Here is a 60948-nt window from a genome sequence, read left to right as displayed (position 1 = left end):
CACAGTTAATACACATATTATAGCACAATATAATGCATTGAAGCACAACAAAGTACAGGGTGATTAAAATTAAAGTTCCCTTGTACTCTGAGTAGTTTTTCTTAAAAACTGCTTATCCGAATGCAGCCAAATTTTTAGGATATCTTAATGAGACCATGGGAGAAATTTTTATGAAATGAAAAAAAATAAGTTAATTTTTTGACCACCAGGTGAAACAGTGGAGTCTTTTTATTGAATTTTCTTTTTTCCGGTCATGATAATCACGGGGCCACGTGGTTATTATGACAACCTAAGAATAAGACTCTTCTCCCGATTATCATACAGTGCTAGAAGGATGTGATTAATTACGCGCAAATAAAGAGATCGATCGTTTTATGATGGTATGGTTGTTATTCTGTGGTTTCGAATGAAGCACGAATCCCACTCACACGTTTCCAGAAACGTAAATAGTGCCAGTGTTTTAATGATACGTGAATTTCGTGAATCTTTACTAGAGCTTCTTGAAATATCTGGCTGACTCATTCGCCATCTTCACGAAAAACTATGATTTCAGTTTTATCTCGAAAGCCGATTGCTGCTCCCTATCCTGTTTTTTGTTCAAAGATGGACCACTAAAGTCCGCTTTTTTTTCCTAGTTGCCTTAACCCTCATTGATGGCACCTTGATATGGGTCACTCAGATCTCTCAACTTAATCTTTACAATAACGTCAAACAACAGAAATTAAGACAAGATAGGCACGTACAACACTGAAACAACGGTTTTATTTCACAAAGTACGTACATACACAACATTTGAATATATTATATATATGTGATTTCTTTTGATTTCTTTCACAAAATCTTCCATTAATTCGTCATCCATCAATAACAATTTTGAGAATTCAGCTGCCGGCAGGGCACAACATTCCACAAGCTCTTTTATTTTAGTTACCCATACATAATAGTTTAAATCCGAGAGATAATATAACAGATATAACAACACTTATCACTAACATCAACAATATTCATTAGGAGTAAATCTTGGCTCCAAATTGATCAGATAAAATGGATACAAGTTATGGGATAGGGAATTTCCATCCTACGAAAATGTCGCTCATGTCATATCATTCAGATCTGAAACGCTAATCGAACGCTGATCAACGCTGAAACGACATCTACAAAACTCGACATTAAAACATTTTTGTCAAATGTGATCGAATACAATGTTACAATATTCAGAAATAGGGACGTCAACAAAATCAATTTATATCACCAGTACACGAGGTTTTATTTGAATTGCAAAATATGCATTTCAAGGGTTAGCACATGTTCACACTTACACATACATTTAGATATTAGATAATCTTGAGTGAATTCAACAGCGAACAAGGACAATATTTTGGCTTCACGAATTGATACAACATTTGCGTTTTGCCATAGATCAGACGCTTCTGCCATCTTTTGAAACATTTATCCACCCTCTGCTACCATTACATGAAGAAAGTTCATTCAAAATTAAATAATCGAATGAAGATAACGGAAATTATAAACGGGGATTTTGTACCTCAGAAATAACTTCAGTGTTGGAATACGACTTCTGGCGGAACTGTGTGAATTTATTTTTGAATGTGGTCTTTTTGATGCTTTCGATGACGAGAAGCCAAAAAAGACTTAGTGGAAAACTTTCCGATGTCATGCCTTTCAAGCAAGATCCGATAATTCCATATCATTGAATATGTAAACGAACGTTTTTCCTCAACTTTCCGGAACCCTTGTTATATAATCGATGCTTTAGGGGATCTCTCATGTTCAGGGGTGTCCAGCCTTTTAGGTTTTCCGGGACACATTGGAAGAATTGAAACCTGCTTTGGCCACCGCATTGGAAGAAGGAAAACCCCGTTTGGGGCTGCATTGAAGTAAGAACATTTTTTGGTAGTATTGAGAGAAGAAAAAGCCGTTCTGAGCTGCATTGAAAGAAAGGAGAACTGTTTTCGGCCGCGTGAGAAGAAAGAAAATATATTTTTGCCTTTATATTGGGAGAGGTAAACTTGTTCTGGGCTACATTGGAAACTAGAAAAAACCGTTCTAGGCCGCATTGTAAGGAGGAACACCTGTTTTTGGCCACATTGGAAGAATGAAAGCTCGCTTTTAGCCGCACCGGAAGAACCATTTTCGGCCTCATTTTGAAAAAGACTCGTTTTTGGCCGCATTGGAAGAGAAAAACTCGTTTTTGGCTGAATTGGAAGAAGGGAAACTATTTTTTTTGTCAAACTGAATGAAGGAAAACTCGTTTTTAGCCATTCTGGAAGAATGAAAACTCGTTTTTGGCCACTTTGGAAGAAGGAAGAAACATTTTTTTTACTTCTTTCGGAAAAAAAGGAAGAGAAAAAGCTGGCTACATTGGAAGAAGGAAAAACTGCTTTTGGCACTGGGAAAAGCAAAATCTGTTTTCAGCCGTTTTGGAAGAGGCAAAACTCGTTTTTGACCAAACTGAAAGAAGGAAAAACTCGTTTTTGACCAAAATGGAAGAAGGAAGAACTCGTTTTTGGTCAAACATTCCGATATTGGCTAAACTGGAAGAAGGAAGAAACATTTTCGGCTTCATTAAAAAAAAGAAAACTGATCACATTGGAAAAGAGGGAAAAACTGTTTTTAGCCGCACCGGAAAAATCGAAATTCGGATTTCAGCCACATTAGAAGAAATAAAATTCATTTTTGGCTGCATTATAAAAGGGAAGAAAGAATTGTTTCAGACCTCCCACGAAATGCAAATTATAGCTGATGGGATCATTTTAAAGACAAAATTATTAAAGCTCTTTCTTTTCCTTTTTTGGTGTCAAAATATTTTCGAAATCTAACTGAAGCAGTATTTGAGTTTCAAAGCTCTTTTAGTGCCGCAGGTAGCCGTGGTTGGACATCCCTGTTCTAAGCAGTCCTTCAAATGATATCCATTTCTTGTAAACCTTCGAAACAATATCCATATTCTAGGAAATACAAGGAATATATATATTCATATTTCCAAGAATATTTGGTAGGGAATACAGGCAATATCCATATTATACTGATCAAGGTTTTCTGAGGAATTCTTGCAATAATATGTATATCCTAGGGACTTTCCAAATGATGTTGATGTTCTCTCTAGAACATTACTACTTATATCTATTAGATGAGTGTCTACCGTCTTACGGTGGGTTCTTCTAACGAACACAAGTGCATTCTTGGTTCCTTGTACAGTAGATTGCTTTCTTTGTTTATGCCAATGCATTAGATTTACCTTTTCATCCATCTGAATAAATCCATTCGACCAGATATTCTTCGATCCTTATAGAATTCATGTGGCTTGTTCGCTTCATAGTCAGTAGACGCTTAACGTGGTAACAATTGATCGTTTTTAATGATTTTAATTTAAACATATATTATGATTCATAGAATTTCAACCATCATGTCATGGAACGAACACGAATCACTGAACAATAAGCCGCGAAATTTGTCTGCAATGCAATAATAATACAGGAAAATTGATTTATGATCAATTTTAGTGTGATACCTCTCGCACTAATAACAGATGTTTGACGGACACTCACCCTGAGTGTCTGCTTTTATATACAAGAAAGAGAATCTATCTTCTTCTCCATACTGGGGTTGATTTTCATTTGCTGCCTCTCTCGACTCGATCAACACTTCCTCCTACGTGAATGTCAGAATCAAACATTTTGTATTGTGATGAAGTGTTTTTCCATCGGAATGTTTCAGAGTGATAAATGATGGATGTTGTGTCTTAACACCATAAATTAGTTTTTCAATTCATCTTTGATATAGTGGGATCCTCCTACTTACGAATTAAATCCAGGTGCTCTTTTACTTAAGACAAATTTGACAAACGTTTTTGGAAATAAAAGTTGTACAACTGTATATAGAAGGACATCTGACAAAATATTTTTAATATGTAGAAATGTATCTTATGTACCGGATATTGTACCCTAAAACCAGCAGAATGCTTGGTCCCCATTCAACATTGCAAAGCTCTGAAGATCATTCGTGTTTCGTACGGTAGACTAATTAAGTCAATGATAAAGTCCGCAGAATTTTTTACTGAGTTCAGTTATATGCGTTTCTACAGGGTAATTCAGGACATATCGACGAAACTAAAAGATCAAAAAGCAGATCTAAATAAGTCATTTCCGGGGGGTGATAACCCCCCTTTAGATCCACCCCTGTTATATGTTATAGAACATATATAGTGATGGTTCCGCCACTTATCATCGTTTCTTCTTTCGGAGGGACTGAAGGAGTCAATAGGCCCGGCATTTTCTTAAAAAAATGCTGTCCACTCAGTCAATCTGTTATCGCCGTTTGTTTCGTGAATTGCGAAAATGATGCCTGGTGTCACAAATTAGGAAAAGTTGGACATTCATTTTTTCTCACGTTTGGTGCTTTGGACTAGAATGCTCTGGAAGCTGCACCAGAAGGGTTGTCCTGCAAGACGCATGACTGACTGATCGTAGAGCTTTTGAGTGATATCACCTGTGTCTGTGTGAAATGGGCTCCCTTATCAGCAGAATGCCAGATACAGGGCGCAACACCAGGAGAGTGAGAACGCCACAAGAAGCCGCGCTTCGCACAGACACCGGAAAAATAGCCCAAAGGTTTTTCGATCTGGCACGCGTCTTGTCGGGAAACGCTCCCTGTACAGTATTTGGACTCCCAGAGAATTTCTGTCCGCGACACTATACATCAAATGCACGTTCGCCTTTTTCTCATTTTTGAAACTTGACATCATTTGTGGAAACCAGCCATCGTTTTCGAAAACCAGGATATTGCGTTCAATGACAATATCCTAACGGTTCACGGCTTCCGTTATAACCACACATTGTATAAACAAAATTACTTATTTAGATGCGTTCTATCACTCCTCAAAACTTTTGTCCATGGGGTCTGAATCACCCTGCATATCAAATCGATCTATCTTAACAAGAGCATCTTATCTGCATTGATTGTACGAGAATGTGTGTGAAGATAAAACTCCACAAACTCTAAACAAATCAGAGCTTTTCCTTAAAATTCTTGTTATAAATGTGCAAAAGTTAATCTTAAAATCTTTAAGACTCCGATATGATTTCAATTAGAACTACTTCCAGAGAAAAATCAATACACATATTGTTTTTTTTTTTTGCTCTCTCTCTTCTAAACAATCGTTAAAATTCTACAAATCTCTGTGTTACCAAAATCCTGGAAAAAAAATCCCACGGATTTATTCTCGTGATAACATCGACCAGAATGTGGATGGACACGTGATGTACATTTTAAAAACCCTTCAATATAATTTACCCTTTTTAATACGGATTCTTGTCAGATGTGTGTGTGTGTGTGTGTTCTTTCTGTGCGTGTGGTCACGTGTTACAAATTACATTGTTCTCACTCATTTTACATCCATCGCAAAGACGGTTTAAAAAAATGTCAATTTCCAATGAAATATTATCTGCACGTTTGAATTATGAAGTAACAAAATATGCATTTGTGTGTTGATATCAGAGAAATATAATTGGATAGATATCGCGGATGGAAGCAAGTACGAGACGACAGAATGACTCCAGCAGGACCATAACCATCAAATCACTGACCGGATTCTCGAATTCATCACATTTGCCATAATGTCTCTGAAGTTAGGCTCACGCTTAATCGATACGACGCAAACGAGCGTTTATACCAAGGGAGTGCAAAATCTGTTTAGTCCGCAGAACAAATATGCGGCTTTTCCGCCGCTCGCGGGCCAGAAACTTGTTACAAGTAGCGGCCATATGAACAGTGTTTAACGGGATATTCCTGTAATTTGGCTGTCCCAACTTTCTTATAAAATGTATCGCTTTTTTCCCTTATTTTCAACAAGGCTTACTTGAACTTATGAAATAAAGACAAATTATTTTCATGATTTATAAGTTATATTATGATAATTATACTCCATCGCAATCGATTATAGTCGTATAAATTATATAACTGTATTATATAACAAAAAACATATTCTAAATTCTAACCTTGTAAACCTGCTGGAAAGGACCTTCAAGTCTCTTGAGGTCACAAAGTGCATGCTTTTTAAGTTTATGCGTTTATATGTTTGTACCTATGTATATGTTTGTGTCTGTACATATGCTTGTGTTTTGGTATATTAATATATATATTAAATATATAATATAATATACATTATTCTGAAAGAAATACTAAATTGAAGATTCAAAATAATGTTAATCAAAATAAAAATTTCAAAGCCAAAGTATAGCGCCCAAGGCAGCTGTATACACATAACTGAAAATTATACAAATAGAAATTAGAATAAAGAAAGAGGAAAGTAAATGAATGGAACAATGAGGAGGAGTCGTTCTGAAGGGGAAACCCCCGACATTGTCCCAACAGCAACGGATGGCAATTTGATGCCTATTTTTGGCTTACTATCATCAGAAACAGTTTTGCTGTTTGGGACAATGTGGTGGGGGGTTCCCCCTTGAGAACGATCCCTCCTCTTGTTCCATTTATGTATTTTCCCCTGCTTTTTTATAATTCCTATTTGCATATATATATATATAACAAATATGGATGCCATATATTTCTAAAATAGCTAACTTACATATTTTTCGAATGTTACCCGTTGTGACTTGCGTAGTGCTCTACTTCCAGACAATGGCAATTTTTCAGCAATTTTAGTGATGAGGGAAACTTTAATTGTCTTTGACAATTTTTTTGGCTGTACTTGGCAACTTTCCTTGCCTTTGACTATTCTACTTTTTTACTTGTAATTAGCAACTTTACTTGCCTCAGATAATTTTGTCGTAATAATTGTCAACTTTATTTGTATTTGAAAATTTTTTTCCCATAACTGACGACTTTACTTGCAATTGTCAATTATTATTATTTTTTTTTTTTTTTTTGAGATAATAGGTGATATCTCGTATAAACGTTTCCGGTATTTCATGAAGGATATATGGTCAGCGTAGGTATTTTGTCGTGTTGTGTGTATTGATGTTTTTCTACCGAAACACCTTTCGAGGGGCCAGATGGAACTCCTTGGTGTGCCGCAGGTTCTGCACCCCCTGGTTTGCAATAACTCAATAATATCGTACAAAGCTTTTTATGCCAAATATTTCTTTTTCCTATCCGGCGTTTCGCATTTGCTTCCATGTATCTTTACTGCTTTCCTAAAAAATTGGTTCTGTTCAGATTTTATAAAAGTACACGTTCTTCTGAAAAATAAATAAAAAAAAGTCTTAACCTAGGACCAAAAAATAACTAAATTTTAAATAAAAACTAAAATACTCGGACCTGTGAATCGCCTGTTGCTGTGAAAAAGTCATTAAAGAACTGCCCCACATTGACGTCAATCTGTAAATAAACTTGCGTATCAAAAAATGTTATCGAAAGTTCTATCCTACCACCAGTTTGGAATAGTTCCTTACAAAAATATCACCTAAATCCGGGTTTGCCAAAGTCGGCAATATCACTCCCTGGTGGGCGATGAAAAAGTCCGGGGGTTGCGGTTGGTAGAAGCTTAGGGATTAATATAGGATTCTGTAGGATGGGTTGGGTTGAGTTGTGGAGGGGGGGGGGGCGAGGAGAAGGAAAAAAAATCTTGAGCTACAAGTCACGTATCAAATTTGATTTGCAGGGACTTCCGAGATCGGTCATACGAATCTGTTTACAGCAGGGATTCTTGAGGTATGGGTCACGAACCAAACTTGATTCGTAGGGGCTTCCGAGATCGGTCATACGAATCTGTTTACAGCAGGGATTCTGAAGCTATGGGTCACGAACCAAACTTGATTCGTAGGGGATTCCGAGATCGGTCATACGAATCTGTTTACAGCAGGAATTCTTGAGCTATGGGTCACGAACCAAACTTGATTCGCGGGACTTCCGAGATCAGTCATACGAATCTGTTTACAGCAGGGATTATTGAGTCACGAACCAAACTTGATGCGTAGGGGCTCCCGAGATCGGTCATAAGAATCTGTTTACAGCAAGGACTCTGCAGCTATGGGTCACGAACCAAACTTGATTCGTAGGGGCTCCCGAGATCGGTCATAAGAATCTGTTTACAGCAAGGACTCTGCAGCTATGGGTCACGATCCAAACTTCACGAATTGGCCAAGAGTTTTGGTTAAAGTCCAAATTGCAGAAATTATTCGGTCTTTTGCCGGGCATTTCGCGAAATGGCCGGAGATCCCTTGCACAGAGATGGATGCGCTGATGTAAGATGGCCCGGTAGGAGCCAAATCCATTTCTTTCATCGCCTACGTTTGATAGGTGTCTATATATAGCATTGGATTAGCTGCACGTGACGAGACAAAAAAAAGTACAATTTTGACAGAAAAACTATAAAAATAATTATATAAACATACATAGTTTTTGCTGCCAAATTTTGGGGGAAATGATTGCATCGCAACTGCGGTTTGATGAGTTGCCATAACTAACGTGGATATAATTATCGCGAAAAAAAATACGCCAACTCGACGATGATCCCGAATCATGTCTTTTGTTATCGGAGTTTAGCCAGGGATCACTGACCACTTCGCCCCTGCGAATCAATATTTAACAAATTTGTAAAATTCGCGACGAGAGCAGCCACTTTTCGAATTGGCCAATTTCGGGCTTTGGCAGTAACATGTATACAGGGTACATAGGTTACAGGGCACATGGCAATTTATTGGCGAACCGTTGATCCTAGATGCATTCTTCCAGTTAGAGTTGTTGGTAAGATGCTCGTCTACCCCCGTGGTGAAGGTTGCTGTCACGGTCCCAGGTTCAAACCCCAGGGAGGCTGTGGATAAGATACTTTCCCTAACGAACTTGAGCTGAATGCCGATAGACAGCGCCTTCATTTCCAATCCATCTCATTAATGGCAGTAAATTGCGATACATATAAGCGATATGGCCAGAGTTGGTGTTTGGTGAAGTAGTAGTAGTTATAAAAAGCATCCACAAATAACTGGTAGTACTCAGATATGTCATTCATATTGCAAGGGGTTGTATAGTTGTTAAAATATAGAAATTAACTATTCATATGGACACACCCTGTGCTCAAAAACCCATTAAGGAAGTTGTTGTCCTATTTCTCCTGATGCCAACAGAAAAGAAATTCCACGTTTCTTAGTGCAATAATTCACTGAGATGTTCAATTCGAAAAACGGAGGAAAGTTGGCGAAAAAACAGCGATATATACTCAGTCGAATCCCGTTATAACGAACTCCAAGAGACCAGAGAAATCAGAGAAATCACTTTGTTGAAACGAAATTTCGTTTCAAAGGAATTCTAGCTTTTTTCATTGTTCCTATGTAATTTTAGCTAGGGAATTGGAAAAGTGTTCGTTAAAACGAGATTTTTGCTATAACGGTATTCGTTAAAACGGGATTCGACTGTATGCATTGTGGGTGAAACGGTTTACCCGCATTTAATGCTATTCCTTCCATGGAATGTTTTGAATGAACACCTTTCTAATTGGGTTCTTAAGGACAGGGTGTGTCCGTGTGAAAAGTTAATTTTTATACACTCGAATCTTGTTTTAACGAATACCGTTATAGCGAAAATCTCGTTTTAGCGAACACTTTTCCGATCCCCCAGATAAGTTTGCATGGGAACAATGCTGTGTAACGAAGTTCTTTATAACGAAATTTTGTTATAACGAAGTGATTCCTCCGGTCTCTTGGGGTTCGTTATAACGGGATTCAACTGTATTGTAACAACTATACAACCCCTTGAAACATGAATGATTTATCTGAGCACTACTAGTCATTTGGATGCTTTTTCTAACTACTACTTCACCAAACATCGGCTCTGGCCATATCGATTATACAGTCGAATCCCATTATAACGAACTCCAAGAGACCGGAGGAATCACTTCGTTACAACGAAATTTCGTTAATAAGAATTTACCAGGTTACACAGCATTGTTCCTGTGTAAACTTATCTGGGGAGTGAGATAAAACTTATCTAGAAAAGTGCTCGTTAAAACGAGATTTTCGCTATAACGGTATTCGTTAAAACGGGGTTCGGCTTTATTACAATTTACTGCCATTAAAGCTCGTTAGGGAAAATATCTTATCCATAGCCTCCCTGGGGAGGCTTGAACTTGGGACCGTGACAGCAACCTTCACGTTGGTGTAGACGAGCATCTTACTACCATGGAACTCGGGCGCTGTTTTCTCTAACTGGAAGTATGCTTCTAGGATGAACGGTTCGCCAGTAAAATGCCATGCGCCTTGTTACCTATGCACTCTGTATATACACTATTGCATTCTTTCCCAAAGCGGGCAACATCGCCCCCCTTCCCCGGTGGGCGATGGAATGGTCCTGGGGGACGATAGAAGCTACGAGTATAGCCAGGGCCGTCATTTCAACTTTTTCCGGGGGGGGGGGGCAAAGCACATGTACTCAATGTATGTATATATATATATTTGCATGTATATATACCATTTTTAGTGTATTTTCAAAAGCCAAGGGGGCAGCGGCCCCCTCCTGCCCCATAAGATCCTATAGGATAACATGAGTCGGGGACGATGAGATAAAAGAAATTTCCGATGAAGGGGGTGGCGATGGAACAAAAAGTTTTTGAGAAACTATGTACAGTCGAATCCCGTTATTACGAACTCCAAGAGACCGGAGGAATCACTTCGTTATAACGAAATTTCGTTATAAAGAAACTCCAGGTTACACAGCATCGTTCCTGTGTAAACTTATCTGGGGGGGGGGGATTAGAAAAGTGTTCGTTAAAACGAGATTTTCGCTATAACGGTATTCGTTAAAACGGGATTCGACTGTACTATTGTTTTTTTGATAGCAATGGAGGCACGTTCTCTCAGACAATATCCCAGAAAAGATGATTCACAGAATTCGAGACCTGATCAGGTTTCCATTTTAGTTCATAAACTTGCAGAGGACGGCTTCCCCTGGACCTATAACGATCTCCTTGATATACAGGTCCATCTCCACGCTCTCATTGGACGCGACCAGAACCTGCAACTGGCCTATGTCGGCGCTGGTGAAGATGTGCCTCTCGTTGTCGCACACAGGGCCGAGATGGATACTCCTGCCTCCGAAGTTGCAAAAAACGTAGAACTTGTGCTGGGAACCGTAAGAGACTTCGATGGTTACCAGGGACTTCTCGGCATCGTGGATCCATCTGTAATTGGGTTCTTGGATGGGATCGGATCCGTTGCAGGCGTGAGCGGACAGACCCTTGTAGAAAATGCGCTGGTAGGACTTGCTCTTGAACTTGATCAGCTGTTTGAGAACGTCGATCTGCCTCTTGTTCTCGAGTATGCCACTGTATGGTTTCACCATCACCGGTACCCAGGGGCTCGTGTACACGCTACGGATGAAGTCTCCCGTCGGGGTGTTGTACCATGTCATGGGCATCAGCTGTTCTACCTCATAATGCTGTCAAATTCAAAAAGAACAAGAAGAATAGTGATTCAAGTGGTGATCAAAGCAATTCGGGAAGTGAATTTAAGGAACAATAATTACTAGCGCCCGGATTATAGCACTTAAAAATGCAAAAATATGCACTTAAAAATGCAAAAATATGCAAAATTATGCACTTAAAATACCAAAATGTGCACTTAAAAATGCAAAAATATGCACTTAAAATACCAAAATGTGCACTTAAAAATAAATTGAGTTGGCTTAAATAAACCCTTGCAAAATATGCACTTATACTGAAAATTCTTTGATTTTATGCATTTATATGCATTTATGCTAAAAAATATGCAAATGCATATGCATATAATCCGGGCTCTAATAATCGCAATAATAATTGAAATGTCATATCATACGAAACAAGATGATTCATAAAAAAGTGTAGCTTCTTGATGCTGTAAAACGAATTCACGGAAAATTCACCGACCAACAATTCATCGACGGAGAATTCACCGACTAACAATTCACCGACGACCGTTCGACACGAGTCAGTGAGCCAATAAGTGATACAATAGTTGATGAGTGAATGGCGGAGTGGTGTTAAGTGTTGGTGAGTAGAGATTAGAGTAAGTGGCCTAGTGAGTGAACGAGTGTCATAGTGAGAGAGACCCAGTGGTAGACCAACACTATTTATAGCAGAAGGCCTCCGCGCGAAGCTCGTGACGTCACTGAAGAAGGTCATTTCGCCTATAGCTGTTGGATATAGCAGGCCGACGCATGCGCAGTCTTTATTCTTTTTTTTATAGTATATCCAATGGCCATAGGTGAAATGACCTTCTTCAGTGACGTCACGAGCTTCGCGCGGAGGCCTTCTGCTATAAATAGTATGACATCATTTGATGACAAGGGTTTATGACATCAGTGACATCACCAGCTTAGCACGAGGGACCTTCCGCTATAGATGGTGGGTAGATTAAGTAATCTAGTGATTGAGTGTGTGTGGCAGAGTGAGTGACCTAGTGAGTTAGTAACTGAGTGAGCGACCTAGTCAGTAACTGAGTGAGTGACAGCGTGAGAAACCTGGTGAGTAAGTGATAGAATGAGCGACCTGGTCAGGGAGTAACAGAGTCAGTGACCTAATTAGTGAGTAAGAGAGAGAGAGAGTGAGAGTACATTTTCATTCACTCACTCGATCAAATTTCACCCTTAAACTGCATCTTCAACAATACAGGCCACTCCAAAATACGTTCTTGTCCCGGATGACCAAACATAGTTCTCCAAGTTACCACCCTGGTTCACGTGACACTCACGCTATTGCCTACGTCACTTCCCTTAGTCATGACACAAATTTTATGAGTACATCTATCAAACAGATGGCATCCGTGCCTTCAACTATTGCTACTTTACAGTATCTGAAAACTAGGAATGTGTACGAAGTGCATGTGGTAGTGTAAGTAGTTGTTGTATCTAGAAACTGTATACTTGTTTATGAATCACCCTGTATCATACTGTTTTTATAGTTTACTCACTGTTCTGTTGAAAAATGTTTTGGACGATTCCAGTCCTATCTCATCGCCGTAAAAGATGTTCATGGATCCAGGGAGAATGCTCAAGATAAAGAAGCAATTCAGGTAGTACTCGCGAAGTTGAACTTTATGTATCAATCTGTCGGATTCCAAGTACCCAAAGTTCCAATACATCCAGGGTTGCTTTCTCAGAGTCGACACCCACTTCTGGATTCTCCACACTTGATCAGACATCTCGAGAGTCCTGCGAGCTGAGAAGTTGACGTATATGTCGACGACATCGAAAACCGTGTCGATGGTACCAAACGGCTTCAAGACCTCCTCTACGGCTACGGCTGTCTCGAAAGTTCCTATCATGATCTTTTTGGTGTCGTTGACGGTGTGTTTCTCCAAGGTGCTCCGACAGAGGCATAGGAACTTCTTTAGATCCTCGACATCCTTGTATAGGATGCTTCCCAAGTGCATCATGTTGAAGCCGTCGACTTTCTCCTCCAGCCAAAAATCCATGGCCGATGCAATTTCTGATCTGACTTTCTCCTCTGAGAGGTCTAAGTTGAGGTTCCCGTCGACGACCAGTTTGTGGTAGGTGTCCGGTGAGTCAGAGATACGTTCGTTTACTTTCGCCAGTGAAGTTCGCTGAAAAAACACAAGGAAGAAAAATATTCAATCGGTAAAAGATGTTTTACATCATTGATTTCAATAAGCAAAGCCGAGAATGTTGGGGATGATTCAAGGAAACTTAATCCCCGACGGGCCCAAGAGGTTGGATGGCCGTATGAGTGGCCAAGTGAGTGACAGTGTGAGCAACCAAATGAGTTGGTGAGTGATAGCATGAGTGACGAAGTGGAAGAGTGACCAAGTGAGTGGGTAACTGACAGTATAAATGACCGAATGAGTGGGTGATTGTCAGTCACTGATACGGTCACTCATAAGGTCACTTACCCAATCACTTGGTCTCGTCGTTAGCAAGTCAAAGGAAAAATCTCCGGGGGCGAAATGACCTAAGAACGAAACGCCTTGGGGAAGAAACATCCAAGGGTGAAACGTCAGGGCGAAACATCGAAGGCGAATTTTTCCGTATCTCGTTGAGAAAGCCACCAACGCCCCCTCCCCCTCTCCCAAATGTAAGGATTCTGACAGGGCCACATCTCGGGGTCCCAGATGTGAATCCTATTAATCCTTTTCCTTATTTTTCTTTTCGATTCTTTTTTCACACTTTTAATTCACTACAGTGCAACACGAATGATACCTAAAGTGCGGGAAAAGCTCCTATAGATGAGGTGGCCATCGTTTCATGGTGACGAGGTAACAAGTTTCATGAACGTGAGAAACATCTTTTCAGGAAAGAAATAGTCAATCCTTTCTTCTCTCATACATCCATGTCTCCGACGGGGAGGGGGGGGGATGACAAGGCTTCGGTCTGGAGGACCGTGGATCAACGCTATTTTGTTCTTTTTCATGTCTTTTGCACCATGAATGTACAGAGTCAGAAAAAAGTAACGTCCTCACTACAGAGAGCCTCGAGCAGAGGTCTGCGACACCGTATAAAACAAACAAGGGACCATAAACGGTTATAGGCTCCTCGAACGAGGGTGGGGGCGAATCCTCAAGGTTGTGTATAGTGAATGAGGGTCAATGTCTACCTCTGCTCTCTAACGTCTACCTAATTCCAATAATATAACTTTCCACTGAACGGGGTAGGGGTGGAAATTTGTTCCCTTTAACTTCCCACTCTGTCCCCGCCTATGTCAGGGATTGCCGATAATTCCGTTGATGTGATTCAGTTAAAACATAATACATATCAAAATACACCGACAGGCAGTGAGGTGTATGTAGGGGGGGGGGGGCCTCAGTGGGCGATAAGCTCAGAGGGGAAGAAAATTTGAAGAATGAGTGGCCAAGAAAATTAGTAGAATGATAGAAGGGCGACGAAATTTGTATAAACCTCGATATATCCACCATTGCCCAGACGGTAAGGGACTGGATCAGTGATTGACCAAAATCGGGACGTGGGACCACGTTGAGTCAGAGTAGTATGTATTGGCCTTTAGAGCGTCAGCAAGCATATGAATGACGAGTGACATACAGAGAGAGAGAGAAGGACCAGGTGACGAGTGACATACAGAGAGAGAGAAGGACCAGGTGACGAGTGACATACAGAGAGAGAAGGACCAGGTGACGAGTGACCTAGAGCTTGTGCAAGAATGACAAAAAAAAAGGCCTAGAGAGTGTGAAAGCATGTGAATGGCCAAAAGAGTGACCTGGAGCATGTGTGAGCAGGGGCTAGTCCAAAACAGTGTGCAAGAATGTGAGTGACCGAAACAGTGTGTGAGCATGTGAGTGACCGAAACAGTGTGTGAGCATGTGAGTGACCGAAACAGTGTGTGAGCATGTGAGTGACCAAACCAATGTGTAAACATGAAAGTGACCAAAAGAGTCACAAAAAATTTTCACAATCTCAACATGGTTTGCAACACCGTTTTCCATTGCAATTTTTGTTCCTCTTGATGTCTACTAACAACCCACTGACTTTGTCGGTTCATTAGCAGAACATCCTGTATATATATTTGTATATACCATTACCAAAATTATGTAATAGCTGCATGAATTGGTGGAAATATTTTGCAGACTGGCAGAAAATCCCCACGGACCGAGTCCGTGGACCAGCTTTCGGAGAAAACTGGTATAAATAACTTTCTCGAAAGATATGAGAGCTATACACCCAGCGGCCAAAAAATTTGGAACACCCCGCTACTCACGACAAATATCGTGTGGAACCTCCTCTGGATTTGATGACAGCAGATATTCTTCTAGGCGTGGACTCTAAAAGTTGCTGAAACCGTTGAGGAGGAATATTAGCCCGTACTACCGAAGTGGCAGCTCTTAATTCCCTCAGATTAGAAGGTGGTGTTTTAGTGCTTTTTAGCAGACTTTTCAACCTCGTCCCACAAATGCTCAATTGAGTTGAGATCGGGTGACTGAGGGGGCTAGTGTGAATCATGTTCCTCAAACTTATCTGAGGTAATTCCAGCCCCGTATAAATTGTCCTGCTGGAAATAGCCATCATCATCATCATCATCAAGAAACATTATGGCCATAAACGGGTGCACGCGGTCAGCAATGATGTGGAGGTAGTCGCTGTCATCGACGGATTTTCCGAATGGAAATAAGGGACCAAGAGTATACCAGGAAAACGCTCCCCAGATCGTGATTCCGCTGCCACTCGCTTGACCAGTTGTCATGTGGCATGCTGGATCCATGGTTTTGTGCTGCTTGCGCCACACACGCATCCTGCCATCAACGTCATGGAGAAGAAATCTTTATTCGTCAGACCAGACAACCTTCTTCCATTCATCAAGTGTCCAATTTCGGTATTCTCCACGTCACAAAAGTCGTTTTCTTCGGTTTTGCAACGAAATCAAAGGGACTCTTATTGGTCGCCGGCTATTAAAACAATTCGTTTTATGATTCGTCTCGTAGAGCGTACGGATATGGTTCGTGATGATATAGTGTTGTACTAGAAACGTCAAGAAGGTTAGCGGCTTCGGAGATACTGAAGCCGCCCGTCCTGCCCCACCCCAACAATCATGCCGCGTTCAAAATCACTCAGATCTCTTGTTTCACCTTGAACAGGCAAATCGCAACGTTAACCGGCGCGTCTGACCAGGAGAAAGCTTTTTATCAGCAAATCCGGTTTATTACGTTAGCGCACGTGCTGCACGGACGAGTCGAAGTTTGAATGAGGGATGTTCCTAATGTTTTGGCCACCGAGTGTATACACGTACTATATCCGTAATAAGAAGTTAAATTAATGTACTTATGTGAACGAAGTGACTTACTTCATCTTCGGTTGCATTGATATAGAAATTCTTATAATTTTCGTCTCCATCTTTCCATCCCAAAGCCCAAGGGTGCTTGGAGCTGGTCATTGTCGGATCCAGATCCATGACCAATCTCATTCCTTGGTTATGAACTTCATCGATCATTTCACGGAAATCGTCCATCGTTCCAATTTTCGGGTCGATTTTCTTGAAATCAAGGATCCTGCCGTATCCCGTGGGAAACAGCTCGGAATGGAATATCGGGTTCAGCCTGATAGTGCGTACACCAAGATCTTTCAGGTAATCGAGCCTTTTGACCAGACCATTGAAATCTCCGATTCCGTTTTCATCCGAGTCTTGGAAAGACGGCACGAAGATCTCGTAGGCCGCGGTCGCCTCCCACCAATCGAAAGCTGCATCTTCGACATCATGACATCCAATTTTGATGGTTCTCTTTTCTCGTTCGTTCGCCAACGTGAAGACAACGCAGAAGAATAAACTCAGCAAAATCAGCGCCAAGATCAACAGGGTCAGCTTGAGAGACCATAACATCAGAGACCTGATGTCATTCGTTCCTCTCACGAATCGATAGGAGCGTTCATCGAATACCGGAATTTCCAGGAAAATCCGTGGTTGGTTCGCCCCGTTTGTGCGACGAGCACTCTCTGGAGGCCCTGCACGCTTCTTGTCTGGCTTCTTGGTGGGGTTGGCGTCTTTCTTGGGCTTCGAATTGCCGCCGTGGGGATCGAGAAGGTGCTTCTCGGCCTCGTCGCTTTCTTCTGCAGATTGTGGTGGCTCCTCGTTTTCATGCTCCGAACTCCCATTTTCCCCAGCCTTCTCTCGTTTTTTTTGTCCCTGTGGTTTCGAGGTCCCGGGAACATCAATGGCTGAGAACAGTACTCTGCCGTCTTGCGATTGTTTGATCAGCTGATTCGGAGGGACCTCGTTCCAAATGAGCATCTCTCTAACCTCCTCCATGTAGCCGTCTCTCATTTTGACTTTGTGGTAATCTATCACTATGTCTCTGGTGCTGTTGCTCGGGCAGCGGATGTCCACCACGCCGTCGTTTTTCTCCACTGAGATTTTTGTCATCTGAAACAATAACAGCAAAGTGGTGATATGGTAAGGTTGAATGTGCAAAGAAGTATGATCAAACGTAAAATTGTTGATAATCATAAATTCATAAACATTGATAAAATTAGCAATATCGAGAAGCTGTTGCAACAGGAAAAAGTTCTGATATCAAAAAGCAAAACAGTGAAATGTTTTTGCTTCAGGCGGATACCGCTACAGTAGTCTTGCGCATACACGTGACTTGTTTTCGCTCATAGTAGCTTCATGGATGACAGTGGGGGATTCGACCATAGAGCTTGGGAGTTTGTTCCATTCACCAATAGTATGAGGAAAGAAGCTGTATTTAAAGCAATCAGTGGAAGCAAAATTAGGTTTTATTTTAAGGAAATGGTCGTGTCTTTGAGAGATGTAGGATGGTCTGGCTAAGATACCAGAAGCATCTATGTTGAATTGACAATGGAAAATTTCATAAAACAATGTTAATCGAGAAATGAGACGAAGGGTAGAGAGAGGGAAGAGATGAAGTGTTCATTTTTAAGTTCGGACACGGAAACGGAAGATGACCAGCAGTCGTGGCAAATCGGATGAATTAAATCTCAGAAATAGTTGGTGAGTTATAATGCTTTTGGATATTCACATTTAAAATTATAATAATAACTTCAAATATTAAAAATTAGGATTTTTTTATATACCATATTTGCATGTTGCCGTTGCATAGATAATAACCAAGTCCAATGCTATTAAAGGCTACATTAATTCAAATTAAAACAAAAATATAATCAAGAATTCCAGAAAGTTCTAAAGATTATTGAAATTTTCTGTACGAGTTGACTTCCAATCAACTCAATAAACGATAACTCACGTGCGTGATTCAGTTGAAATGGATCCGAGGAAAATGCTCTTAGTGGATGTTACCTCAATGAGAAATTTCTTATTTTACATGTTCAAATGGTTGAACAAAGCAAGCCAATAAAAAATATACAAATACTTATTCACTTTCGTCTTCGCCGTCGTTGGGAACGGACGTGCTATTATCGCGCTCCGCTCACCGACCAATAGAAGAAGTTTTATCCGAAACCGTTGCCGGGGGATTACCGTCACGCCAGTGCGCCATTTTGTGTCTTTCTTTGTGTTTTTCTTCGTTCTCGTGAGTTTTACTTAGCGTGTTGTTTATTTTTGAGTCATATTCTGCGGTGATTTTCTTTTTTTCAGCGCACGTTGGATTGTGAGATAAGTGGTTTTTTTTATTATATTGCTCTCATTTTTTTTTAATTTTCGTTGTGTATTTTCGATCGACTTAAATTTATTTTTCTCGTTCGCATTTCATTTTCGTTGTTCTTTCGCCAGGTTCGCTCGCTTCTTTGATATAAGTTCGTAGGTTTTTGGACGTTAGTGTTAGCAAACAGTGTATACTTTTTCCCGGGTACTCTCAATAACTTTGTTTTCCTTCCATTTGGGCCTATTGTTGTAGTGTAAGTGTGATGAGATAGTTAGCTAATTCTAATAAGTATAAATTGTACTTCGTAGCTTAATACTTTTTTTAGAGGGTGTTGTATTCTTTATATACATATTTATTTTTTTCTTCGTGATTTAGTGCTGAGCATTCTACTTTACGTAATTTTTTCGTATAATCTCTTACGTATATTTTGCATAGTAATGTATTTTACATTATTTTAATTTCCAGTTAACGTTTCTCATTTTCCTATTTTTAAGTATTATTATTATTATCTAGCTTTAGCAATAGTGTTAGTATGCCTCGACCTCGACTAGTGTTGTGTAGAGCTTGCGACGGGAGGTTTCCCTGGTCTAGGGGTATAGTAGCTGATAGTTTCAATTGTAAAGGGTGCTTGGTTAGGAAAAGGCTGGAACTCGAGGTCGAAGCTTTACGGGAAAAAGTTAGGGTGCTAGAGGGCCCGGTTATAACGGAGCCTCTGGTCGTCGAGCCACCTGTTGATGAAGAAGAAATCTCCACGAACAACGACATTTTAGAGGGCGAATGGGTGATCGTGGATGAGGTAGAGGGGGATAGTGATAGGGGTTTAATCATCGGCGATTCTATGGTTAGGGAACTTGGGAACCGAGTGTGTAGGGATTTTCGGGGTTTCGAGCGCTGTTGTCTTCCTGGGGGGAAGATTGGCAACGTTCGAGACGTTTTTCATCGCCGAAAGTTGCCCTTGCGGGTGATTCTGTGGGTGGGAACAAATCGTAGGAGCGAATATTAGTGAGTCTCTGTCAGAATACCGGGATTTACTATTATCCGCTAGGGAGGGGGGTTCAGATGTGGCAGTGATTCCAGCGCTGCCAAGGGGTAGTAGGGGATATAGGAGTAGGATCCATCAATTCAATATAGGCCTGAAGGACATTTGCTCCTCACTTGGGGTCACGTTCTTGGAGCTTCCCGCATTTACCGATAGGTGGCTTCGTTCGGATGGGATCCATCTAAATAAGAGAGGGGTCTGGGAGGTTTACGATAGTCTTAGGTCAGGTTTTTTACTCCCAGACCACGTAGTCGGGAATGCGGGTTAGTTAATGATAATCACAACAGTATTGACGGAAAATTACCCACCTCTGACTTGGATGGCTTCTCGATTGACACTAAATCACCGGGCAAATTAAGATGTGTGTTAATAAATGCCAGGAGCTTGGGTAATAAGAAGGATTTTTTAGAAACTATGATAGTTGTGGAGGGCTTGGATCTTATAGCCATTACAGAATCTTGGGCAAAGGATGGGGATGAATCTTTCTTACACATCTCAGGATACGATACTTTTTTGAGAAATAGATCTGATAGGAAAGGGGGTGGAGTGTTGATATACGTGAAATCCTGTTTGAAGGCTAGAGAGTGTAACGTGCAGAGAAGTGATATTGAAACCATATGGGTTGAACTTGAGAGCAAAAGACGTCATAAGCTTATTGTTGGGGTTTGTTACAATCCACCGAATAGGGATCAAAACTACATTGCCAAAATGCATGATGAAATTTCCTACATGTGTAAGCGAAAGAGGGTTCTCATACTAGGGGATTTCAATTACCCGGGTATTGATTGGGAGAACCTTTCATCTGGAAATCAGTATGAAAGAGACTTTCTTAAGTTGGTGCTCGAAAATTTTTTGTATCAGCATGTATCAGAAGCCACTAGGGGTACTGCTATTTTGGATTTAGTTCTTACTAGTTCTGAGGATCTAGTTGAACATGTTTCGGTGGGGGAAGAGTTTTCTTCCAGTGATCATCGTATCGTCAGATTTCACTGTAACTTTTCCTCGGGTAAGGTTGATAACAAAAGACTGGTTCCTTGTTTTCGGAGAACTAACTTTGATGTTTTGAGAAGAAGGTTAGCGGAAGTTTTCAAAGACCGGTTGGAATCAGTAGGGGTGGTAAGTCAATGGGAAGAATTTAGTACGAAGCTGTCCTTTTTTTTGCACGACGTCATACCCTTTGTTCGAAAAAAGCGTGTTTGTACATCACACCCTCTATGGTTCACGGATAGCGTGCGGAACCTTTATCTTGAAAAGAAAAGAGCATTCAGAGAGTATAAAAGTGGACGTGGTGACCTATCATTGTTTACTGATAAAAGAAGACTGTTGAAGAAAGCGATAAGGGATAGTAAAAAGGAAGTTGAATCTAGGTTGGCAGATAACATTGGCTCTGACCCAAAATCATTTTTTCGATACGTCAATAATGGATGTAAGGGGACAGTTGGCCCCCTCTCGATAGGAGGCTCTAAGGTAGAGAGCAATGTAGGCATGTGTAGTGCTTTCAATGACTTTTTCGCGTCGGTTTTTAATGGAGATAATGATATTCGATATACGGGTGTTGCATGGGGTAATAAAACCCTCAACGTTATTCAAGTAGAAGACGTGGAGGTCCGAAATCTTCTAAGAAATGTATGTGCAAGCAAAGCTCCACGACCAGATGATATCTATCCCAGGGTTCTCAGGGAAGGTGCTAATGAATTGTTGGGGCCAGTCGCACAGATATTCAGGAGTAGTGTTGCTGAGGGTATCGTCCCGAGAGATTGGAAACTGGCTAACGTTGTTCCGATATTTAAGAAGGGTAGTAGAGAAGTGGTGTCTAATTATCGTCCAGTGAGTTTGACGAGCTCCCTCTCGAAAATTTTGGAAATTATCATCAAAAGGCAGTTTGTGAAGTGGATAGACGAGAATAATGTATTGTCGGATAATCAGCATGGGTTCAGGAAGGGGTAGTCATGTGTAACTAACCTCCTTTGCTTCTATGATTACGTGACTAAGGCTTTGGGTAAGAGCAAAAATGTCGACGTTGTTTACCTTGATTTCCAGAAGGCATTCGATCGGGTCCAACATGGCAAACTCTTGAAGCGTTTACACGAGATTGGAATAGGGGGCAACTTGCTGAATTGGATAGAATCGTGTTTAAGAGATAGGTCGCAACGAGTTATGGTGAACGGGGAATTCTCTGGTTGGACAGACGTCACAAGTGGAGTTCCTCAGGGAAGTGTCCTTGGCCCCATACTTTTTTCACTTTTTATCGACAAACTCGATCAGGGTATCGATGGAATTACTAGCAAATTCGCAGATGATGTGAAGCTAATGGGGGTAATCGGGAATGAAAGCGATAGGGAGTTGCTCCAGACCAACTTAAACAAGATTGCAGCATGGGCAAATGAATGGGGCATGACGTTTAGCGTAGATAAGTGCATGGTCGCTCATTTTGGTTCGAACAACCCATGGTTATCTTACGAGTTGAATGGTGTCACTATCCCGGGTGCAACTAGAGTCACCGATTTGGGAATTCTCATTGACGAGCGACTTAAGTTTTCTGAACATTGTTCAGCGGTTGTCAAAAAAGCGAATAGAATGCTTGGTCTCATTTTCAAAAAGGTCTCTTCGCGTTCTCCTAAAGTCATTCTTCCGCTTTTTCGAGGTTTAGTTCGTCCTGGACTGGAGTATGCTGTAAGGTTTTGGAGACCATACCTACAGAGGGACATAGACTTGATTGAAGGGGTGCAGAGAAGAGCTACGCGTGTCCTTATTGGCACACAGGGCTTGAGTTATGAAGAGAGACTTCATTTTTTGAATACGTTTACATTGGATGAACGCAGGTGTCAAGGAGATATGATCGAAGTGTTCAAAATTTTCAATGGGATGGATAGGATGGACCATGAACTTTTAGTACACCGCCAATCAACTGCTTTTACAAGGGGACACCAGTATCGATTGGTGAGGGACAATGCAAGGTTATGGTGTCGCAGGGAATTTTTCTCTAATAGGGTTGTTAATAAATGGAATAACTTACCCCCGGAGGTAGTAAATTGTAACACAATTGACACGTTTAAAAAGAAATACGATAAACATGTTGGGGTAAATCGAGAAGCTATCCATTCTTAGAATAAGACAACCATAAGTATTCTTTATGGGCATTGTATGATATTTTATCATGTGTATATATTGTTTATAATTTGTGTTAATTGCATTTTTAATGGGGTTGCTGTATTTTTGAAACATATGACATCCATATTTTTATGGGCATCTTTTTATCAGCCACCTCGTTGGGCATTTTGCCTGTTGTGGCGTTGTATTTGTATTATGACAATAATCGAAATGATACTTTTGTAAAGAATTAAGTGAAATAGGCGGGAAAGCGATTGCAAACTATCGTAGTTAACAAGGAGGAAAGTGGCCGCACCGCACTCTGTCAACACCTTCTATAGCAGAAGGCCTCCACGCGAAGCTTTGACGTCACTGAAGTCGTCCATTTCACCTGGCAGTCGTCCATTTTTTTTGCAGTATATCAGGGAAATGAACGACTTCAATGGCATCACGAGCTGCAGCTGGTACTGACTCCGACGTGTCTTGAAACAGCTCTTATATAACCGCGTATCCCGTTGCCGAAATCGCTTCCAGCCTTTGTTTGCTTATAACAGTGTCGTCTAATCGGTAGTACGCGTATTCTTGGGGATCGCGTGACATATTATACAGGAGCGAAAAATGGAGGGAAAAGGCAGGAGTAAACGCACAATGTTAAAATTTTGACACAATATTTAGGTCTAAACCGATATATGTAAGCTTTCTATGCATAATTATTAGCACGCAGAGCTGCCATACATTTTTGGTGTTACGTAAGTAATCCTCGCATACATTTTTCACGGTAACTGAGTGTCTTTCATATTTTTAGGGGTCACGCCTCGTTCACAGTTCTAGGGATGACTATAAAGATCCTACGCATTTCTAGAGATAAGCGAAAGTCCTGAGAATTTTTTACGACATGAAAAGTATGTCATGTCGTTATATCAGAGTTAATAATAAAGACACACAAAAAAGAAGGTCGTTGCATTTTCACTATATTTTCTTTACGAACATGCCAGAGCCACTGGATATTGAACTTATAGCCGGAATGAGGTCGTTTTAACTGACTTTGAGTCCTTCTACTTACTACTAAAGAGCACACGTCAGGGGCGTAGCCAGAAATTTCGTTCGGGGGGAGGGAGACCAAAGTGACAGAAAAATGGATTTGGCCATCTTTTTCCCCCTTTTTCGGTCATTTTCTCACATTTCGGGGGGGGGGGACCAGACCCCCAAGTCCCCCCCTCCCTCGATACGCCCTTGGCACACGTAACTCGTAAATATTCCTCTGGGGGATACTTATACTCAAATACTGTTTTTCCTATTGGGGAGTGAACAGATTATCCCGCTTGGTGATTCACGTCGTACGGCGGCGCAAAAAAACTGCTTCTAGGAAAACAGGGGATCATTTTGAATTATTTGTTACGTCCAGGGGTTTTTTTTTGGTTTGTTTTACTTGGTTGGTACAGTTCACACTTTATAGTGCTGCCCCCTTGTGTGCAATCAGGAAGCGCCCCTGGTTGCTAGCACCTGCGTTTTTTCGTTATCTTGCGGGGGGGGGGGGGCGGTGTCTCAGGCCGATAAGATACTCGCCTGAAATACCAAAGGATGTTTAGAGATGTCGCGAGTTTGATACCCGGTTCGTCCTTGTCAGAAAATTTTCCTGACACAGGGGTACAACAGGAACGGCGACATGACCGCAGCAGAAATTGCTACCGCAGGGAGTTCCCCCATCGAGGTGTTAGCGCACAGACCTATCGATGAGTATAAAAACAAGCCTGACGTTCTGAATCGGCAATAAATTGTAGGTCCCTGAGTCTAATTAGTCCTCGAGTGCAGAAAATGACCTTGGTGCGACAAAAAGTTATCAGTTTTTTTTTTCATTAGTTCTCTTAAGAAGCCAAATTCACAGGGGATTTACTGTAATCGTAAGGTGCCGTTATATAGCAATGAAGTACCATTTTTCCGAAATTTCATGTCCACCTCGACATAGAACATTGAATATTGTAGGACCAGACACACACCCGACCCCGCTTCCCATCTCACAGAAACATCGAAGCGTTCCCGGAAAGCATTGGCGTATCCAGAAATTTAATAATTCATGCGAAAATAACAACGTTATTCCACATCTACATATATACAATAAGAAATATGTAATGAAAATCGTAATTTTACATCGTCCACGGTTAATCAGCCCGTAATTGTATCATTGTCCTTGTGTAGATAATCGCACAATAATCTCGTCTTGTATATGATAGAGTCTGGAATTGAACTTGCCCAATGTATAGAATATACAATATGTACGATGAATATGTGAATATCATCTCTCATTGATTTCATTCAATTTCATTTCACTACATTCATTATGTATGAATGTATCAATCTCATTGATTTTCAGTAATCACCCCGGAATAAGATATAACTTGTCGTAGGACAGCAAAGAATGAATACTTAAATTTGACTGTATTTGATTGTAGTCAAAGATGTTTACTGAACCAAGTTCTGTCGATGCAGGTCTGAATCTCGGCTGAAACAAATATGCATTCCCAGCAGCATAATCAAAATAAATGGGTAATATTGCAGTTCCATTAACTAATTAGTCTAATTAGCCCATTATCTGAGTGCATAAAATGGTACAGAACAAAATAAACGGGACAAACTTATTATTCGCATTCGTGTGTGTGTGTAAATACTCCATTCGTTCGAAGCATTTGCTATTTATTCTCCGGCGGAAATTTTCTCTCTCTTTGATCTCTCTCTTTATTCTTTCTCCCACACATTCATTAAAAAGATTTTCTTTCATCTTTTCCCTTTCAATTTGGTTTCCCTTTTTTTCTTGTATCTCATATTACGGCTTTTATTAGAGGCAAAACTGAACAGAACAAAAGGAAAACCCTCTCTAGTCATATCGGAAGCCCCTCCATTTTTATGAGAAAAATGGCAGGGTCACATCCGAGTCTTTCACCAAAAAAAGTTGGTAAATAGAACAGTAAGATTTTTCTCTGTAGAACTGACAAAGCAAATTGATAAAAAAAAATTTTTTATCGTAGTCTGAATTCTTGATACGATGACGTTGTTAATTAGCTGTAATTAAAAGCTGCACCGTGTACTGTTTTTTTTATTCTTTGGAAATTGATTTAATTTGTTTCGTGGTTATTAGAATGTTTCATCAAAATAACAATACTAGATATTCTCGTATTTTAGAAGGAGTCATTAAGGTATCCGATTGCGTTCGAGAGCACTTTTTCCATGAAATGGTACTGGAGTGATGGACTTCAATAGCATTTTTGGATTGAAAATATCTGGAAATGGTGAAAAGAGTAACAAATTTTTTTGTCTACCCATGACGTTTTCTATGGAAAAGTTATTTTTTTATGTTAAGTTTTAAACAAAATTCACGTGATATTCGGAACGCGATTGCAAAAAATGTTGTTTTTATATTTTGGCATTTTATTATTATTTTTTTATATTTTTTTATCTTTACATTTAGCTATTGATGTTGCAGGTTATGAAGCAAAATTTAAAGGATTACATGAAATGCTTACTAGTTAAATACGCTACGTACTACCAAAAACGTTAATGTACATGAAAATTTGTTTTTGAAATTTCATTCCACATTCCATCTCTATAAAATATTGTAATTCAAAAATATAATTCTTCGTAAAACACGCTTAAAGTTTTTATCCACGTATTACTCGTATGTCGAAACGCAACACTAAGTGGACGTAACTTGATATAAACAAAACAAAGCCTGATTTGGAATCACAAAAAATAGGGATTTCATAAAAAATAAAAATCGATATATTTTCTTCCAGATAATGACGTTTGCAACGTAGTCGGATCCATTATACAGGCTGTCCCAAACTTCTCGCACAGCAGATATTTCTGCAACCGTTGACTTGAGAAAAACATAGTTTCAGTTACAAAAATGACGTAATGTTTCTCCGCATGCATAAAGAAATAAAGAAACCATACATTTGTACAGTCCTTGTGTGTTGAAACTTCAAATTAATGTTGTAATTAGAAGATGTAGATCTCCGCTATCCACACAAATGTTTTTAACAGCTGGCTGATGCGAAGATACATTTTTTGGAAAGAGAGAAAATTCAACTGCCCCTGCGGGGAATCGAATACACGTCCTTTCACTTTACGGGTGAACGCATAAGACTACAGAGGCAACGAATTTCTCAATCTTTCCTTGGAGTTCGTGTGCACTGAGCGGGACCGTACATGGACGGTCCGTCACAATTCAGGCCAAAGCTGACAATGCCACCAGATGGCGACTTATCCGAGGATGACGCACTCTCCGCTATCCGTACAAAGGCCTGAATTCTGTGGTGTTTGGTCAGAACATGATATCGCCAAAAAAAGGCTTTTTGATCTACAATTAAATCTTGCTAATAATAACTAATTAGAAGTGAGATAAATACACAAATACGTGCGTACGGCTAAACAATATGCTGATGTATGATATTTTCATTTGTATTTGTGTGTACGCTTTATTTTTGATTTTTAAATGGCGATGAGAGAGAGAGAAAATGTTTTTATCTCAAAACTGATTTTGGAGTTATCACGTTCTGACCAAACACCACAGAATTGTCCGACCATCCATATACGGTCCCGTTTAGTGCACACGAGCTCCAAGGATAGATTGCGATATTCGTTGCCTCTGTAGTCTATTGACCTAAGGCGTTCACCCGGAAAGTGAAAGGACATGGGTTCGATTACCCGCGGGTGTAGTTGAATTTTCTCTCTTTCCAAAAAATATATCTTCGCATCAGCCAGCTGTTAAAAACATTTGTACATTGTATTTTCCCCTTTCAAAACTGGTGCAGAAGTAATTGTTGAACATTCTTTAAATCAAAATTCATGTTGATTCTACCCTCTATGACAAAGGGTAGACGAGATAAAAGCCGCATTAGCGCTTACAGGGCACCCTGTATATAATAAAATCAGTATATTTTCGACATTACATCAACTTATCACTCTGATGGCAAGTCTTTAAAAGAGGAAAGAGTTAGCTTCATCCAACTAAACTCGGCCAAAATAACCCGTCCATGACATGGAAGATATCAAATGCCCGTTCCTTAAAAGAAACTAATTGTGCTCGATCCGATATCATTACTGCCAGTTTCCCTTAAGCAATAGGAAACTTCTTGTTTCCTTTACTTAAAGTATCTCTCGAAACTTTACTGAAACACGAGTATATATTTCAAGACTTTCGTGGTTCGTAATTCCCCCTGTCACCAATTACCCAAGTTCCAGAGACCGCACACAGGTTGAGGTCACATGTGTAGTTCCGATAGATATTTTTCTACAATTCCCGCGGAAATAAGAGAAAAAAGGCACAAAAACATGGGAACCCCAAAAAAAAAAAAATCGCAGCAGGTTGGAGGAGAAACGTCGTCAAGAGACCGTAAAAGAAAACGAAACAGTCCTAATGCATTTTCCGGGTAGCCGAAAGCATTTCAAGGGAAAAGGGGTCTTTCTTGGCGAACCGTCAATCTTCTTTATATTCTTGAGTCTGTTTTTTCCTTTGATCTTGTTCTTCTCTCTCTCCACGACACACTCGGTTGTGACCCTTTCGCCATTTCTTAGGAAACATTCCCAGCGAGAGAGTAAAAGGTTTTGTATTAGAAGCGGATATTGTTTCGTTTATTTTTGTCTTTTCAACAGCGAAGGCACGAGCGGTAACGTGTAATAATATCGATCCCATGTCTATAGAGACCTCGCGATATGAAAGAAATGTTACACTTTATAAGAAGTTCAACGTACCCCATACATACCAGACGCTTTCAGCTTCTTATGAAATCCGCAAGACACTGGCCTATACCACTACTACTACTATTGAGCCATATGTGTAACTCGTCCATATTCTTTTGCGGAACTTCTAATGAATTGGTACATAGATGGCTTTTTTTCTCAGCCCGAGATATCAAGGAAACAGATATTTTCCGGATATCGGCTGAGTTGAACCTGGAAAGAAAAAACATCACGTCCCCACCGGGACTCGAACACAGGCCCTCTTGCATACCATACCGGGCAAGCATGCTACCATCTACACCACTGAATGAATGAACGCCAGGGTCTTTGCCACCGGACTTATCCCGTTGCCGAGATCTTCCAGCCCAGCTTTGTGGCAGAGTCTGGAACAAAGTGAGTGCACCTAACAGTCTGAGTGTGTAGCTAGTGTTGTGTATGATATTTCAGTGCTGCCATCTATACTTTAAATTGTGAGTGAAGTGTAATGATTGAATATTTGTAACGTTGTAGGCCTGTTGCTCTCTGTGGCGAGACTTTTTAACGGGGAGATCGGCTCGCATTCGCGCCTTGAAGTTGGGAACCACAGAAAACCAACTTCAGCCGACCACCACTGTGGGGTTCGAACCCGGATCCTCGCATCACGAGTCCGTCACTATAACCACTCGACCACCACAGCGGCCCATCTACACCACTGGAGACATGACCCTGCCTTCCTTATTTCACGCACTGTGGCGTGAGGCGCTCGAGTAGAGGCGTTATTAGCCTCTCTTAACTTCAGGAAATGGCCCCCGGGTGGGACGGTGTAGAGAGAGATAGATGGCTTTTTTCTCAGCCCGAGATGTCAAGGAAACAGATATATTCCGGATAGGTTCGAGTCTCGGCGGAGACGTGATGACTTTTCTTTCCAAGTTCAACTCAGCACAATAACCGGAAAATATCTTTTTCCTTGAATCGATACATGTTGGAATGTGAGTGTACGTGTAGTGAAACCTGACGTGAAGTTTGTTTCGGTGTTATGCTTGTCATGTGTAGTGTGCTGCCATCTGCCTTACCAGTTTTTTTTTTCTAACTATGAGTGAAGTGTAATGATTGAATGATTGTATCGTTGTGTATAGGCCTGTTGCTGTTCTCTGTGGCGAGACTTTTCAATGGGGAGATCGGCTCGCATTTGCGCCTCGAAAACAATATGCAGGCATCTTCAACCCGTTGCTCGCGCACACCACGATGCTCCCTGAAGTATCCGGAGTGCTCGATGCGCGTGCCCGATTTAGTGCTCGCGAGCACTTGGTCAACGTTCCCCTGTACAAATTCCATTCAAAGATTGAAGTCAATCCTGATTTCATGCATTCGTATGTCGAATTTGCTGTAAAGGTGCTCTTCTTTTGATGATGGGTACAAGCAGTGCCCGCGACTAGAAAAAAGGTTGAAGATCTCTTGGCTATACTAAACATAATTATGTTATCAAAGACATCAGTCCCGTCGCAGACCTCTACTATACACGATGATGTCTTTAACCGTTTTCTCTAAATCTTATTCCAAATGTCACATATTTCTCAATGAGAAATAGGTTTTCTTCCGATCTTTATCAGGTGCAAACCAAGGGGTATAGAGGAAAAGTGTTCCAATCACAACCTTCCAAAATACCCCTTTGCTAGTCAAATTCGCCGTGAGGGTGCTCTTCTTTTGATGATGGTGACTGGCTGAGCTCGCGACTAGAAAAAAATTGAAACGAAATTATTGAGCTTTCTTTAGAGATCAAGGGTACACGACGTTTTTAAGTCCGCGGGCCAGATATGCGGTACTTCAGTCACTCTCGGGTCAGAAACCTGAAAACAAAGGGTGACCATATGACCTGTATTTTACGAGACATTATTATCATAACTTATAGAGAATACAATTAGGGGTCATTCAAGTATTACGTCAGCATCGATGGGGGGATTTCCGATTTGATGACAAGAGGGAGGGGGGGGGGGTTGGATGATGTTTACGGCATCAATCAACCTTTATTATGAAGATATGAAAAATTCTTAAAGGCCTACACTAGCTAAAATACGTTATGCCATTTATTAATACGTTACCCATTTATTCTGCTATGCTGCTGGAAATGCGTATTTGTTTCGGGCGAGATTCAGACCTGCGTCGACAGAACTTGGTTCAGTAAACCATCTATGACTACAATCAAATACAGTCAAATTTAAATATTGATTCTTTCCTGTCCAATGTCGAGGACGACAAGTTATATCTTATGCCAGAGTGATTACTGAAAATCAATGAGATTCATATATTCTATACATTGGGCAAATTCAATTCCAGATTCTATCATATACAAGACGAGATTATTATGCCATTAGGGGTCGTTCAAGTATTACTTCAGCATCGAGGGGGGGGGGGTTTCGGATTTGCTGACTTTGATGAAAAGGGGGGAGGGGGGGTTTGAAGATTGCTTACGTCATCAACGACCCCCTTTTTTTGAAGATATGAAATATTCCAAGCTGCTGACAAAATTTTGCTGACGGGGGGGGGGTCAGTGTTTTGCTGACAAGGGGGAGGAGGGGGGTCAAAAATGGCTGAAAATATGCTTACAAATACAAATACAACGCCACAACAGGCACAATGCCCAACGAGGTGGCTGAGAAAAAGATGCCCATAAAAATATGGATGTCATATATTTCAAAAATATAGCAATACACGTGATAAAAATTATACAATGCCCATAAAGAATTTTATGATTGTCTTATTCTAAGTATGGATAGCTTCTCGATTTACCCCAACATGTTCAACATTACGTAATACTTGAATGGCCCCTTATCTACACAAGGACAATGATACAAATACGGACTGATTAACCATGGACCATGTGTGTAAAATTACGATTGTGATTGCATATTTCTTATTGTATATATGATGTTGAAATAACGAATATTTTTTTAAGGAGACGAGATATTTCGTCAAGCCGCTTAATGAGTTAACCGATAGCCGTAGAGGCACGAAATTGGTGTTTTTGTTAGCTACAGATGAATTATACTTGAAAACAGTGTCGTATTCATCTAAAGAGCAGGGTGCACAATCTCCGGCCCGGCTGACCAAATGTGTCCCGCCAAAGGGGTTAAATCCAGTCCGCTGCAGTTTTTCCGGTTGAAAAGTGAGCACAACCTGCCATGACCGATACTTCCTTCATAAAAATACGAGAAATTGGGTTGCATAATGAATATAGCTAATTACCTCCATAAAAGTTGCCAAATGCAAAAAAAAAAATTGTCAATTGCATCCAAAACACTTTTTTGTCAAAGGCAAGTGAAGTTCTCATTTACAGTAAAAGTAATTTCAAAAGCAAGTGAAGTTGTCAGTTACAGCCGGAAATGTTGCCAAAAGCGAGTAAAGTTATCAAAAGCAATAAAAAGTTGCCAATTATACCCAAGACATCGTCAAAGGCAAGTGAAGTTGCCAATGACAGCCAAACAAATTGTCGAAGGCAAGTAAAGTTGTCAACTACAACCAAAACAAAACAGTCACAGGCAAGTGCCGCTGCGATGGTCGAATGGTCATAGTGACGGACTCGCATCGCGAAATCCTGGGTTCGAACCCCCCCCCCCCCCCCCCCGTCGCCGCAGTGGTGTTCGGCTGAAGTTGGTTTTTGTGTGGTTCCCAACTTCTAGGTGCGAACGCAAGCCGATCTCCCCATTAAAAAGTTTCGCCGCACAGGCATACAACGGTGAAATCTTCAAACATTACATTTCACTCATAGTTCGAAAAATATGTTGTAGATGGCAGCAGTATATAACAAGCATTACACAGAAACAAGCTTCACGTTAGGTTCACAACACGGTCACGTTCATTCCAACGTGTACCAATTCGTTAGAAGTTCGGCAGAGGAATATGGACGAGGTGCATGTGTGGTTTAGTAGTAGTCAAAGACAAATAAAGTTGCCAACTATCGCTAGAATTACTGAAAAATCACCAATGACGTGAATAGAGTGAAGTTCAAAATATATACGTAATAAATATATATTTTTGCATGAATATAATTATTTATAAAATACCTTTAGATGTTATTATAATAGATTTCTCTTAATTTCAATGCTATTTGAAGGGTAAGAACTCAAAATTTCTATTTAAGAAATTCATTGAGACCCATCCTTGAAGCAATATATGGTAAATCCTTGACCCGCAGACCAAATGTGGCCCTGAAAGTTATCTGATGTGACTTTCCCCCCTCAAACGTAATTTTACGTGAATGAACTAAGCGACACATTTATAGATCTCTTAAATGACTCGTGGCATAGTTCTATAGCATTTAAGTGGCCCGTGGCACAGTTCCAGAACACTTAAACGATCCGTGGCGCATTGACTGACATGTGGCACAATTTTGGAGCCCTTAAGCGGCCTCCTAGTACTCTTAAGTTACCCACCGAACATTGCCAGGTGATCCGTGGCATAATTATGGATCCCTTGAGTGAAGCGTTGCACATTGCCAGAGCACTTAAGCCGCTCGGACACATTTCCTGAGCACTTGAAGGATCCGTGAAACATTTCGAGATTACTGAAGTGGCTCTGTAAGGGATTTATCATCAGGGAGATTGTTAGTTCAGGTGCCCACAAACTATCGAAAGGTTTTTTTCCGTTTGTGTGTGTGGCACACCGAATATAAGATGCCATTAAGAATATTTCATATCTTCATAAAGGGTGGTTGATGAAGTAAGCATCATCCAACCCCCCCCCCTTCCCCCATCGATGCTGACGTAATACTTGAATGACCCCTAATTGTATCCTCATTAAGTTATGAAAATAATCTCAAAAATTTGAAAAAACCTCTTTGGAAATAATGGGAAACGCGTGACATTTTATAAAATTGCTCGGAAGTTTAAAACTTCGGAGATGTCTCGTAAAATACAGGACATATGGTCACCCTTTGTTTTCAGGTTTTTGGGCCCGAGAGTGATTGAAGTACCGCATATCTGGCCTGCGAACTAAAAACCCTTGTGCACCCTTGATCTAAAGAAAGCAATCTTTCAATTTTTTACTAGTCGCGAGCACAGCCAGTAACCATCATTAAAAGAAGTGCACCCTTACGGCGAATTTGACATATGAATGGATGAAATCAGGATGGTTTCAGTTCTTAAATGCAATTAGGTGTTCAATTGTAACGTTGATCAAGTGCTCGCGAGCACGAAATCGGACATGAGCATCGAGTAATCTATGTGCAACGGGTTGAAGATTCCTGCTTTAAATAAGTGTTTCTCAACCGCCTGGCTCGCGCCTGGTAGCGGACCCTGACATCAGTCAAACTGATCCGTGTGAGTGATTCACTGTTTCATTTTGCTCCATTTGTTGCATCTCAGTCGTGTGCATAACCGGGTCTTCCACTCACAAAAAAGAAATAAACCGGGCCGCGGGCTTCCAAAGGTTGAGAACCACTGCTCTAAATAAGTGTTGGCTCCGCTTTAATCAGCCCATAAAATGATCATCATGCAATTAAATAACAAGTTACCAGCCCAGTTATCCTGGCCAATGTCCGAAATTCATACTTTAGCTGGTCACCTATACATTGTTCCCTATGACTTGGATCATCGCCGCATTGGCGTGTTTTTGTGTGATAATTATGGCTGTTTTTATAATTAGACATAACCATATTAATTACTGTTATGTCTAATTTTAAAAACAGACATAATTATCACATAAAAACACGCCAATGCGGTGATGACCCAAGTCATAGGGATCAATATATAGGTGACCAGCCAAAGTATGGGTTTCGGACATTGGCCGGGATTACTGGGCTGGTAACTTCACGAAGTGGCCAACTTCGAGCTTTGGCAATAACATATATGTATATACATTTGTTTGACACTTGGTTAAGTTTCCGGACTTGAGCCATTCTAACGGCATAGGCGGAGATATCCGAGGATGATGTCACTCTCCGCTATCCATACAAAGGATTTTAACAGCTAGCTGGCGAAGATATATTTTTGGAAAGAGAGAAAATCCAACTGTCTCTGCAGGGAATCGAACCAGCACCTCCTAGAGATAGAAGGCCTCCGCAGTCTGCTTGTGACATCAGTAAGTAGTCCATTTTCCCTCAGAATATTCAAAGAAAAAAATTTCCTGCTCGTGCCAGTATCATCGTTGTAGTGCCCGAGTGGCATGGTGGAAAGATGCTCGTCTACCATCGTGAAGGTTGTTGTCAGGGTCCCGGGGTTCGAACCCGGGAAGTATCGATAAGGGAAAGTATCGATAAGATATTTTCCCTAACGAACTCGAGGCGATCACCGATATACAGCGCCTTCGCTTCCGGCCCATCTCACTAATGGCAGTAAATTGCGATATGGCCAGAGTTGGTGTTTGGTGAAGTAGTATCATCGTTGTGAGGAAAAGAAAAATCGGGCTCAGAATTGGCGATTTTTCTATGACCCATATCCAATCACTACGCTGTATTTGTGAGCCAATCAGGAAGATTCTTCGCCACAACAAGAAGAAACGAAATAGGATGCTGTGTTTCAAAATGTGACAAACTTGCTAGGCAGTCTGAATGGCGTTTACGGCAAACACAGCAGAGGCCTTCTATCTCTAGGAGGTGCTTGATCGGAGCCCAAGTCATTTCACTTTGGGGTCAATCAAGTATTACATAAGCATCGAGGCTGACTTTTGATGACAAGGGGGGGGGAAGGGTGTTGGAAGGTTGCTTACGTCTTCAACCACCCCTTTTTGAAGATATGAAATATTCGAAGCTGCTGACGAAATTTTGCTGACAGAAAGGGGAGGGGAGTCAGTGTTTTGCTGATTTTTGCTGACAAGGGGGGCGGGGGTCAAAAATGGCTGAAAGTCTGCTTATGTAATACTTGAATGGATGAACGCACTTGACTACGGAGCCAACGAGTATCTCAATCATCCCTTGGAGCTCGTAGTAGGTCCGACCGTCCATATACGGTCCCGTTCATTGCACTCGAGCTGCAAGGAAAGATCGCGGTGAAAGATCCAAGTGAAAGGACGCGGGTTCGATTCTCCGCAAAGGAAGTTGGGTTTTATCTCTTTCCTAAATATATTCTTCGGCACGAGCCAGCTGTTAAAAACCTTTACATAGGCGGAGATAAAAACTTGAAAGTCTGGGGGCACGATAATGTCTATAGCCATATTCACACATCAGATCAGACTCCCCCCTTTGACGCTGGGGGGAGGGGACATTTCCGCCCATGGCTTACGACCGTATGAAATCAATCTAAGCACAGCACGATACACAAATATTAATAAACCGCGAAGTATTCTGGGAATTAATGATGGTTTTTTTTTCTCAATCGAAATGCGAAACCACAACGAACGCTAATCGAATTGAAAATAATCGAATTTTCTACTCGTCATTTTTTTTCTCTTAATCAATTATCCTCTGTATTAATTAATTTTTATGAACTCTTTCATACTTTATTATTTAATTCCCTTCTTTTGGCTACTGTTTACATTTAATTTTCGCTTCTTTTTTTTTTTTTAAATAATTAATTATTTCAAAAACTCAACTAAAAACAATTAGTTTTTTTTTTTTCGAAATTTGATTTGGTTTTTGAAAAACTGTTTCAATGAATTTGATCTTCACTTACTGATTTCAGCCAGTACAACAATATACAGGGTGCCCTGTAAAGGGTCGTTCAAGTATTACGTCAGCATTTTTAGATCCCCTCCCCCCTTTACAGCAAAATTTCGTCATCACTACCCCCAACCTCGTAACGCATATTGGTGGGATCAGAAACGTTCGCGGGAGGGGAGGGGCATAAGGGGTTCGTGTGTGCCCCCCCCCCCCAGACGAAAAAAAACATTTTAATACATTTACAAATACAACGCCACAACAGGCAAATTGCCCAACGAGGTGGCTGACTTAAGGCATCATGGATCCCCGAGCCATTTTTTGGAGGCCCTACCTACTACTGCTACACCACACATGCAACCCCCCCCCCCCCCGCGAAACCCCCAACGAATCGGTACATGCGGGAATGTGCGTGTACGTGTAGTGAAACCTGACGTGAAGTTTTTTTTGTTTCTCTGTTTCTCTGTAATGCTTGTTATGTGTAGTGCTGCCATCTGCCACCATTTTTTCTAACTATGAGTGAAGTGTTATGATTGAATGATTTATCGTTGTAGGACTATTGCTCTCTGTGGCGAGACTTTTTAACGGGGAGATCGGCTCGCATTTGCGCCTTGAAGTTGGGAACCACAGAAAACCAACTTCAGCCGACCACCATTAATGCAAAAAATAATTTCAAAAAAATTAAAATTTCGAAAGAAAATAGCTTTCTATGTTATTATAATGAATTTCTGTTAATTCCAATGCTATTTGAAGGGTTAAAACTCAAAATGTCTCTTTAAGAAATTCATTGCGACCCACCCTTCACGCTATATACGGCAAACCCCTGACCCGCCGACCAAATGTGGCCCTGAAGGTTATCTAATGTGGCTTGTCCCCTCAAACCGAATTTTGTAAAAATGAACTATAAGCGGCACATTTATAAATCGCTTAAATGACCCGTAGCACAATTCCAGAGCATTTAAGTGGCCCGTAGCACATTTTCAGATCACTGATCTTTCATCACATCCAAATATGACTTAAGTGACCCTCAACACAATTCTAGAACGCTTAAACGATCCGTGGCACATTTAGAGATCACCCAGGGCAAACCGGAGTTTTGGTGGTGCCCTTTGCCATATAGAAGAATCAGTTAAAGAGGGAAATCGGCGCTCCTTCTGGTCTAGCGCCCGAGGCACCAGACCCACCCACCCCCCCCCCCCCCAGTTGTGGCCCTGAATCTAAACGCAGTGTGCTAATAACATAGAAACTTCATTTTTTGAATATGTTTACATTGGATGAACGCAGGTGTCGAGGAGATATGGCTTAGGTTTTCTGAACATTGTTTAGCGAATAGAATGCTTAGTCTCATTTTCAAAAAGGTCTCTTCGCGTTCTCCTAAAGTCATTCTTCAGCTTTTCCAAGGCTTAGTTCGTCCTGGACTGGAGTATGCTGTAAGGTTTTGGAGACCATACGTACAGAGGGACATGAAGAGAGACTTCATTTATCGAATACGTTTACATTGGATGAACGCAGGTGTTGAGGAGATATGATCGAAGTGTTCAAAATTTTCAACGGGATGGATAAGATGGACCATGAACTTTTAGTACACTGCCAATCGACTGCTTTACAAGGGGACACCATTATCGATTGGTAAGGGACAATGCGAGGTTATGGTGTCGCAGGGAATTTTTCTCTAATAGGGTTGTTAATAAATGGAATAGCTTACCCCCGGAGGTAGTAAATTGTAACACAATTGGCACGTTTAAAAAGAAATACGATAAACATGTTGGGGTAAATCGAGAAGCTATCCATTCTTAGAATAAGACAACCATAAGTATTCTTTATGGGCGTTGTATAATATTTTATCATGTGTATATATTGTTTACAATTTCTGTTAATTGCATTTTTAATTGGGTTGCTGTATTTTTAAAATATATGGCAACCATATTTTTATGGGCATCTTTTTATCAGCCACCTCGTTGGGCATTTTGCCTGTTGTGGCGTTGTATTTGTATTTGTAACATGGCAATATGTAAATAAACCGAGAAATATTTTGGATATTAAATGGTGTTTTATTCCCTCAATCGAAATAGAAAACCAATACGAACTTTTGCAACGCGGCGACCCCGGTTAAGAACTCGAGAGAGAAAGACTTTCAACCCAACTCGATTTCAAAAGAAAAATTTCATGAAGGGTAACAAAATAGCACATCGAGGATTTCATAAACATTGCATGACACACAAAAGTCATGCAAACGATCGTGGCCTTGTATATCCTTAAGATTTTCTTCGAAAAAATATTCAAAACTTCCTTATATTTTTTTTCCAGGAAACCCAAGAACCCTGCATCAGTTTCTACAGTCCTTTTGCTGGGTTTGTGTTGCTAAGCGGATTGTTCCGCCAATGTTTTATATTTGCTTCATTTGATGCGTGGAAAGGGAATTGGTTTGTGGATTTGCAATTTAAATAGCATACATGAGCATACAATAGCATGAGGGGATCTGATCTTAGATCCTAGGGGCGTCGCGAACATATGCCAGAGACGTCGCCACGAGCTGGAGATATTGATTTGTGTACCTATTTATGCTTTGAGATAAGTTCTTTCTTTGCTAAAATATCTGTGGGAGCCGCAGATGAACTCCATGAATTGGGTAAAGGAACCGCAAGTGACAAAAGTTTGAGAATCACTGCCCTAGACCACTCACGAATTTTTGTGCTGACTTTAGGTCGGGGATGTGGAAGATCTTCCTTCCTGCACGATCAATGTCATTCCAGTCCTCCTGTTGATTCATTTCCAAACCATACCTTTTAAAATTGAAACGGAGTAAGGCAATGTTGTGATTATGATTCCCTTGAGTGGCCTTTTGTGTTATGAAGTCCGCTCTTTCATTACCTTTTTTTTTCACATACTGCCAAACTTTAGATTAATCGATTATTTTTGAATTGATATTATTAATCGAATTGAAAAGCACTTCTGATTGCTTCAAAAGGTAAAATTTAAGATTTTCTCCCAGGATTACACACTATGAACGTTTTATGACAGTTCTTTTTTGCAAAACTTTAAAAAAAAACAGCCAATAGGTGATTGTTGGTAGCAATTGTTGAGTCTGACAAATTTATTCTGAACGTAATCAAATTATGCGGTATATCAATTGGACAAACCCAGCTGCAGATCGATTCAGTTATCATCAATCAATGAAAAGTTGTCAGTGAAAATCCCTGAAGAGAAGCTGATCAAACTTTATCAAGAACTGTTCTCGATTATGGCGATTATGTGATTTATATAACTTTGACTTATTTACCTCTATCACCATTTTTCGATTATAAAGTTCACCCTTGTTTACTGGCGATGTGGATAATGGCAACTGCCCATGTATGTGTATCTTGTTCAAGCTCAGAAAATTGTTAGGTTCCCCCGAGGCACCCGAATCCCCCTGGGACAGTGTGCGTATATCACTGTGTTTGACAGAGCCTGGGTGTCTCTTGGTTCCCATCACTATTACACTGAAATGAATGAAAACCATATTTTGCGCAGTTTTATTTAGTTTCTTTCTTCTGATTTATTGCTATTGGATTGCCGTATTTAGACCAATGTTTCCCAAAATGTGCAATATCGCCCCCTGGTGTCAATAGAAGCTTTGAGTTCAGTATAGGATTCTATGGGTCGGTTTTGGGTGGGGGCGATGTGAAGAAAAAATTTATGAAGAAATGGGTGATGGGACGAAAAGTTTGAGAAACTGTGATTTAGGTTATGACAACCATATTTTTATGGGGCTTTTTCCCATTATTAAGGTTTTAAATTGATCTTTTTTCCTATTTCTTTTATCTTATTTTTTTCCCGCCACCTTGTTGTGCAAATTTGTCAGCTGTGGCCTCTGATTTTACAAGTCTATAATATAGCATGTGTTTACATCAGTGGCTTTTAAGCGGTGGTGAGGGAGAACATTTTTGGGGGTGCGAGATGCAAAAAAAATTACACGTTGACTGAGAGAGAGAGAGAGAGATTATTCAGAAAAATTGAAATTATGATAAAAATATTTCTTTCTGTTCTTCAAGAAATATGAATCATACTGACATTTTGACATCTCATAATAGTTTTCGTTTGCAGAAAACTATGTGTTCCGCTAAATTTTGGTTGCAAAAGTTCCCTTTTCGTTTAGCAATCGTACTTGTTTCCTGTTTTGATTGGGGAAAAAAAAACAATACCATTAATAATCAAATCAGCCTGGCTTCACCTGTCTCCGCTCCATTCGCAGCTGAAGATGTCTGCCCCCCCCCACTCCATTCACAGCTGAATATACTTGCTTCTACTCCATTCGCAGCTGAAAAGCCGAAAATGTCTGCCTCCGTTCCATTTTAAATTCAAGGTGCATGCTTTTGCTCCATTCACAGTTGAAGATGCCTAAACACCACTCCATCCAAAGCTGAAAAGCCGAAAATGTCTGCCTCCGTTCCATTTGAAATTCAAGGTGCATGCTTTTGCTCCATTCACAGTTGAAGGTGCCTACCTCCACTCCATCCAAAGCTGAATATGTCTGCCTCCGCTCAATTCGCAGCTGAAGATGTCTGCCCCCCACTCCATTCACAGCTGAAGATACTTGCTTCTACTCCATTCACAGCTGAAAAGCCGAAAATGTCTGCCTTCGTTCCATTTGAAATTTAAGGTGCATGCTTTTGCTTCATTCACAGTTGGAGATGCCTAAACACCACTCCATCCAAAGCTGAAAAGCCGAAAATGTCTGCCTCCGTTCCATTTGAAATTCAAGGTTCATGCTTTTGCTCCATTCACAGTTGAAGGTTCCTACCTCCACTCCATCCAAAGCTGAATATGTCTGCCTCCGCTCAATTCGCAGCTGAAGATGTCTGCCCCCCACTCCATTCACAGCTGAAGATACTTGCTTCTACTCCATTCACAGCTGAAAAGCTGAAAATGCCTTCGTTCCATTTGAAATTTAAGGTGCCTGCTTTTGCTCCATTCGAAGCTGAAGATGTCTGCCTCCGCTCCATTAGAAGCTTAAGATGTCAGCCTTGGCTTCATTCGCAGATGAAAATTCCTGTCTCCACTCCATTCACAGCTGAAAAGCTGTCTGAGTTCGTCAAATTAAAATTTGAAGATGCATGCTTTTGCTCCATTCGCAGCCGAAGACATCTCCCTTGGCTTCATACACAGCTAAAGATACCTGCCTCAACTCCATTCATAGATAGAGATGTCTGTCTCCTCTCCATTCACCGCTGAAGAGATGAAGACGTTTGCCTCTGCTTTATTCACCAGCTGAAGATACCATCCTCGTCTTCATTCGCAGCTGAAGATACCATCCTCGTCTTCATTCGCAGCTGAAAATGCATGCCTCCACTCCATTCATAGATAGAGATGTCTGTCTCCTCTCCATTCACCGCTGAAGAGATGAAGACGTTTGCCTCTGCTTTATTCACCAGCTGAAGATACCATCCTCGTCTTCATTCGCAGCTGAAGATACCATCCTCGTCTTCATTCGCAGCTGAAAATGCATGCCTCCACTCCATTCATAGATAGAGATGTCTGTCTCCTCTCCATTCACCGCTGAAGAGATGAAGACGTTTGCCTCCGCTTCACTTTTTGCCGCTGTGGTGGTCGAGTGGTTATAGTGCCGGACTCGTGATGCGAGGATCCGGGTTCGAACCCCACAGTGGTGGTCGGCTGAAGTTGGTTTTCTGTGGTTCCCAACTTCAAGGCGCAAATGCGAGCCGATCTCCCCGTTAAAAAGTCTCGCCACAGAGAGCAACAGTCCTACAACGGTAAATCATTCAACCATAACACTTCACTCATAGTTAGAAAAAAACTGGGGGCAGATGACAGCACTACACATAACAAGCATTACACCGAAACAAACTTTACGTCAGGTTGCACTACACGTACACGCACATTCCCGCATGTACCGATTCGTTGGGGGGTTCCGCGGGGGGGGGGGGTGCATGTGTGGTGTAGCAGTAGTAGGTAGGGGCTCGGGGATCCATGATGTTCTTAAGTCAGCCACCTCGTTGGGCAATTTGCCTGTTGTGGCGTTGTATTTGTATTGTATTGTATTGTATTCATTCGCAGCTGAAAATGCCTGCCTCCACTCCATTCAGAGCCGAAGATGTCTGTCTTCTCTCAGGTGCGGATTCAGGGGAGGGGAGATAATAACGGTCGCCCCTCCCAAGAGTCGAATAGTATGTGTCTGGTTTAGTTTTTGAATTAACGTTCATTAAAAAAAAGTAGTTAAAATTAAACCTTTACCATAGCCGAAAACAGTATTAAAATAAGTAAATAAGAAATACAGGGTGGGATTATAATTAAAGTTCCCGTACTCTGAGTAGTTTTTCCTCAAAACCTGCATATCCGAATACTCATTTATTTCACAAATCTCTCTTCCCATGGTCTCATTAAGATATCCCAAGAATTTGGATGTATTCGGAAAAGCAGTTTTTGAAGAAGAACTACTCGGAGTACAAATAAACTTTAATTATAACACTGTATATACGGCATACATATATAATAAGCATATAAGCAGCAAATACATGAGGCATAATAATAAGTAAGGGAATTTATAGAGATCAATTAATGGATAATTAATGTAACTTATTAAAAAATTTCTAACAGATAGAAAACGCATTATCCGGGGGGGGGGGGGGTTGCGGGAAGGTAAGTCGCATTGCACTCTGGGGGTGCGGGATGGGCAAAAGGTTAAGAATCACTGGTTTACATCTGAAAAAACAATTTTTCTATGATTAGACTTTTTTTTGTGACAAGAAAAATTGGTTCATTTTTTCACCTTGAAGACAAAATTGAGTTTATGTATACAGTAGAACATCGTTTATCCGAACATCAATTTTCCGAACAACTCGATCAACCGTACACCTTTTCAACCTAACTCATTTTCAGTTTTCTATGGTCAATGATGCTCAACGGTTGGTATTTTCTTGGAACTTGAATCCTCTTTTTTTTCAACTCGATAGCTTCGCTCTATATTGTACACTTATTCACTTAAAACAGTTGTACATACCGTACCTACAATCATAGATATGTAAGTAGGGAGGCAGTGTACAGTGTATGAAGTTGTAGAGCCTCAGTATACTGTATATTCTTATATGTATTATTATTATTACTTTACTTTGTACATTGGCTCTCTCTTAACAAGCACGCTCTGGTCACGTGAAAGAATCTCAGTACATTCTGTACTGAAACACGAGATGATCACGTGGCCGGATGCCCCTCCGGAGGGTCCGAAGGGCCATGTGTATGAGAACATTAGTTCAGCTCCAGCTCTCACACGAGATGCACCAAAGTCGTCTTTCTCTCTCTCTTAATATATGTACCATGTAAATAATATCTTCTATATAGCATCATAATTAAAGATAATGTATCTATAACTACGTCTCATTCATATGGAGTCAGATGCAATTGTGCTACCGTCACCATTTAGCATTAGATTCAGCAAAGTTATCAACGATTGACAAGCGAACGTGTGAATTTGGGAAGATTTTTTTTTCGTCTGACGAATTCATCTTATATTCAATTTATTCCTTTGTTTCATCGAATTAGTTTCGAAATCGATTTTCCGAACTTTTCACTTTCCTGAACAGCTTTTGTTTCCGATGTGTTCAGATAATCGAGGTTATACTGTCTATAACTTATAAAGTAGGATAAATTACAAGAGAAATGAAGAGGTAGCGAAAAAGTATCTTTTTGAATGGCATAAGCGCTAGTGCTGCTCATTTGTTCTTTCAAAAATGTGTATATGCTAAAAATAGAATAGTTATAAGAAAAAGGAAAACAAAAATGAATTTTATGAGGGTGAAATAATAGAACCTATGCAGTGGGTCGTTATCAGGGGGAACCCCCATGCATGGTTCAGAAAGTGTAGGCGTTTCTGAAGTGTGGCTATGCCTAATTGCATTAAAAATGCCAACCCTTGTTCCCCGACGCCTGCCTTCTCAAAAAACATGTTGGACGAAAAAAAAAGACAATGGAAAAAATGTTAAAAATACAATATTATACAGAGCTTCAGATTGAAAGCTCAAAGAAGCATGAGAAAAATATATACAGAGTTACTGGAATATAATAATTACAAAGAATATTTCACAAAGATTATGAAAAAAGCCTAAAATGAATTAAAATGTCCAAAAAGTAGTCAAAAAATCACCGGACATACCTTACGAGTGGGGGAAGACCGTTTTTATTTGGAAGAGAAGTTTTTTAAAATGTCGTTTTTTTATAAAATGTTTAAAACGTCGACGTTTTTTAAAACTTCTCTTCCAAATAAAAACGGTCTTCCCCCACTCGTAAGGTATGTCCGGTGATTTTTTGACTACTTTTTTTGGACTTTTTAATTTATTTTTGACTTTTTTTCATAATCTTTGTAAAATATTCCCTGTAATTATTGTATTCCTGTAACTTTGTATATTTTTTTCATGCTTCTTTGAGCTTTTAATCTGAAGCTGTGTGTATATTTTTCAAATATTGCATTTTTTTAACATTTTTCCATTGTCTTTTTCTTCGTCCAACACGTTTTTTGAGAAGGCAGGCGTCGGGGAACAAGCATTGGCGTTTTTAATGCAATTAGGCATAGCCACCCTTCAGAAACGCCTACTCTTTTTTGAACCATGCATGGGGTTCCCCCTGATGACGACCCACTGCATTTCACTCCCATATAGAATTCAATTTTTTCCCCCTTTTTCTTAAAATTTTTTTTTTCATATATATATATATATAGAGTCGAATCCCGTTATAACGAACTTCAAGAGACCGGAGAAATCGCTTCGTTATAACGAAATTTCGTTATTAAGGAATTCCTTGTTTTCTTCATTGTTCCTATGTGAACTTATCTCTGGGATAAGAAAAGTGTTCGTTAAAACGAGATTTTCGCTAAAACGGTATTCCTTAAAACGGGATTGGACTGTATAATTGTTTAATTTCCATTTTGTGCTTGAAATTAAACAAAAAAACTTCAATTTTTGTCGCATTTTTCCGAATTCACGTGTGGGGGGGGGGGGTTAAACTTATTCAAATTTCCGCGTCATATCATGGTAATGACAATTCTAGAGAAACTTTTTTTCTCTGATAAACTGCCACGGCTAAAATTTAAACCTGCCAATTTTACGGAATGAAAGGAACCAGGGGGTGTCAAAAAATTATCAGTCGTTTCAATAGTTAGAAATCTGCAGGGTAATTATAATTGAAGTTTCTGTGCTTCGAGAGTAGTTTTTCCTCACAATATATACTCATTCGAATGAAGCCAAATTTCCAGGATATCTTAATGAGGCCATGGGAGAGAGATTTATACAATATAAAAATAGTTCAATTTTTAACCACCAGGTGAATAAGTGGTGCTTTTTCATTGAATTTTCTTTTTTTTTTTTCCATGGTCCATATATATCAAGTTTCGATGGAATACTTCCATCAGAACGGGCGCTTCACAAGTACCAGTATGCTGACGGGTGCTGCATAGATCTGAGCAGTGTTAGCAAACTGAAACCACTCAGACCTATATAATGTCCGTTCTGGTGGATATGTTCCCTTTGAACTTGGTATATACGCTATATGGACCATGTAAAAAATGAGAATTCAATAAAGCAGGGCCGGTTATTCACCTGGTGGTCAAAAATATACTTTTTTTTGCGTGAATCTCTCTCCTGTGGTCTCATTAAGATATCCTAAAATATTTTGCTGTGTTCGGATGAGTAATTTTTTTTGACGAAAAACTACTCACAGAGATTACGAGAACTTTCATTATAATCACTTTGTACTATTAGATTTTATCTCGTGGTTATAATGAGATTAATGACAGTTACTTGCAAACGACTGGTCCATCAGGACGAAATTCACAGATAATCAATACTAAATGTACCGACAGCTAATTGAAAAATTACATATTGTAGGGTACAGTGAAACCTCGATATAACAATACTTTGTGGACCAAGAAAAGATATCGCTGTAGAGAAATTATCGCTGTGTCGAGAGTAGTTCAACATTAGACTATAGAACATTTTTCAAACAAGTCCCGAAAAAATATCGATCTAGAGGGATTTGTAGTTATATCGAGTGTCGTTGTTGTGAGGTTTCACTGCGTATCAATAATAACAAACATCCGAACTTACGATCTCGGAAGGTCGTGACGTCTCGTCGCGTCCCGTCTCTAATAGAAAACGTAACTTGCGTGTCTTCGCGAAATCAACAGGTCTCGGCGACTCGCCAGAGGGTAATAATGATGAATCGTCCAAAGTCTGATATACCTTGATGCTAAATATAAATGCTGATTGCTCCTTTATCACGTGCACATATAGTCACCCTGGGAATGCGAATCCCACATCACTTATTGGTTGACTGGGGATTCCGGAGTCCTCTTCTGATTGGCCAAACAAACGCGGAATATGAAGAGATTACCAGGAGCTCTCGGTCAGTTTGCTGAGTGCTTTTGTTTTGCTGCGTGCCGATTGCTAGAATCTTCCAAACCACCTCTCCCGATCCCTTTTCCCATCATCCCACTGTTTACCGCGGGATACTGGAGCAGAGAAGAGTGGCGCTGATGGTATCCTGGCAACCAATCTCTCTCTCTCTCTTTCTCTCTATTGCGCTCCTGATTCCTGGAAAAGCAGAGATTCAACAAGACAAACTATAATAAGTCTATGTTATATGATATGGATTCATACATCACTAGACAGAGAAATAAAGACGTGATTAAAATCCCGTTAAGAGTTCGTGTGAAAGAGGATTCTTGTGCCCGCTTCAACCTTCAAGCTTGTTTTCTCCGAATCATAGAATTATATGAATAATAAGAATTAAACTGAAATTGAATTTGAATTTCCTGTTAAATATTCTGGAAATAGTTAAATGAGATTTCAAAATTCAACGGGGGGGGGGGGGTTGCGGCGAAGATAACCTCTTGCCATTGCCATCCCTTCAATTACTCTGAACAATTTCTTATTTCTCTTGCATTTCTGAGAAATTCTACTAATGAGGGGTTTTCTTAATCGTGAAGGGATTTTCGATTTATTTCATATTTTATCCACGATTCCGCTTTCGACCAAATAATTGGATTTTCTCCAAATGAGTAACACGATACTTTGTTGAGGTAGAAATTCTATAATGAACGAACTGGATACAGTAAAAGTCCGTTATAACGAGAATCTCGCTATTACGAGTGATTGTCAAAGAGCTGATGCTAAAGACACAAAAAATATTCGCTTATGGAGAGCTAGTTCTGTATGAATTGAAATCCGAACACATTCGCTATAACGGCAACAGAAATTCCCGAAAAGCATGTTTTCCTTTCTCTATCTTTAAGACTTATACAGTCGGCCCCCCCATATTCGCGGTTTCCGTATTCGAGGGGTTTTTTTCCTTCATGGAAATTTTTTTTGCAACACTCAGAAATCATCATTGATGTGTTTTGTTTGCAAAACTTGAGTTGTGCATGTTTAGAATGGCTCGCTAATGGCATTATTGTCATCACTAGAGTCGTGGTAACTCCCAAAAGAGAAACGGTCACCTCGGGTTGGATTAACCCCTTTGGCCACAATGTGCGCTAAAGGACACAACCAATTCTACAGAGACAACTGAAGAGACATTGTCACGTTAGCGAAACAAGTGGGTGGAGAATGGTTCAATGATATAGATATAGAAGTCGAAAAGCTAATTAATAGCAGTTTAGAGGTATTGATCGAAGAGCAATTAATGCAGTTGACTGCTCCTGAAACTGAAGCGGTACCAGATGAAGAAGATCAAGTTGAAAAAGTAGAAGACAAGTTCACCATGAGTAACATAGCGGAAGGGCTTCGCACGCTCAAATCAGCAATAGATTGTTTTCATGGCATAGATCCCTCTATGGTACGCTCTTCACATGTAGAAAAATTGGCAGAGGAAGCCTTGTCATCATACCCCAACATACTTGATGATATGAAGAAGAAACTGCAAATAGAAACCACAATGTTCTTTCAGAAAACATCGCCAACAATTTCTGCACCCTCTTTTACATTCCCTTATACCCTTGCGTTACCCTGCTCTTCTCATGCTGTTCAATAAACGAGATATACAAGAAAAAAACTATGGTTTCGGTTATTCGCGGATTTCCCGTATTCGCGGTCACCCCTGGAACGTAACCCCCGCGAATACGGGGGGCCGATTGTACATGAAATAACGTATATAAACCGACCCCCCCTCCCCACTTAAGGACCACCAAAACCACAATAAATTGAAAACCCGTGTATAAGCCGCCCCGAAAAAGTCGTGCATTTTAGAGAAAAAAAAATTCTTAAATTTTCATGCAAAATGAATATCTTACGGAAATTTACCATAGAAAATGATTGAAACTTTTTAATCCGTTTCTTCTGAGTCTCCAAGCTCATCGTAATCCATCAAATCGTCATTGTCACTGTCACTTTCAAAGAGAATATCACCTTCAGTTCCGTCCATCGCATTGCTGATGCAACACTTTTTGAAGGATCGGGTGATAATTTCGGCGGAAACAGAATTCCACGCCTCATGTGCCCATTGGCACACTAATAAAAAAAAATATGTATATAGGGCCAATGTCAGGTTTCTTCAATGCACCAGTTTTTGTAGTTTCTTTATCATCGGAACTCATCCATTCGAACCACAAATTCCTCAAATAGCCTTTGAGAGGCTTGTTGATGCTCACATCTAAAGGCTGTACAATCGACGTTAGGCCACCCTGGTATCAAAGCCAATGTTTTCAATTTCTTTGTCTCGGCTTTGACATTATCAGTTTAGTGGGGTTTGAACATATCCCATACCCCCAATAATGACGGTTTCTCGAACACTGCTACAAAAATGACTACTGATTGCGGGGGTCGATATTTTCTCATCAAAAACTGACCCGAGTATAAACCGATTCCCCTCCCCCCCACACTTGAGGAACGAATTTTTCCACAAAACAACTCGGCTTATACACACAAAACGAGTATATATACGGTAGTCATTTTTTACGTACCGTATTTTAACGTGTAAAGAAGGAACCATTTTTTTACCATTTTCATTTAAATATTTTCACCCTCATAGGTGTTTATAAACGGGGCATGTCGGTGACTCCCCCTCCCATAGATAAGAAGACCACGTGCTGTATCTTATCTCCTTGTTATGTATATAGGAAGTGGAAAAAACACCTCATTTTATCTACTACTTTATCGCACACCAACTCTGGTCATATATATATCGCCGTACGGCAATTTCCAACCAGTGGAGTTGGGTGGGAAATGAAGGCACCATCTATATCGGTGGTCGCCACAGGCTCTGTAGGTACTTGTTTCTGATGCTGTATGCCTGCATTTGAACCCGTGGACTTTGATGGTAACCTTCATAGTTGAAGACGAGCATCTTACCACCGCGTCATTATCTATTTATCTGCAGGTTTGTTTGTTCAATCATTACACTTCACTCATAGTTAGAAAAACTGGTGGCAGATGGCAGCACTACACATAACAAGCATTACACAGAAACAAACTTTACGTCAGGTTTCACTACACGTACACACACATTCCCGCATGTACCAATTCGTTAGAGGTTCCGCAGAGGAATATGGACGAGGTACATGTGTGGTTTAGTAGTAGTAGTAGTAGTAGGTTTGTTTGTTGGGCCGGTGAAGCACGCCCTCTGGTTTTGACATCGTTGTTGTTTCCCTTGAAATTCCTCCTCCCTCCTTATAATCTTCAAAAACTGGACGCAGGGCAAACAGGTCTTAATCGGTTTTTTTTCTGTATTAAATGTTATTTGACATTTTTACCGTGCAACGAATAGCAGTTCAACTAATTCTGCAGTTTCAGTTGCAGAAACTGCTGAAAAAAAAAACTGTTGTATAATCAACATTGTGTATGCTTAAGCAGTGAACCGTAGATGCATATTTCAGCGAACGTAGTTCAAAATAAAAGGCAAAAGTAAGTTAAACTTACCTAGTTTGTTCTTTTACCCCATTTATATGTTTCTACAGTGCAAGAAAATAGAAAAGTTCGTTATAACGACAGTTTTCCCCCTATGATTGCGAACTGTCGTTATGACGTACTTTCCCTGTATTAAAATATTTGTCGAATATTTTCGCTTCAATAGATGAAAGTATTTATTTGCTTGACTTGGTAATTTCATTTTCTACGCTATCGTATGAATGCTACAGAGAAGTCTGTATCTCTGTGTATTTAACAAACCTTATTCAAATGCCTAAAAGCAGGGACGCAAAACCTTTTCAGGCCACATGTGGCGTGGCATTTCTGCCGTCTGTCCGAGATGTGAAGCGAGGTGTGTACAGTACTTCAATGATATTTCTGCCGCTTGCGGGCCAGAAACTGATATACAAATACGTATAGGAAAGTCGCTTTAACTTGGAATAATTCGTGAACCGTTTATCCTAGAGGCAAACTTTTAACTTGAAAGAAGTATCCAAATAGCGTGTGGACCTCCGATACGCCATTTACATTGCAAGGTGTCACATAGTTATTCAAAAGGAAAATATATATATATATTAGGTTAATCTGTGGGGCTATTCAAGTATTACGTCAGCAGATTTTTAGCCATTTTTGACCCCCTTGTCAGCAAACGTCAGCAAAACACTGACAACCCCCCCCCCCCCGTCAAAATTTTTTTTGCAGTAGCTTAGAGTGTTTCATATCTTCAAAACGTGTGGTTGATGACGTAAGCAACCTTCAACCCTCCCCCCCCCGCCCCCGTCATCAAGAGTCAGCAAATCCAAAGCCCCTTCCTCCCCGACTCGATGCTGACGAATGAACCGTGTCCTAAAAAATTCCAATGAGAAAGTTGCTGAGCCTAAAAAAAAAAATTGCATGCTTTTTTGCTGCAATATTCGCTATTCGTCTCCTAATTTTCAGGGATTTTCAAATTCAAATATCTCAGCATTGAACTTTTTTTTTTGTTAGACTCAGAAGAAACAGAGAAACAACTTTCTAATTTGATTTTTATGGCAGCGCGATCAAATGTATTAACTGTGTGACCTCTTGCAACATGAATGACGCATCTAATTTCACAACGTTATTTGGGTAATTCATTTGCTATTATTAATTACTATTGATTATTAATTACAGTTTTCTATTGGGAATATGCTCTTTGGATCAACGGTTCGCGAGTTATTCCAGGATAAAGAGACTTTCCTATGCACACTGCATACAGGGTTATTGCAATTAAACTAGCGATTTAAAATCTCTGAGAGAAAGAGAGAGAGAGAGAATTTGAAAACAGTGAGAAGAGGTGGTCCGAATGACTAAAATTAGCTTGAATACTACTGAAGCAATGGAATTTACAGTCCTGCCAACCTCCAGTAGGTAAACTGGAGGTATACCTGTAACTTTTCAATGAAAATCCGGCAAACGTACCTTTGAACGTTAAAAAAATTTTATGGGAAAAATAAGAATCGGAATAAGTAGTAAACATTAAGGGGAATCAAATTACCCATATTTTACAAATGCAAACACAACGCCACAACAGGCGAAATGCCCAGCGAGGTGGCTGAGAAAAAGATGCCCATAAAAATATGGATGTAATATATTTCAAAAATACAGCAACCCAATTAAAAATGCAATTAACAAAAATTATAATATAAAATTATAAAATTACGAAGCACGGCCGCATTTTTCCTCCTATTCCAAAGAAATGCCCAGTTTTTTCAATGACGCTTCCATGATTTACTGGATATTTTCGCTATGTTGAAAACGTTTTTTTTGTGTCCGTGAAATGATTATAATTGACCGATATTTGTAGAAGCCCTCAATTTCCCACCCATCGACAGTTTCCAGCAATAAGAACTTTGCCCACAGCTGGCGAAGTCCCGTATTTTCTGGTATAAAGATTACGATATTTTCGTATTTTCCGCTATGAGTACGGTAATACATGGGGAAAATATTTTTTATTGAACCATCGACCAGCCAATTTACGATTAAACACATGCATAAGAAAAACGCTTTGAACGTGAACGGGCTGCCATGTTTGTGTGTTACACCTTCCCCCCCCCCCTTCACACAGGCTACCGCACTTAGTCTAGGTGCTGTGATGTCGCGAGAGCTTTTTCATATAATGAGGACAGAAGTCGCTTTGGGGCCGTTCAGGTATTACGTAAGCAAATTTTTAGCCATTTTTGACAGCCTCCCCCCCCCTTGTCAGCAAAATTTCGTCATCAGCTCTGCCCCTCTGAATCCTAACGCATATTGGTGGGATCAGAGACGTAACGGGGGAGGGGATTTGCATAGGGGGGGCTCGTGCCCCCTCTCAAATCAAAACTTTATTTTTTAATGCAAAAAAAATTTTTTTTTTTTAAATTGAAATTTCGGAAGAAAATACCTTTATATGTTATTATAATCAATTTCTGTTAATTTCAATGTTATCTGAAGGCTACGTGAACGCAAAATTTATCTTTAAGAAATTCATTGCGACACACCCTCTAAGTCATATAAATCGCATAAAGGCCTTTGGCCCGCGGACCAAATATGGCCCCCGGGGAGTTATCTGATGCGGCCTGCCCTCCTTAAACATAATTTTGTAAAAAAAAAAGGAACTAAGCGGCACATCTACAGATCGCTTAAGTGTCCCGTGGTACAATTCCAGAACATTTAAGCGGCCCGTGGCACATTTTCAGATGTGAACAATGATCACATCAACACTTAAATGACCTGGGACACAGTTCCAGAACACTTAAGCAATCCGTGACTCATTTAGAAATCCCTTGAGTGACATTTGACATAGTTTTAGAGCACTTAAGTGGCCCCCAGTGCGGTTCTACATCACTCATGTTACCAGCGGCACATTCTCAGATTATTTATGTGATCCGCGGCATATAATTATTTATCACTTGAGTTATGCGCGGCACAGTTCCAGATCACTTAAGTGGCCCGGACGCATTTCCGGATCACTTGGATCCGCGAAAAATTTAGAGATCACTAACGTGGCTCGTGGGGGATGTCACTTCAAGTGCCCACAAACTATCGAAAGGTTTTTCCAGTTTTTGGCGCACCAAGTAAGATGCTGTTAAAAATATTTCATATTTTCATAAAGGGTGGTTAATGACGTAAGCATTATCCAAACCCCCCCCCCTTCCCCCTTGTCATCAAAATCCAGCAAATCGGAAACCCCCTCCCCATCCCCATCGATGATGACGTAATACTTAAACGGCCCCTTTCTAAAATAAAAACTGTAGCAGTAACAAACAGCAAACTCTCATTCCCCCTTTTCTTTCTTTTCTCAAGTTTTTATCATTTTTAAAGGAGATGGAGCAATAATATTGAAACCCGGCAATTTCAGTTCGTGATCCGGAAGCCCCGAGAATGTCTGAGTTGCCTGAGTAAAGAGGTGATGACATATCCAGCAACGCAGTACTTACCTGTTATAAAAACAATCAATATGTGTGTCATGATTCCTAAGCGAGGGAAAGAAAGAACCTTACACGTGTGTTATCTCTGATTGTACATCGAAGTAGCGGGATTTTAGAATTTTAGAATGTCGGGGGGAGGGAAATTGCGATCGTGACAAGAGAGTGATTTATCTTAGGGGCCATTCAAGTATTACGTCAGTAGATTTTTTAAGCCATTTGTGACCCTCCCCCCCCCCCCCCACCCCCTGTGAGCAAAAGTCAGCAAAACACTGACCCCTCGTTTCCCCGTCAGCAAAATTTCATCAGCAGCTTAGAATATTTCATATCTTCAAAAAGGGTGGTTGGTGACGTTTGACAACCTTCAACCCCCACCCCTTGTCATCAAAAGTCAGCAAATCCGAACCCCCCCCCCCCATAGATGCAGACGTAATACTTGAGTGGCCCTTTATTACAATAATATTACTATTATCTTATTAACGTTTTTGTACTTTCTCTTTTTTGTGTTTCTCAATTTGTACTGGATGTTTTAAAAGCGCGTGTAATCTATATGGGGCCGTTCAAGTATTACGTCATCATCGATGGGGGGGGGGGGTTCCGATTTGCTGGCTTTTGATGACAAGGGGGGGGGGGGGGTTTGGATAATGCTTACGTCATCAACCACCCTTTATGAAAATATGATTTAGATTCAGAGGGGCAGAGCTGATGACGAAATTTTGCTGACATGGGGGGGGGGGGCAAAAATTGCTAAAAATTTGCTTACGTAATACTTGAATGGCCCCTATATCCTTTTTTTTTAGTATTTTTGTATTTTTTTTTTTTTTACATTTTTGCGGTGTTTTTGTACTTTTGTATTTATTCGTTGTTTTTTTTTTTTTTTTTTTTTTTTTGATAACCTGAGATGGTTCTACAGCCACTGCTTCATGGGTGTTGCAATATACGAAGGAGTGTCATCTAGCATGAAAGTTGTGATATCTACACACACGGACGCTGATGAATTACCGGCAGGTGTGGTTGAGGAAAGCTGATTTATACCCTCTCCCCCCCCCCAAACCGTACACGGCCCAGGCTTCTTCCTCTGAGAGATTTATACTGCTGGCCAGTGACGATACATAACGGCACCTACAAGGCCTATCTTCTCGGAAAAAGAGTGGGGCAAGGATAAACGCTGCCGCAAAGCCAGCAGCACAGTGATCATCGCCGCAGTGCGGTCGTGTGAGCATCATGCTAGACTTTCTTCTCGACATCCCGGTTGGAACCCCGTTGTCGACACAGTTTTGGTTGGCCGAAGTTTGTTTTCTGCAGTTTTTCATCTTCAAGGCACAAATGCGAGCTGTGCCAAATTTGGAAAAGTCTCTCCGAAGAGAGCATGTTGACTTTCAACATGATGCTTACATAACATGAAAATTCAAGCATTTGACAACTTCAATTACAAAAGAAAGGTGGCTGAACCAGCAAGAACACGAAACAAACATAATTCTGACGTTAGTACGCGTTCAACGCCTTAGTACGTCAAACGTTATAGACGCCTAAGTACGTTACGGACCACTCATACAACACAGAACATACGTGCTGGCATGTACCGATACTTTAACAGAGGAACGCGTACAAGGTGCATGTCCAGTCAAGTAGTAGTGATCTTTGCAGAAGCAAGAAGCAATGGGATTGCAGTGGGAACGAATTTTCGTTGTCCCACATTCTGCAATTTTGAGCATTGACATTTACATTGAACATTGAAGGACCGGACACACCCCGCTTCCCATCTCAGAGAGATATTGAAGCTTTCCCGGGGGATGGGTGTATCCGGAAATTTATTAATTTATGTGAAAATAACAATGATATACATATATACAATAAATAATCTGGAATATATAATCGTACAAATTGTGATCATACAGCATCATCCACAGATAATCAGTCCGTAATCGTAATAGTCCTTATATAAATAATCAAAGATAATTTTTGTCTTGTATGTGATAGAATCTGGAAGTGAGTTTATCCAATCTAGAATATAACAATCTCGGCAATCAAGCTGTAATAAGATATAAATTGACGTCCATATGTCCGGCATCTCCATTTCATTCACACCCGCCGGAAAAAGGATGAAACAGTTGACACTTGTCTTCTTGGGCGTAAATTGTATCGATTATTAGATGTCGGTGAAACAACCGATGCATGTCTTCTTGGCCGTAAATTATACTTTTTAAGGTCTGGACACACATATCCGCACCGTGCCCGACACGTGCGTCGGCCGAGTGTAGGTCACCACACGATCAAAGAATAATTCTTTGCTAAGCAATGCAGCCGTTCACACATATCCGCACCGTAGCCGAGCATCGTCACCGCACCGCGTCCGCACCGTCACCAACTAGTTTATTTTATATTTTTACGGTGACGGTGCGGGCTCGGGAGAGAGAGAGAGCGCAGATTTTTTTATAAAAGAGGAGAGAGCGCTCATTTATTTTATGTCGCTTCTCAATTTTCATCAATTGCTGAATTATTAATTCCATTTATTTCTTGATTTCAATCAATTTCTGCATTATTTCTTTTATTAATTCTGAATTTTCAATAGTTCTGGAATTATTTCTTTCAATTATTTTTAATCCATCGATTCTAAAGTTTTCCTTAATTTCGGAAACGGTTTCTCACATTAGTTTAAAATTACCTCCATTAATTTTTGTGTTAATTCACATTTGTGTAGTTATTATTTTTTTTTGTACGGGGGTTTTTCTTAGCGTTCGTGTATATTCAGTATGCCGATTCCCTCTTCCCACAAAATATATGAAATCTTGTTAAAGAGAGGGGGTGTCCTAAACATTTTTCGTGCCCCGAAATTGTTTAGAGACACCTGGCCTAGCTTCTGTGGTACTAGCGTAATATGTAGAAAACATATGGATAAACATTTTCACAACTTTGATGGGAAAACAAAGTTTAAAATTATGTTTCACGTAGCATATAACGAAATTTTGCCGGGGAGATTTTTGTTAAAATAATAATGTAAACTTGGAAAACTAACTGGGTTTCATTTCCGATGCTCTATAAATGAATCATTTTTTTGGTTAATATTAACCAAATAAATGATATATATAAATACAAATACAAATACAACGCCACAACAGGCAAATTGCCCAACGAGGTGGCTGACTTAAGAACATCATGGATCCCCGAGCCCCTACCTACTACTGCTACACCCCCCCCCCCCGCGGAACCCTCCAACGAATCGGTACATGCTTGAATGTGCGTGTACGTGTAGTGCAACCTGACGTGAAGTTTTCTTTTTTTGTTTCTGTGTAATGCTTGTTATGTGTAGTGCTGTCATCTGCCCCTAGTTTTACTAACTATGAGTGAAGTGTTATGGTTGAATGATTTACCGTTGTAGGACTGTTGCTCTCTGTGGCGAGACTTTTTAACGGGGAGATCGGCTCGCATTTGCGCCTTGAAGTTGGGAACCACAGAAAACCAGCTTCAGCCGACCACGGAATAGAAAACGGTTCGAAAATTTTTGGGGTTTTTCTTATGGGAAAATATAGGAGACATTTTAAATTTTGTACTCACATCAGATGCAACATGTTAAGCCATAAATCCTTAACCCATGTCCTGTGCTCCAAATGCGGCCCTCGGAAGCATTTGATGTGGCCCGTGACAACAAAAAACAAAACAAACCTCTCGAGTGGTCTCAAGCACATTTCAAAATCACTTGAGCGACTAACGGCACACCTCCAGTTCACTTAAGTGGATCGTGATACATTTGCAGATTATCCTATTTGAGTGGTTAGTGGCACATTTCCAGATCTCTCGAGTGGCCCGCGGCACGCTTGCAGATCTCTCGAGTGGCCCGCGGCACGCTTGCAGATCACTTAAGCGACACGTGCCACTTCTTTTTAGATAATTTTGGAGGATCGAGACTCATTTCTGGATAACTTAAGAAGCCCGCGAAATATTTCAAAACAATGAAGTGGCCCACACCTTCCAAAAAGTCGAGCACCTTTGTGCTAAATATCTGACAAAGGTGTTTCGGCGACTGGGACTTTGGCAATGAGTGCTTTAAATTACTATCGAATACTGGTGAGGCTTTATCATTGAATCAAGCCCCGGCAAACTAAACACCCCAATCGTTATTGATTTTAATATCCATTTGCCATCTGCAGAGGAGCCAATTTTCAGTTTAGAAGATTCCGCGAACACACACACACAGAGTAAAAGAAATGCGCGCTCTTTCGTACAATATGCTCCTACTGAGCTGAGATACACTTCTCCGAGGTGTTATCGGAATTTGACACCACCTGCCCCTACAGATGATTATATTTATGATGGCGGTTGACTCTGAATAAAAAAAAAACGAGTGTGTAGGTGAGGAAGAGAGAGTACCCCTCTCCCCCACAGATTGTTTTAATTTCTATATGACTTTTTTTTTCTCTCTCCGTAAATAATCTCCTCTCTCCAAACTATAAACAAGAATGCATATAGTCAAACTAAGCAAATGGCCGTCTTTTTATTTCCAGCTGCATTTAAAGATTCTATCCTTTTTTGCGGGTTTGTCACATACAAAAAATCTATCGGAGATCAATCCAAAATAAAAACAAAATTAAAATTTCTATAAAAAACACATCCACACACACATATACAGACAGATAAAAAAATTATATACATGTGTAGATTATTTACAGAAATGTTTAGAATAATTAATTATTGTTAATTTACGCTAGGGTTATTATATCCAAATCACTCTTGTTAATTAATTTACTGAACATTTTGATTACAACGAACCGGCTGCGTTAAAGACTTGAAGCAATCGACACAGCTTCGTAGTCAGCATACGGCAGCGACACGGGCACCACACGGAAAGGTGTGGTCTGAAGAGGAACGAGCCGAGCCACGGCCAACTGACGCCCGAGCTACGGTCCTGGCACGGTGCGGATATGTGTGTCCAGACCTTTAATAGGTAACCGTGTTACCTCTCTTGTTGGCTCGTAAGACGGGTCCTCCGAGCGCGAATTGCGTCCCCTTGATCCTGCAGCTCGTGTCTTATTGTGGAGTAGATGTAGGTTGCGGTCCAGGAATCGAATTAACCTCTGCAAACGTTGAAAGTTCAGAGGGCTATCTAGAATTCTCATTTTCCAAGCAAGCATTCTGGACTCTGGCAGTTGGCCAAAGTGGAAGACTCTCGTCTGGGGACACGTGGTTATATAGTGCCGTAGGGAACCATTTGAACCGTAGATGCATACGCTGTTACTAGAACGTTTAAAACGCAGAAGATACACCGGAAAAGGGCCATGCTCGGTGATAGCGATTGTTTTCTCTCTAGGCCATACGTTCAAACGCCACTGAACTCGTCGTTGTATCTTGTATGCGTCCTTTGCTGCACATGTATTCCAATTGGTCTGCCACCCCTGCAGAACTTTACAGATGGAAACTCACTTCTTCTGTCAGAAAATGTTGCCCTGTCTCAATATCCCTTCAATTTTCCAAGCAAGCCCAGTGTTTAAAGAGTACAGAGCCATCTATCGGAAATTTTCAAATTGTTTCGTCTTTCGTAAAACAGAATTTTATTATTTTGGAAATATTTATGCACATTTTCAAGTCATTCCAGCGAGTGGTTCGTAGAAAAGACAGCGTTTCGAAATCGCAACTCCGAATTACAATCTCGCTGCTTCAGACAAAAGCGCGTGTCTCTGTACCGCTTCTATATTTAGTCTAATCCGGCAGATTATGAAACATGATGAGAGAGACGGCAACCAAAAGCCCACACGTGGCAGATGATAACGGAAACGCGTTCTCCGGTAATTGGGATAAAGCCTCCATGTATGATGTCCGTTTTGGATTCAGAATTTGTATTTAACTGGAAAACATTCGTACAAAAGTGGAAACTTGATCCCCGATTTTAATGAGACTTGAACACTGTTGAACTGACGAATATCAAATTTCGTTGCTTTTACAACGATTGGAGCCAAGTCATTGGTTCTAAACGGGAAACACAAATTCTGACTGGTGTGATATGATACGAGAGAGATTCCGCTCTTGATACTGATTATTGAAAGGGTTGCAAGAATGCAAAGTCGGAGCTCACAGGAGGGTTAGAAAGCCATCAAAAATATCATGAAGAATGTTCTCGAAGCTAATGATGCCCACGTCGAGAATTTCGACCTCTAGATGATGGTATAGCGCAGCACAAAAGTTTATACAGGGTGATTCAGAAAAGACGGGAGAGAACTTCAAGAGCTGGTAGTACACACAAAAACAAAGGATTTTCATTTTAAAAAAAATAAAGCCTTTTATTCACTGTGACGCCGATTTGCATACGATTTCTTCTTCCCCAGGTTACATTTGCATATATACACGGTATTCTTTTCCTCTGGATAAATTTCAACAGGAATGCCGTTTGAACGTTTGCGAAGAGGAGCGTTTGCGTTTCATGTTAGACCATGCATTCTTTGATCACAATTGTTTGTATTGGTGTGTACTGTCACCTCTTGAAGTTTTTCCCATCTTTTCTGCATCAGCCTGTATAGACACATAATATGTTATTTGATAAAAGTAAAAATAACTGATCGATTTTGTAATTTTACTTAAGATGATTAAGAAATCATATATTCTAGAAAGAGGTTAGTAATTTTAGTCGTGGATCCCCGGAAATCCTTGTGTTTGTCATGGACCCCCGGAAAATCTTGCTGCCTCTGACATGGGCTCTCATTTATAGCTGTAGAAACAGTTAACTGTTCGAGAGAATGTTCTCGAACATATGGAGAACTTTCTATCCAGTACTGGTAAATATAGTGCAATGACAATGCCATATACTGGACTGCAAAAGAACCAAAAGAACTAAAGCAACGTTTCATACTTCTAACGAGAGATGTCACCACGTGTAAAATTTTTGTCAAACAATAAAAACATTTCTAATGCAGTCTGCCAACGTTGTAACGGTGTTTATGCACGCAAATTTCATTTAAAATTTCTTTTATTGTTGTTTGTCAATATATTTCCTATATTGTTTTCAACTTGGCATTCATTTTTTTTTTTTTATAATTTGCACCGTGGACCCCAAATGAATGGGCCGTAGACCGCTGGAGGTTCAAGCATCCCCAATCGGGAACCGCTGTACTAGAATATAGCCTATAAGGTAAAATATAACACTTAAATAACTTTAAAAAACATTAAACACTTCAAGGGAAAAAATTCCGTGCTT

At 40.3% G+C, this 60948-nt stretch overlaps 1 protein-coding gene across 1 annotated transcript; it reads right to left on the bottom strand.

Annotated features, from left to right (window-relative positions):
* Positions 1-743: 743 nt before the first annotated feature.
* Positions 744-46857, bottom strand: LOC149063671 (maltase A2-like). The gene is made up of 4 exons (XM_089255826.1): positions 46546-46857; positions 16745-17818; positions 12909-13541; positions 744-11400 (listed from the first exon to the last, which is right to left on the bottom strand). The coding sequence occupies exons 2-4, from the start codon at positions 17816-17818 to the stop codon at positions 10879-10881; spliced, it is 2229 nt and encodes a 742-aa protein (XP_089111952.1). The 5' UTR covers positions 46546-46857; the 3' UTR covers positions 744-10878.
* Between the last annotated feature and the right edge of the window lie 14091 nt (positions 46858-60948).

This window comes from Pholcus phalangioides, unplaced genomic scaffold (assembly GCF_987345545.1).
Source record: "Pholcus phalangioides strain wild (caught in Gottingen) unplaced genomic scaffold, Ppha-v1.0 ptg000172l_1, whole genome shotgun sequence".
Lineage (NCBI taxonomy): Eukaryota > Metazoa > Arthropoda > Arachnida > Araneae > Pholcidae > Pholcus > Pholcus phalangioides.
The sequence above is the reverse complement of the archived record's forward strand: the minus strand, read 5'-3'. Positions and strand labels throughout refer to the sequence as shown.

Bases quoted from the DNA above. Each gene is read 5' to 3' on its own strand.
- LOC149063671 (XM_089255826.1), bottom strand. From the start codon at position 17,818: ATGACAAAAATCTCAGTGGAGAAAAACGACGGCGTGGTGGACATCCGC. The intron at 13,542-16,744 runs GTAAGTCACTTC...GTGTTTTTTCAG, and splicing joins TCAATGCAACCGAAGATGAA to CGAACTTCACTGGCGAAAGT. The intron at 11,401-12,908 runs GTGAGTAAACTA...TGAATTTGACAG, and splicing joins AAACATTTTTCAACAGAACA to CATTATGAGGTAGAACAGCT.